Below are 60,948 nucleotides of genomic sequence, written 5' to 3' on the forward strand. Positions count from 1 at the left end.
CCAAGGTGAGTCTCGAACTCACAACCCTGAGATCAAGAGTCCAATGCTCCACTGACTGAGACAGCTGGGTGCCCCTAAACTTGTGTTGGAAAAAAGACTTCATGGGGGCGCCCGGTTGGCTCAGTCCATGGAGCACGCAACTCTTGATCTTGGGGTTGTGAGTTCAAGTCCCACATTGGGTGTAGAGATTACTTAAAAAAAAAAAAAAGCACACAAAAAAACACTTCTGGGCGCCCGGGTGGCTCAGGTGGTTAAGCTAAGCGGTCGACTTTGACTCAGGTCATGATCTCCCCGTTCCCGAGTTCGAGCCCCGCCTGGGGCTCTGCGCTGACAGCTCAGAGCCTGGAGCCTGCTTCCGATTCTGTGTCTCCCTCTCTCTGCCCCTCCCCTGCTTGTGCTCCATCTCTCTCTCTCTCTCTCAACATCAAATAAGCCTTAAAATTTTTTTAAAATATATTTTAAAAAGACTATTATTATTATGAAAGCAGTATTGGGTTTACAACGAAACTGAGGTACAGAGATTTCCCATATGCCCCCTGTCCCCAAACATGCACAGTTTCCTCCCATATCAACATTAGGCACCAGAATGCTACTTTTTTTCACTTAAATTTGAAGTAATTTATTTTAAATTAATTATTAATTATTTTAATTAATTTATTGTTCACGCTGGGCGTGAAGCCCCAATACGAGGTTCCAACTCACCACCATGAGATCAAGACCTGAGCTGTGATCAACAGTCAGCTGCTTAACTCACTGAGCCACCCATGTGCCCCGTACTTTTTTTTTTTTTTAAACTAGAGACGAACCTACATTGAATACAGGGTAATCACCAAAGTGATTACACAGTTTACCTTTGGGTTCACTCTTGGTGTTGTATATTCTTTTTTTTTTTAAAGCTATTTTATTTATATTTTATTTAAGTCATCTCTACCCCCAATGTGGGGTTCGAACTCACAACCCCGAGATCAAGAGTTGCCTGCTTCTCTGACCGAAGCAGTCAGGTGCCCCCGATGTTGTATATTCTGTGGATTTGGACGAATGTATAACGACCCGTGTCCACTTTTATACAGTGTTTTCACTGCCCCCCAAATCCTCTGCGCTCTATGCATCTCCCTCCACCCCCACCTACACTGTGACAGAGTTTTTGTTGTGATAAAATATACAGCAACAGACATGTCCCCTTTAACCATCCTTAAGGGTACAGAGCAGTGGCATTCAGCACATTCACACTGTTGTGCAAACATCACCACCGTCCGTCTCCAGAACCTTTTCATCTTTCCAAGCTAAAATTCTGTATCCTGTCCACTGAGAGAAAACCGACCTCTGTTCACCACCGCTGGGGAAACAGTCTTCTCCGTTGCTCTGAAGACTGCTCCAGGGGCGCCTGGGGGGCTCTGTCCCTTAAGCGTCTGACTTCAGCTCAGGTCATGATCTCGCAGTTTGTGGGTTCCAGCCCTGCGTCGGGCTCTGTGCGGGCAGCTCAGAGCCTGGAGCCTGCTTCCGAGCTTCTGTGTCTCTCTCGCTCTCTGCCCCTCCCCCGCTCGCTCGCTCGTGCACGTGCGCGCACTCTCTCTTTCTCTCTCTCTCTCTCTCTCAAAAATAAATAAACATTAAAAGAACTGCTCCAAAGCTTGTTAGCTGCTGGGGATCATATATACAAAAGGGAGAAGCGTATCCTTGTTTGCAACCAGTTCTCCAAATACTTGAGCGTCACAAGGTGTAATTTGTTTCCGCGTAAAAATTACTTCTCCACGTCTCCACGGAGACAGGAGAGAGACCCTCAAGTCACCTCAATACATTATGTATCTATCCTATCTGATTAAAAATATTGCTTGCGTGCCTCTGCTTAACCGGGTTTTCAGCTCTTCCTTTTTTTTTTTTTTTTAAATTCTTAAACAATTTTTTTTAATGTTTATTTCTTTTTGAGAGAGGGAGAGGGACAGAGCATGAGCAGGGAAGGGGCAGAAAAAGAGGGAGACACAGAATCCGAAGCAGGCGACACGGGGCTCGAACTCACGAACCCGAGAGATCGTGACCTGAGCCGAAGTCGGACGCTCAACCCACTGAGTCACCTGAGTGCCCCAGTTGTTTTTGATTCTTCCTTGAGGTCACTTGAGATGGTCACAGAAGGCTGACCTCAGTCACTTGCCACAATTTGAGAGCTTGCTCCCTGCTTCCTTTTCCCTCCAGCCCTTAATAACGTCTATCTGCTTTCCCTCTCTATGACTGACAGTTCTTTTTAAATTTTTTTTTAACATTTATTTATTTTTGAGACAGAGAGAGAGAGCATGAACAGGGGAGGGTCATAGGAAGAGGGAGACATAGAATCTGAAACAGGCTCCAGGCTCTGAGCTGTCAGCCCAGAGCCCGACGCGGGGCTCGAACTCACGGACCGCGAGATCGTGACCTGAGCCGAAGTCGGACGCCCAACCGACTGAGCCACCCAGGCGCCCCAACTACGACTGACAGTTCTAAGTGCTTCATAGAGGGGCACCTGGGTGGCTCGGTTAAGCATCTGATTCTTGATTCTGGCTTGGGTCATGATCTCACAGTTCACAAGTTTGACCCCTGCATTGGGCTCTGTGCTGATAGCTCATGAGCCTGCTTGGGATTCTCTCTCTCTCAAAATAAACAAAAATAAACTCTAAGTACCTCATAGAATTGGAAGCATATAATACGTGTCCTTTTGTGTCTGGCTTTTTTATTTGACATAATGTTTTCAGGGTCCACCCGTGTCATAGCCTGTGTCAATGCCTCATGCACCTTTTTTATGGGTGAATAATATTCTATTGTATGGATACATCACATTGGGTTATCCCTGCATCCATCTACGGACCGGTGAGTTGTCTTCAACTTTTGGCTATTGTGAATTATGCTGCTATAAACATGGGTGGAAAGGGGCACTGACAGCAGCCTGATGTGGGGCGTGAACCCATGAACCAGAAGATCATGACTTGAGGCCAAAGTCAGACATTTAATCGACTGGGCCACCCAGGCACACTCATTTTTATTTTTAAAAGATATTTTTACTGGGTATAGAATTCTAGATTGGCATTTTCTCCTTGGCACTTTGAAGACATCATTCCATAACTTTCTCTGTGGTCCGATCTTTCTATTGGAAATTCAGCTGTCATTATAATTTTTATTCTTTTAAAGGTAATATGCACTCCCCACCCCCTCCCCAATACTGCTAAGATTTTTTTTAAGGTTTTATCTTTTTTTTTTGTTTAAAAAAAATTTTTTTAATGTTTATTTATTTTTGAGACAGAGAGAGACAGAGCATGAACGGGGGAGGGGCAGAGAGAGAGGGAGCCACAGAATCGGAAGCAGGCTCCAAGCTCTGAGCCATCAGCCCAGAGCCTGACGCGGGGCTCAAACTCACGGACCGTGAGATCATGACCTGAGCTGAAGTCGGACGCTTAACCGACTAAGCCACCCAGGCGCCCCTCTTTAAGTAATCTCTACACCCAATGTGGGGCTTGAACTCACAACCCCAAGATCAAGAGTCGAGCCTCTACTGACTGAGCCGCCAGGTGCCCTCTTTTTCCATTCTTTTTTGTATTTCCTTCTCTTATACTCCATTCGGGTTTTCTTCCCCTACCAACCTCCTGTTCTTTGTTATTTTCTTCAGCTGTGCATAATCTGAGATTATTCATAAAAACTCATAAAGAATTAATTATAAAAGTGCTTTTCATCTCATGCTTCACCCCAGAGCTTCTCTGCTTCTGCAGGAAGTGATCTTGGGGGAGCCCACGTGGCCACTCGCACTGATATGTGTTCTAACCTGAAAGTGGGAAGGCATCACACTTTCTTGGCAGCCCCTGACTGAAGGCTGATGGGAACCAGCGAGAAAAAGGCCAGCCCCCTGCCCTCTGTCCCAACAGAATGTCCCTACATTCCTTGTAGTTCCTCAAAAGATACCCAGAGGCACCTGGGTGGCTCAGCCGGTTAAGTGACCTTGCTCGGGTCATGATCTCACAGTTTGTGAATTTGAGCCCCGCATCTGGCTCTGTGCTCTCATCTCAGAACCCGCTTTGGATCCTCTGTCCCCCCCCCCCTCCCCTGCTGTGCTGACAGCTCAGAGCCTGGAGTCTACTTTGGATTCTGTGTCTCCGTCTCTCTCTGTCTCCACCCACCCCCCACCCCTTGCTCGCTCTCTGTCTCTCTGTCTCAAAACCGAATAAACATTAAACAATTTTTTAAAAATAAACAAAACATTAAAAAAACCTCACAAAACTTCAGGGGACCCAGTCACAGGGTTACACACATGAATAATATTTACACACACACACACACACACACACACACACACACACACACACACAGAATTCTTGTTACACCATTGCTTAAAGTGGGAACCAGAGCGATATTATTTATTGGGGCTCCTGGGTGGCTCAGTCAGTTAAGCATCAGCTCAGGTCATGATCTCACAGTTCCTGAGTTTGAGCCCCACATCGGGCTCTGTGCTGACAGCTTCGAGCCCAGAACCTGCTTTGGATTCTGTGTCTCCCTCCCTCTCTGCCCCTTGCCCGCTCATGCTCTGTCTCTTTCTCTCAAAAATAAAATAAAACATGAAAAAATAAGTAAAAGTTTTTATTATTTATTTCTTTTTTAAATTTAACTTGATTTTTATTTTATTTAGTTTTTTTAATTTAAAAACATTTACATTGTTATTTCTTTGGGTCTCGATTTCATTATGGGTCCTCTGTGTGTCTGTAATACAACTTTGTTGTTTTCTCATTGATCTGTCTCGTGTTAATTAATTAATTAATTAGTTCTTGTAAGTTTAATTCTTAGTCCAGCTGGGAAACCTTGAGGGATAGAGGAAGACTTTTGCTTTCCTTGCAAAATCATTATGATGAGGAGAACAAAGAGAAGAGAAATGCAGATAAAATTAAATTTCCTTACCTCTTGCAGCCCACAGATAAATACCTGGGGACCGGAAGAGCCCCAGGGGACCTTCCTTCAGGAACTCACAGCTGCCTTAATGTTAAGGCTTTGCTAGAGACTAAAAGCAACCTTAGTTTGACATTAGTCAGGCCTCCAGGATTCTATAAGTCTTCTTTAACATATGGAAATCCCTTTAGAGACTTCCGTAAACTCTACCTACCCCTCCAACTTAAAAAATATATAATCAGTCGCACCTCACAATTCCGGTGCGCCTCTTTCTTTCTGCCCACGGGTCTTGTCCCCATGCTATAATCAAAGCACTTCTTTTGCACGGCAAAAACGTCTCAAGAATTCTTTCTTTCTTTCTTTCTTTCTTTCTTTCTTTCTTTCTTTCTTTCTTTCTTTTAAGATTTGATTAAAAACAAAAAATTTTTAATATTTATTAATTGTTGAGAGACAGAGTGAGAGCAGGGGAGGGGCAGAGAGAGAGAGAGAGACCCAGAATCCGAAGCAGGCTCCAGTTGCTGAGCAAGAGGTCAGCACAGAGCCCGATGCGGGGCTCGAACCCACGAACCGTGAGATCATGACCTGAGCCAAAGTCAGATGCTTAACCGACTGAGCCACCCAGACGCCCCAGAAAGTCTTTCTTTAAAAAAAACCTTTATTTTGTAATGTTTATTTGTTTTTGAGAGAGAGACAGCACATGCGTGATTGGGGGAGGGGCAGAGAGAGAGGGAGACAGAGGATCGGGAGCGGGCTCTGTGCTGACAGCAGAGAGCTCCATTTGGGACTTGAACTCATGAACTGAACTGTGAGATCATGACCTGAGCCGAAGTCCATCACTCAACCGACTGAGCCACCCCCCGGGTGCCCCAAGAAATCCTTCTTGACTGTTGTGCTCAACAACCCAGCACCAATTATACGGTTGTTGCATCCACACGACTCCTGAAACAGAATGCTACGGGCACCAGTGACAGTCACAACAAAGTTTATTGCAATGAGAGGCAAGGCCAACGGATTGGGACCGACACTCTTGACCAGAGTGCGGCCTCGAACAGGCAGGGCACAGAGTTTTTATAGCCTACCACATCATCTTATCATCACCTGGGGACAGAACAAAGAAATAGTTCCCAGATGGGGGTGGAAACAGTTCAGACCTTCTGCAACTAAGCCACAACAAGTTGACCTCCTTGACCCTGCCTCTGGCCCACTTTTTCAAAGTTTTCCAGTCAAACACCAATCCAGTTGATTTCCCTTGAACTTTTGTTCCCTTGATTGATAGGACAAGGCTGTTATCTCTTAACCTACAGTGTCAAATTTCCTAAGGCTATAGGTTAGCCCTACACTACAATTTAACCCTTACACTGTATCCACCTTAAACCTGCATATATTACATGTCAATATCTCCATAAAGCTGGGGAGGGGGTGATGGTGGGGGAATATACCACCCCAAAATGTCACTTTGGCATAAGGATTATTTTGAGCATCAACAGATGCAAGACGAGCTCTCAGTCCTTCCCTTAAGTCCCTGAAAGCAGGGCGCCTGGGTGGCTCAGTTGGTTGAGCGTCCGACTTCAGCTCAGGTCATGATCTCACACTCTGTGAGTTTGAACCCAGCGTCTGCCTCTGTGCTGACAGCTCAGAGCCTGGAGCCCGCTTCAGGTTCTGTGTCTCCCCCCTCTCTGCCCCTCCCCTGTTCATGCTCTGTCTCTCTCTGTCTCAAAAATAAATTTAAAATTTTTTTAAAAAACCACTGAAAGCAGACCATAAGTGTCTCTTTGAGGAAGGTACCTGTGCTCCCTTCCCAGCTCGGGATCAGGGAGAGAAAAGCAACTTTTATCCTAGAAGGTGGGGAGTCAACGCAAAGATGAATTTGCATAAACCGACCTTCTAAAATAGCTCCTATCTTCCATTAGTTTCTCCCTATGTTTCCTAGTCCCTTCCCTCACTAGGGATTGTCCCTTAAGGCCCAAAACCTCTTTCCTACTGCTTCTTTGAGTTTCGCTTCTTTACTGTGAACTCCCGAACATAAAGCTATTAATAAATCTGTCTTTTGTTGGTTTAATTGGCAGGCCCCCAGGAGAGTAAATAAGAGGGTAGAAGAAAAATGTTTCCTCCTTTACGTGGGAAAAAACGGTGCAGGAAATCACAAACACCGAAGATCACGTGACTCTGTTTACATAATGAGGATAGAGGGCCCTTTAAGAAAGGGAAAATGACTTTGTAGCATCCTCTGGCCCTATTCCTTGATTTGAAAGTGATCCACTTTGAAAATAAAATACAAAATAAAAGAAGAAAGAATTTCCCCCGAAGGTATTTTCTCCTCCATCAAGGCATTTCAAAGCATGGTCTTCTATATGATATTAACTGATCTTGCTTTATGCCTGAGGGCTGAGTTCTATTTTTAAAGGGGGCGGGGCACCTGTCTGCCTCAGTCATTGGAGCCAGGGACTCTTGAAATCCAGGGGTTGGAAGTTCTTCCAGCCCCACGTTGGGTGCAGGGATTACTTACAGCTGAACGCAGGATAATGTCTCCAATAAGCCATACTCACACAATCCAGGGGCGCCTGGGAGCCTCAGTCAGTTAAACATCCAACTCTTGATTTTGGCTCAGGTCATGATCTCCCGGTTCAGTTCATGACTTCGAGGCCCAAGAAGGGCTCTGCCTGAATAGCGCGGAGGCTGCTTGGGATGGTCTCTCTCTCTGTCTCTCTGTCTCTGTCTCTGCCCATCCCCCGCGCTCTCTCTCAAAAATAAATAAACTTATAAAAAAAAAAAAAGGAAATCACATACTCCAAACCAATGGCAGATCAATCACACTATTATTCCAGGCAAGGGGAGATGAAAGGAATCGAGTCCACAGTTAATCAGTACCCTGGAGAGCGGATGTCCAGCGGCCAGCCCCAAAGTGAAAGTCCCTGGAAGCTGGAGCACTTGTTGATAGGGAATGAGATGGGTCCCTGTGCGGATGGCAAGAGGATGGCCTTTGGGGGTTCTCTACTTAGCTTTCCACACTGTTGGCAAGAGTCGCCTTGACCGTGGAAGAGCCTGGTCCTTCACTCTTACAGCAAAATGATTTTTCTCTCTTAAAAAAATTTTTTTAATGTTTATTTATTTTTGAGAGAGAGGGAGACAGAGTGTGAGCAAGGGAGGGGCAGAAAGAGAGGGAGACACAGAATCCGAAGCAGACTCTAGGCTCTGAGCTGACAGGACAGAGCCCGACGCAGGGCTCAAACTCACGGACCGCGAGATCGTGACCTGAGCCAAAGTGGGACGCCCAACCGACTGACCACCCAGGCGCCCCAAAATGATTTTACTCTTAAGAACAATTTCATTTTGGGGGCACCTGGCTGGCTCAGTCTGTAGAGCATGTGACTCCTGATCTCAGGGTCTTGAGTTCAAGCCCTACTCTGGGTGTGGAGATTACTTTTTAAAAAAAGGACAATTTCGTTTTGTCAAAAACATTACATTTCCTGTGTTAAGAGTGACAAAAGTCTTTTTGTTATGTTAATGAGTTAATGGGGTGGGTCCTCCACCCGAGGATGGGGATGGTTGCCAGAGCAACCAATCTTGTGATTGGAGGGTTGGAGCTCACACACACACACACACACACACACACACACACACTCATCCCGCCCCGCACCCCTGCCTCCCTGGAGGAGAGAAGGGCTGGAGGTGGAATCAATCACCAATGGCCAGTGATTTACTCAATCATGACTATGTAAGGAAACCTCCCTAAAAACCCAAAAGGACAGGGTTCGCAGAGATTCTGGGTTGGGGAGAGAGTTGTGTCTGGAGAGGGCACGGATATAATAAACTGGCGATCTAGCAAGTAAAATGTGTCTCTGGGTTCTGTGAGCCACTCTAGCAAATTAATCAAACCCAAGGAGGGGGTCTTAGTGATGTGAGGGAACAAAGGCATAAAAAAAAAAGCAGATACAATTAAATTTCCTTGGAACCTGCAGCCCATTGACAAATACTTGTGTCTGCCAGAGTATGAGATTCTTGCAGGAAGTTCCTACTTATCTCAGTGTTAATGCTTTGCTAAAGGGCAAAGCAAGTGGCTAACTGACAGAGATCACAGTCATGCAGGACGGGAGTCTTGATCAGTTTGCAACTGTCTTAATGATTTACAAGGAAACACAGAGCAATCTTATCAATAGCCAAACTTCCGGAAACCTGTAGATTCAATTTCCTGTGACCCTGACGTCACCTTCCCCTCCAAAGGATAGAAAATCTTATATAATCAGTCAGCCGTCACAACCCCAGGCAGCTCTATCTGCCCGCGTGTCCTGTCAGCATGCTTTAGTAAAACCACCTTTTTGCACAAAGGCGTCTCAAGAATTCTTTCTTGGCTATTGGCTCCAGACCCCATCACTTCAAACCACATCATTAGGAACCTCTGATCTGTTGCCAGTTGGTCAGAAGCACAATGCGTGGGCTTTCGACTGGTGTCTTCAGGGGTGGGGACAGTCTTGTGGGATGGAGCTCTTCACCTCATGGGAATCTGACACATCGCTGGGTAGACAGTATCCAAACTGAGGCGAATGAGGGCTCTTGGCTGGCTCAGTGGTAGAGCACATGGCTCTTGATCTCGGGATTGTGAGTTCGAGGCCCACGTTGGGTGTAGAGAGTACTTAAAAATAAATAAAATAAAATAAAATAAAATAAAATAAAATAAAATAAAATAAAATAAAAAACTGAGTCGAATTCTAGGATACCCAGCTGGTATCCTGAGAGTTGCTTGTTGGTGTGCCGTGCCCCTCCCCCACCACATACTTTGGGATTGGTACTGGAACCAAGTTAAGAGGAGAATCCATTTCCTTGCCTCTCCCAGCATCTAGAGGCTGCCTGAATTCCTTGGTCATGGCCCCTTCCTCCATCTTGAAAGTGCATCTTTTCACCAATCACTTCTACTCTCTGGTCTGTGACTGATGCTCCCAATTCCCTCTTTCTATAAGGGTCTTTATAAAGACCCTCGGGATCTTGGGGCGCATAGGTGGCTCAGTCCAGTAAGTGTCTGACTCTTGATTTTGGCTCAGGTTGTGGTCTCACATTTCGTGAGTTCAAGCCCCGCACCGGGCTCTGTGCTGACAGTTCAGAGCCCGCTTGGGATTCTCTCTCTGCCCCTCTCCTGCTCGCTCTGTCTCTTTCAAAATGAATAATAAACTTAAAAAGAGGGGGCCCCTGGGTGGCTCCGTCTGTTAAACGTCCGAATCCGGCTCATGTCATGATTTCGTGGTTCATGAGTTGGACCCCCGTGTCGGGCTCTGTGCGGACAGCTCGGAGCCTAGAGCCTGCTTCGGATTCTGTGTCTCCCTCTTTCTCTGCCCCTCCCCTGCTCGTGCTCTCTCTCTCAAAATAATAAACAAACGTTAAAAAAAATAGAATGGATAATGAAGATGTGGTATATATATACGATGGAGTATTACTCGGCAATCAAAAGGAATGAAATCTTGCCATTTGCAACAGCGTGGATGGAACCAGAGGGTATCATGCTAAGCGAAATTAGTCAGAGAAAGACAAATATCATATGACTTCACTCATATGGGGACTTTAAGACACTAAACAGATGAACATAAGGGAAGGAAAGCAAAAATAATATAAAAACAGGGAGGGGGACCAAACAGAAGAGACTCATAAATCTGGAGAACAAACTGAGGGTTCCTGGAGGGGTTGTGGGAGGGGGGATGGGCTAAATGGGGGAGGGGCATCAAGGAACCTACTCCTGAAATCACTGTTGCACCGTAGGCTGACGCACTTGGATGTAAATTAAACAATAAATAAATTATTTTTAGAAAACTTAAAAACTCAAAAAGATACAGTAAAAAAAAGGAAAAAGAAAAGGCATGGCCTGTGGGTGACCGCTTCATAGGGGAGAGAGAAAATTGGGAAGGCGCTGGAAAGCAAGGGCAAATTTATCTCCACGTGGATGAATCGGACGGTATGTGAAGTACGCGAGGGATCGGGACGTGTGTATCTTCCAGACGCAGAATGCAGGTAGCTGACTCCACAGAAGGAAAACGCGACAGAGACAGGAGAGCGTGGGGGCATCGCTAACGGGCAAAGGAAAGTGTGGGTTTGAAAAATCCTCATGGGTAATTCTCTCTACACAAACTCCGGGGGAAGGCAGCAGTCTGAACCTTGTTTTCTGATGAGACTTCTCTCCAGGGCTAATTTTAGGAATTGTTCATTTGCATACCGATGGCCAGGAATGACTCGTCTATTACCCTCATTTAGGTTGTCCTCTTTCCACCTCAGTGAAGCTCTAGAAATTAAGTATCTATGTGGCTTCAAGACTTCTGTCTTCTAGATCCGGCAGTCAGTGGCTTATGAATTAGTCATGACTTAAAGGTCTTCTTTCCAATTTTAACCCAAAACAAGTTATAACATTTTTTTCCCCCACAACGTGTGGAAAGTTTCTTGAAGAAATCATGTTATCTTGCAGAATATGAAACACTTTATCAGAGTGTGAGCTGTACCAGAAAGACCGTTGGCTTTGGTATCTGATACGTCTAGACCTGAGCCTTCCAGTAGGGTAGGTTCCGTGGCCATTTAAATTTAAATTCACTATGGGCACCTGGCTGGTTCAGTCAGTGGAGCAGAGAGGGACCCTTCTTCTTGGGGTTGTGAGTTCAAGCCCCACATTGGGGGTGGAGATTACTTAAAAATAAAATCTTTGAGGGGCGCCTGGCTGGCTCCGTTGGTTAATCGTCTGGCTCTTGATTTCGGCTCAGGTTATGCATGATCTCACTGTTTGTGAGATCGAGCCCCAGGTTGGGCTCATGCCGACAGCGTGGAACCTGCTTGGGGTTCTCTGTCTCTCCCCTTTTTTCTTTGCCCCTCCCCTGCTCTCTCACTCTCTCTCAAAATAAATAAGTGCTTTAAAAAAATAAAATCTTTATTTTTTAAATAATTTTTTAGTGTTTATTTATTATTTATTATTTATTATTATTTTGAGGAGGGGCAGAGAGAGAGGGAGACACAGAATCTGAAGCAGGCTCCAGGCTCCGAGCTGTCAGCACAGAGCCCGACGCGGGGCTCGAACCCACAAACCATGGGATCTTGGCCTGAGCCAAAGTCAGATGCTTAATCGATTGAGTCACTCTTGTTTTTTAAATTATGTGTTGGTGACAGAGTTTTTTCAATTTTCTGACTTTCTTAACTCGTTATTAAGAACAGAGGACATCTACTTCTTAGTTAGATTTTTTTTTAATGTTTATTTATTTTTGAGACACAGAGAGACAGAGCATGAACGGGGGAGGGTCAGAGAGAGAGGGAGACACAGAATCTGAAACAGGCTCCAGGCTCTGCGCTGTCAGCGCAGAGCCCAAGATGGGGCTCGAACTCACAAACCATGAGATCATGACCCGAGCTGAAGTCAGACGCTTAACCGACTGAGCCACCCAGGCGCCCCTTCCTAGTTAGATTTTGTATGTATACATGATGTTTCTGAAATAGGGTCTGACACTAGATCCTCCAAAAAAAAAAAAAAATTACCTGCTATTTCCCTCATGAACCCCAGTCCCAACACCATGGACAAATACAGCGATTTGATCATAGCAAAATTATTAAGACCCAATCTGTCTTGTCGCTGAACTATCCCGCCTACAAGTCATTTTAATAGATTCTGATCATTCCAACTGCCTCCAAAGTTCTTATTCTAAGTATAAATTTCAGAAATTCATTGATCAACAAATGTGCCATATTACTGATGAGCGGCCAGAGAACACTGTTTTATAATGGAAATTTGAAGTCAAAAATATATTCAAGAACAAAGGAATTTTTTTTTTTGATGGTAAAAATCCAAGTTATTTGGATAAGAGGTAAATCGTATTTTTTTGGCAAGAACCATGCAATAACGCTGAATGATCAAGAAACCCCCCCAAATTGGTCTCTGGTCACCAGACATCTTTCCCAACTAATAGAATTTAGGAAAAACCTTTGTTAAATGGACACCCATTCACCTAATCTGTGTCGTGGGGACAGGTGTCTGTGACACAATAAATGACGTTTCCCCCCACTTCAAAACTCCACGAAATATATTATCTGAAGTAGGAGCAACTTCTTTCTCAATATTATATTTTCTTAAGGCATAAACAATACAGTCAAGTGAAGATGATGCCATTTTACCTGTCTCGTGGATTTTAATGATATTTTTGCATGGAACAGGCTTTGAAATGCCCATAATCTCCGGTATTCAGATCACTGCCTTTGCCTTGAATCAGAGGACAACATTCTTTTCTTTCGTTTTCTTTTTTTTAGATTTAAAAAGAATTTTTTTAACTTGTTAAATTTATTTTTGAGAGACAGAGACAGAGCGCGAGCAGGGGAGGGGCAGAGAGAGAGGGAGACACAGAATCCGAAGCAGGCTCCAGGCTCTGAGCTGTCAGCGCAGAGCCCCACACGGGGCTCGAACCCCACGAACCATGAGATCATGACCTGAGCCAGAACCAAGAGTTGGAGGCTCAACTGACTGAGACACCCAAGTGCCCCTTACTGTTTTTTTTTTTTTTTTAATTTTATTTTTTAAATTTACATCCAAGTTAGCATATAATGCAACAATGATTTCAGGAGTAGATTCCTTAGTGCCCCTTCCCCATTTAGCCCATCCCCCTCCTATAACCCCTCCAGGAACCCTCAGTTTGTTCTCCATATTTATGAGTCTCTTCTGTTTGGTCCCCCTCCCTGATTTTATATTATTTTTGTTTCCGTTCCCTTATGTTCATCTGTTTCGTCCCTTAAAGTCCTCATATGAGTGAAGTCATATGATTTGTGTCTTTCTCTGACTGACTAGTTTCCCTTAGCATAATACCCTCCAGTTCCATCCACGTAGTTGCAAATGGCAAGATTCCGTTCTTTTTGTTTTTTTGTTTTTTTTTGTTTTTTGAACGTTTTTTATTTATTTTTGGGACAGAGAGAGACAGAGCATGAACGGGGGAGGGGCAGAGAGAGAGGGAGACACAGAATCGGAAGCAGGCTCCAGGCTCTGAGCTGTCAGCACAGAGCCCGACGTGGGGCTCGAACTCACGGACTGCGAGATCGTGACCTGGCTGAAGTCGGACGCTTAACCGACTGCGCCACCGAGGCGCCCCAAGATTCCGTTCTTTTTGTTTTTTTGTTTTTCTGTTTTTTTGAACGTTTTTTATTTATTTTTGGGACAGAGAGAGACAGAGCATGAACGGGGGAGGGGCAGAGAGAGAGGGAGACACAGAATCGGAAACAGGCTCCAGGCTCCGAGCCATCAGCCCAGAGCCTGATGCGGGGCTCGAACTCACGGACCGCGAGATCATGACCTGGCTGAAGTCGGACGCTTAACCGACTGCGCCACCCAGGCGCCCCAAGATTCCGTTCTTTTTGATTGCCGAGTAATACTCCATTGTATATATATAGTTACCACATCTTCTTTATCCGTTCATCCATCGATGGACATTTGGGCTCTTTCGATACTTTGGCTATTGTTGATAGCCAAGTGCCCCTTACTTTTTAATTTTTAAAAAAATTTTTTTTTCAGCGTTTTTAATTTATTTTTGGGACAGAGAGAGACAGAGCATGAACGGGGGAGGGGCAGAGAGAGAGGGAGACACAGAACCGGAAACAGGCTCCAGGCTCCGAGCCATCAGCCCAGAGCCTGACGCGCTTTTTAATTTTTTAAATGTTCATTCATTTTTGAGAGAGAGAGAGAGAGAGAGAAGTGTGAGTGGGGAATGGGCAGAGAGAGAGACCGAGGATTTGAAGCAGCTCCACACTGACAGCAGTGAGCCCGATGTGGGGCTCGAACTCACAAACTGTGAGATCATGACCTGAGCCAAAGTCAAAAGCTCAACTGACTGAGCCACCCAGGTGCCCCCCCAAAGGAATTTTTATATACACGTTAAAGTAGACTTAAAGGATCTTGCAGGGTCTGGCTAAGATTGCCTTTTGCCCTTAGCAAAGTGTCATCATTGAGGCAGCTGAGCTCCTAGAGGGGGGGTCACTCTGATTATCTCAAGGACTTGTCAATGGGCTGTAAGCTGTAAAAGAGACTTAATTTTTCATTTGCCTTTGTTTCCCACATCAATCTCTCCACCCACCCTGGGGCTTTGCACTTGGAACTCCAAGATCACAAGGGGCCTGCTCCGCTGACGGGGCCAGCCTGGCGCCCCCTGGAGGACAACAGATGTGAAATGCTAGATTGAAATGGAAATCTAAATTGCTCCTTGTGAATTGGAAAGCTGATTCCCAGAGAAAAGCAGTTCTTAGACCATCAATACTTGAGCAATTCACAGAGGGGGGGAGCCTTCCTAGGAATCGGCCAAGGCCCCTTCATATGGAGTTCTCAGCCCTAGCTACAGGTGTTCAGAGGAAGCGGAAAGACGCCATGATTCGTGGATGTGGGAGGTCAGGTCGCCAAATGGACGTGCTGTCCCCCTCCCTGCCTCCTGCAGCCGAGTCCCAGGAAATCGATGTCTGACCCTCTCTCAGCTGGGAAGGATGAGTTGGTCACTTAGCAGGGACTCTGGCAGTCATGTGAAGAAATGTATCATTCATAAACGAAGTCACGATGATTATTTTTTTTTCTAATTTCTCCAAAATCTGAACCTTACTATTGAGAACACTGCACGACTCTCTCTGATATGTCTCCTAGGTGATTTGGACATTTGAAAACCATCTACAATCTTGGATATTATCACCCCGGTTTTTGTTCCCATCTACTTTCTCCAAACTCTGAGTCCCACTATGAGAAACACCGAAGGATATTTCTCAAACGCCTTGTGGGATACTTTGGAGATCTTCTCTACCAAACGCTTGCTCAACAGGGAGGGTGCATGTTACAATCTGACCAGGATGCTCCCTAGGCCAGCGATTCTGAAAGCTGACTTCACATGATCATCACCTTAAAAAAATTCCTAAGATCCCAGGAAATTTACTCCCCAGGTTTCTTCTATAAGGTAAACATAGGGGCGCCTAGCTGGCTCAGTTGAAAGAACATGTGACCCTGATCTTGGGGTTGTAAGTTCAAGCCCCACATTGGGTGTAGAGATTACTTAAAAAAAAAAAAGTTAAACAGAATTACAATATGATTCACGATTTCTCCTAGGTGTATACCCAGAGGAACTGAAAACAAGTATCCATACGAAAACTTATACATGAATGTTCATGCGAGGGCTATCCACAAAAGCCAAAAGGTAGAAACAACCCAAATGTCCACCGACGGGTAAACACAATGTGGTTATGAATACGATGGAATATTATTCAGCCATTAAAAAAGGAATGAAATACTGATACATGGTTCCACGTGGACGAACCTTGAAAACACTATGCTAAGGGGAAAGAAATCTGTCACGAAAGGCAGTACATAAATGGCTTTATTTATATGAAGTGTCCAGAATGGGCAAATGGTAGAAACAGAAAGCAGATTAATGGTTACCAGGGGCTGGAGGAAGGTGGGATAGGGAGTGACCGATTAATGAGTATATTCAGGTGTTTTATGGTGGGGACAAATTCGGGGACCACTGAATTAGAGGGTTCTGTTACTATGTTCTTTACTCTGCTGGGAGATACCCAAGGAAATGACAAATTCAAATTTGAGATAATCATAAAAATCATCAGGACTCAATGAGTGAGCCATATTACATCATTTTCAAAGGTTCTGGACTTCCTATTTAAAGTTTGTTTTTAAATTTACAGGGGCACCTGGGTGGCTCAGTCGGTTAAGCGTCCGACGTTGGCTCAGGTCATGATCTCACGGTTTTTGAGTTCGAGCCCCGCGTCGGGCTCTGTGCTGACGGCTCGGAGCCTGGAGCCTGTTTCAGATTGTGTCTCCCTCTCTCTCTGCCCCTCACCCGCTTACTCTCTCTCTGTCTCTCAAAATAAATAAGCAATAAATAAATAAATAAATAAATAAATAAATAAATAAATAAAATTTATATTTAGGGGCACCTGGACAGCTCAGTCTTGATCTCAGGGTTGGGAGTTCGAGCCCCATGTTGGGTGTAGAGATTACTTAAAAGTAAAATCTTTTAAAAAAGTCAATAAAATAAAATTTATCTTTAATAAAATTCATCCTTTTGAAAGTACAACTCTGTGATTTTTGACGATGCAGAGAGTTTTGTAGCCACCCCTGCCTTCAAGATACAGAAGGTTAAGGCGGACTTCAGGGCTGTCAAAAACCTTTTCTTGTGCTGCCCCCTTGTGGTCAAACATCCTTCATTCTTGAGCCTTAACTACTGGCAACCCCTGGTCTGTTCTCTATCCCTATAGCTTTGCCTTTGCTAGAAGGCTACAGAAATGCAGTCACAAAACGTGAAGGCTTTTGACACAGGCTTTTTTTTTTTTCTCCTCGGCATGTGGCATGTGACATTTATCATATGGATGACTGAGAACCTCGTTCCTGTTTATTTCTAAGTAACGTACTACAATTTGCTTATCCATTCAGCCATTGAGGGACATTTGTTTGGGGTAGTTTCTAATTTACGTGATTTATGACTAGGGATGCTTTTTTCAACTTTAGTTTTTTAATGTTTTTTATTTATTTTTGAGAAAGAGAGAGACAGAGCATGAGCAGGGGTAGGGACAGAGAGAGAGGGAGACACAGAATCTGAAGCAGGCTCCAGGCTCTGAGCTGTCAGCTCAGGGCCCAAGGCGGGACTCGAACTCACGAACACCAAGATCATGCATGACCTGATCCGAAGTCGGATGATTAACCCACTGAGCCTCCCAGGCTCCCCAAATAATCCGACTTCAGCTCAGGTCACGATCTCACAGTTTGTGAGTTCGAGCCCCGCATCAGGCTCTGTGCCGACAGCTCAGAGCCTGGAGATTCCGTGTCTCCCTCTCTCCCTCTGCCCCTCCCCCGCTCGTGCTCTCCGGTGTCTCCCTCTCTCCCAAAAATAAATAAACATTAAAAAAAAATTTTTTTTTATTATGCGAGGGTTATGCAGGGTTGGAAGGGAAGAGCGATTTGTCTCCCCAAACATCAGATTCTCAAGAAAAAAATGGGTTGTATCGCAGGCTCCTTCAGAGGATTTGCATACGACTCCCTCAGGATCTTCTGACAGAATAAATACAAGAGAGGCATCCTGATTATTATCCTGGAGGCTAACTAATAGAAGATTCGAGCAGAATGCATTAATGCCCAGTATAAGGCCGCCTCTTGCTCTCAGGAGGCGAGGCTATAATACCTACCAAGGGCAATCACCAGGGAAGTCAGGACGCATTGTCACATATGCAGACTAGAAAAACAATACATACCTTCTGGCATCTACGTATTATGTATAAATACCTCTCCCCCTGAGTCTGTGAGTGAGAGAGAGGTGGATGGAAAATCTTGCAGTCTTTCTCGGAGGGAACGAATTTGTGACATTTTAAACATGGTCATGACTGATCTCTAGTGTGTACCAGCCAGGGACAGCCACCTCCCTAAAACGTGCAAGGGACCTTTGGAGTCTGTTTTCAAGGGATGCCGAGGGATGGAAATGTTTGCTCTGTTCCTGATTTTTAATTTAATTTAATTAAAAAAATTTTTTTAAATGTTTGAGAGAGAGAGAGAGAGAGAGAGAGACAGTGCAAGCAGAGGAGGGGCAGGGAGAGAGGGAGTCACAGAATCTGAAGCAGGTTCCAGGCTCTGAGCTGTCAGCACACAGCCCGATGCGGGGCTCGAACCCAGGAGCCATGAGATCATGGCCTAAGCCAAAGTCTGACACTCAACTGACTGAGCCACCCAGGCACCCCTAACTTTTATTTTTTTAACATTTTTTTTAGTATCCTAATATTTTTTTAAAGTTTATTTATTTTGAGAGTGAGCAGGGGAGGGGCAGAAAGAAAGGGAGACAGAGAATCCCAAGCAGTCTCTTCACCCTCAGCACAGAGCCTGATGTGGGGCTCCATCCCACGACCTTGAGATCATGACCGGAGCCAAAATTAAGAGTCGGGTGCTCAACCGACTGAGACACCCAGGTGCTCCTCACCATCCCCCCTCCCTCAATTTTTTTACATGGATGAACTTATCAACTAATCTGAGGGCCCATATTTGTTAAATATTCCTGGGCAAACATTCATATGACCATTGCTCCTTTATTTATTTATTTTAAAAAAAATTTTTAAATTTATTTTTGAGAGAGAGAGAGAGAGAGAGAGAGAGAGAGAGAGAGAGAACAAGTGGGGGAGGGGCAGAGAGAGGGAGACACAGAATCTGAAGCTGTCAGCGCAGAGCCCGATGCGGGGCTTGAACCCACGAATCATGGTATCATGACCTGAGCGGAAGTCGGACGCCCAACCGACTGAGCCACCCAGGTGCCCCCATTGCTCTTTTAAATTGCTGGAAGCTTTCAGGGTGCCTGGGTGGCTCAGTCGGTTGAGCATCCGACTTCCGCTCAGGTCACAATCTCGCAATTCGTGGGTTCGAGACCCGCATTGGGCTCTGTGCTGACGGCTCAGAGCCTGGAGCCTGCTTTGAATTCTGTGTCTCCCTCTCTCTCTGCTCCTCCCCTGCTCATGCTCTGTCTGTCTCTCTCCTTCAAAAATAAATTAAAAAAAGCATTAAATTGCTGGAAGCTTTCAAGTTTTTTTGGATTTTTTGGGGAGGAGCAGATTGAAAATTGGACCTGATATTTCCTTGGGTTTATCCTGTATCATCAGCAGTGGGATAGCGCCATGGCTTAAAAGCATATCTTATTTGAGAATTTCTCTCCAGTTAGGAGATGAGGAGTATTCAAACCTGACACTGATTGAATACTTCTTCTCCCTCCATGCATCTCTCCTGAATACATTTATTCATCAGTAATTACTAAGCGAGGCATGACGTTTGAGTAGAAGAGAAAACCGCAGAGGACACAACAGATAAAATGTCTGCTCTCACAGAGCTCCCATTTTGTTAGGGGACAAAAGAAAGAAATCAGTAAGACTAAGACAGGTGCAGTGGTGGTATTAGTTAAATGCTTTATTTAAAAATAGAGCGGGGGGGCGGGGCGCCTGGGTGGCTTGGTGGTTTAAGCGCCAGACTCTTGATTTTGGCTCCCGTCATGATCTCATGGTTCATGAGATCGAGCCCCACATCGGGCTCTGTGCTGAGCCTGGAGCCTGCTTGGGATTCTCTCTCTCCCTCTCTCTCTCTCTGCCCCTCCTCTGTTATTTCTTGTGCATGTGCAATCTATCTCTTAAAATAAATAAATAGACTTAAAAAAATAGAGCAGGAGAAGAGGTGTAGGTCTTTGAGGTATTGGATGGGTGTGGTGGGCCTTGCTAGGATGGGATATATGAGAGAGATGCTAAGGGAATGAGGGGATGGGGCTCCATAGATATCCATGGAAGACATTCCAGAAAAAGAGAACAGCATGTACAAAGGCCCTGAATGATGAGTGTTTTGAGCACAAGTCAGAATGCCAAGCTACTGAGGTGGAGTGAGTGTAAGGTACAGCTGTGGAGAGCGGGGTAGAGGCAGCCAAGGCCAGAAATGGGTCTGTAAGGTCACAGGGAAACGCATGAACCTGGGGTTGATCTCAGTGCTTTGCAGATTTAAATCTAGTAACAACCTTGGAATGGTTCTGATTTTACATATGAAAATATGGAGTCTGAGAATGATTCCATTATTCATAGGCATCTTTGGCCAATACATGGTAAGTTCTAGAAATGCTGCTACCCAATATGGCCACCACCCCCAGTGTGTGGCTGCTGGGCATTTGAGATGAAGTGTGTCCAAATTGAGATGTGCCCTAGGTGTACATCCTGGGTTTCAATATCTCATTATTAATTTTATTATATTGACTATGCTTTGAACCAATAGTATTTTGGACATATTGGTTAAATAAAATATATTATTGAAGGGGCATCCGCCTAGCTTAGTCAGGAGAGCATGTGACTCTTGAGTTTGAGCCCCACGTTGGGCAAAGAGATTACTCAAAAAAAAAAAAAAAAAAAAAAGAAAAAATATATAACTAAAATTAAACTTACCTTTTTCTTTTTTACTTTTCGTAATGAAGCTACTAGAAAATTTACTGTTACATATGTGTCTTGTATTTATCATATTTCTATTGGACAGGGATGTTCTAGAAAACAAACTCCTTTTTTGCCTGGCATGAAATATTGTGATTTTATGGTACTGTGCTTGACTTCAGGGAGCTGAGAAGATGATTTTTCTAATATTTGACTCTATAGCCCTAGTATGATTGAAGCTTTCAGCCACACAAGGACATCCTATAGCAGGCTTGTCTTTAAAAGACTGCCAGTGAAAATAATACCATTTTTACAGCAAATTGGACCATCTTCTGATTTTCGTGCTGCTATCCAAATATGTCATTTTTCAAACAAGCGTTCTGTACAGCTCTATATCTGAGTGTTTGTAGAATTATATTTTATAACTTATTTTTTAAGAAAATATTTTCACTTAAGTATACTTTATAATATATATACATTTACTTTTCTATAAACTATATTCCAATGATTTAGAACTCAAATTGTAGGTGAAATTTGAGTTTCACTGGTAATTTAACATTGAGCATTCTAGCACCCAGGAGATGAATTACATCGACATATTTTCAAAATGGTGTCATTGAGTATGGATAAATGGCACAGTTTTGTGGCTTCCTGAAATCACCGTCAGTGTTAAGCGACTTACAGGTGTTAAAAACCACCACAGTTCTTTTTTTTTTTTTTTTTTTTTTGTGACAGAGAGAAAGAGAGAGTGGGGGATAGGGGCAGAGGGAGAGAGAGAGAGAATATTAAGCAAAGCATGATGAGGGGCTTCATCCCATGACCCTGGGATCACAACCGGAGCCGAAATCGAGCTGAATACTCAACCGACTGAGCCACCCAGGGGTCCCTAAGACCACGGTTCTTTTAATCTCTCTCTCCCTCTCAAACAAAATCAGTCCCTTTGTAACTGCCTCATCCCTGCTGGTTCCAGACCTGGTCAGATAACCCATTTCTTCTATCATTGGCAACTCTATCAGGATGAGCGATAGAAGGGTCAGGAAGTAGGGAGGGACGAAGGGATGACAGAACACACATAGAAGGTAAAGGCAACAAGAGAAGTCAATTTGGAAGAAACCATATGAACACTGAGAACAGAAAAACAGGATGTTGTTGAGTTAAGAAAATAGGTGGGAGGGGCTCCTGGCTGGCTCGGTCAGAAATGCTTAGACAATTTTTAAAAACAAATTTGTTTTGTTTGTTTATTAAGTTTACTTATTTTTGAGAGACAGAGAAAGAGCACGACTCGGGGTGGGGGGCAGAGAGAGAGAGAGGGAGACACAGAATGTGAAGCAGGCTCCAGGCTCTGAGCTGTCAGGGCAGAGCCTGGCACGGGGCTCGAACTCACAAGCTGTGAGGTCATGACCTGAACTGAAGTCGAATGCTTAACAGACTGAGCCACTCAGGCGCCCCAATAATGCCTTAAAAATATTTTTATTGGGGCACGTGGGTAGCTCAGTCGATTAAGCATCTGACTCCAGACTTTGGCTTAGGTCATGATCTCACATTTCGTGAAATCAAGCCATGAGTTGGGCTCTGCACTGAGAGTGAGGAGTCTGTTGGGGATTCTCTCTCTTCTTCTCTCTCTCCCCCTCCCCTGCTTGCTCTCTCTATCTCTTTCTCTCTCAAAATAAATAAATAAATAAACTGAAAAGACTGTTTGAAAAATAAAGTAAAAAACATTTTAATTTTATTTTCCGTTTTAAGTAGGCTCCACATTCAACGTGGGGCTCGAACTCATGACCCCAAGATCGAGAGTCGCATGCTTTTCTGATTGAGCCAACCAGGTGCCCCTGATAATGCTTTTGAGCTGCATTTCCTTTTTTTTTTTAATATATGAAATTTATTGTCAAATTGGTTTCCATACAACACCCAGTGCTCATCCCAAAAGATGCTCTCTTCAATGTCCATCACGTACCCTCCCCTGCCCTCCCACCCCCCATCAACCCTCAGTTTGTTCTCAGTTTTTAAGAGTCTCTTATGCTTTGTTGAGCTGCATTTCCAATACCTATTTCATCTTGGCTATCTGTGTAAGAAGGAAATTACTACCAATATTTGCTGCCAAACCCCGCCATCTGACATGGGCAAATCAAACCGTGAATAATTATTATTGTCCACAGCTCTTCAAGCCATTACTCGGAAACAATTATAACATTCAGTGACACTAGATCGTTGATTGCCTCAGGAAAACAAAGACTCTGCCTGTTGGCTGTTTGCTCCAATCTGTTTTCTCCTTTTGCCTTAGTACACGGACCCTGAGATTTTGGAGGTGGTTAATTGCTTTTAGCAACATGCCAGGCTTCCTTGTAGTGGGATGATAGTGTGATTAGATTATGGCAAATGACAAATACCATGTACATAAATACTACTGTGTTCCTTAAAAAGAAGACTTAATTGGCCGGCATGTGATTTTATGTCTTGGCCTTTCTTTCCCACTAATTGGAATGTAAACACTTTAGTTAGAATGCCAACAATAATATGACTTGACTGTTAGTTATGACTGGGTATGGAAATTATACAGGTACCCCACTGAATCTGCTGGCTCCTGGACAACGTAGTACTCCATGCTGTCTTTGGTAACAGCCAGCCCATTTCCTCTTGGTAATCAGGATCAGTTGCCTTAACCTATAAAGCAAACCACTCCCCGCTACTGTGTTCTACCATTTTGGTGGTGTTAGGAGCACAAAATGGTGCTGGGGGGCAGTAAGCACGCGATTTAGAGGAACGTAACTGTGTTCCCTGGTAGAAGAGTTCCTTCCTTGACAGGGAGGATCTCCGAACCTGCTAAGTCGAAGGTAGTGAGGTTGAGAAGCAAAAATTCCAGAAATGGGATAATAGGTGTATCATCGAAAGGGGCCGCTCCCAAGTTTATGGCATGTTCATGAATCCGTGTGCACTGGCTATGAGTGAAAGAGCACAAAATCACAGGTACTTGTGAGGACATATATCACATCTTCTATTTCGTAGTTTTTTAAAGTTTATTTATTTTGAGAGACAGAGACAGCGGGAGTGGGGGAGGGGCAGAGACAGAGGGAGACAGAGAATCCCAAGCAGGCTCCGTGCTGTCAGCACAGAGCCCAATGTGGGGCTCTGACTCAGGAAACTGTGAGATCATGACCTGAGCTGAAATTGAGAGTCGGATGCTTAACCGACTGAGCCACCCAGGGGCCCTTACGTATACCACATCTTTTAAGGAAGCACTCAAAACTCACAGGGTGCCAGAAATTAACCTTAAGTAGGCTATTCCAATTTTTCACCCGCCAGCTCCTAATCAGTGATGGGCATAGAACAATACCAGACATTTCCATCAGGGTAAGCACTTCCTTCATGAAAAATGATTTTCCTTGCCAGAAGCAATGTTGTACAGAATAAAAGGGGGTAAATGAGACTTTTAAAATTCATGGATATGGTGAGTTTTGGAAGACAAGCCAAATAAAAAAATATGTATCCAACTCCTGTGTCCATGAGGAGACTGTAATCAATTCACCATTACTTCATGAGAGCGGTCCATATCAAAGATAGATCATTAAATTTTGGAACAAGCCAATGGATAGTGGTCCTAGTAAACATCCCATTATGCTCTCTGGGAACCTTTTAGGGGGTGAAACATAGGTAGCTGTAGTCTTACAAACACACAACCCAGCACCAATTAAGTTGTCTTGGATCAGATTAATTTGTCTCCAATGTATCTGCTGATAAGAGGATAGAAACACACTCTTGAAGAAGATATCATCATTCATAGCTTCTAAGGCCTACCATACACAATGCCCACCATTTAAGCAAACACTTAATTGTTAGATTAGAAGCTCTGTTATTTAGCCAGAAACATCTTGATTTTTTATTACGGAATGATAGCCATAACTAAACAAACAAAACCTGCCCAAGGAATGGTCTTAATAGTCATGAATTTAGCTAAAAAGATCAAATTCATTTGTATACAAGACCTTGAGGTTCAGAAGTCTCTGCCACAGTGACTGACATGTCTGTATTCTGGGTTGTATAAATATTTTCACAGACTTGGGCTGTCTTTCAATAAGAAAGATTTTTAAAAATGTTTACTGGGGCGCCTGGGTGGCTTGGTCGGTTAAGCGTCCGACTTCGGCTCAGGTCATGATCTCATGGTCCGTGAGTTCGAGCCCCGCGTCGGGCTCTGTGCTGACAGCTCAGAGCCTGGAGCCTGTTTCAGATTCTGTGTCTCCCTCTCTCTCTGCCCCTCCCCTGTTCATGCTCTGTCTCTTTCTGTCTCAAAAATAAATAAACGTTAAAAAAAAATTTAAAAAAAAATTAAAAAAAAATTTTACTTACTTATTTTAGAGAGCAAGAGAGAGTGAGCAAGAGAGAAAGCAAGTAGGGAATGAGGGCCAGAGGGAGAGAGAGAGAGAGAGAGAGAGAGAGAGAGAATCTCAAGCAGATTCCACGTGCAGCACAGAGCCCAATGCAGGGCTCAATCCCACGACTGTGAAATCTTCATCTGAGTGGAAATCAAGAGTCAGATGCATAACTGACTGAGCCACCTAGGTGCCCCAAGAAGATTTTGAACTTGTTTTCCAGGACCTAACTCCATCATGGATATCCAGTCACAGAGTAAGCTACTAAATCATATAGTTAAGACCTAATAATCCAATAAGCCATACAAATGATATTATTTATCCAATAATTATTCGGGGGTAACGATGGCCTATAAAGGATGGGCACTTCGTCAGAGGTGGGAGAGGTCGTAAAATAGAGTGGTTGGCAGTACAGACCGAGAGACAGAAGTTAGGTTTAACTTCTGGACCCACTGCTCCTTGGATATATGACCACGGTAACATTAATTCATTTTTCTGTGCTTCAGTTAACTCTTCTGTGAAATGAGCGTTAATGATTGTAACCACCACATAGACTTGTCATGAGGATTAGAGGAGTTAATACACACAACGCAAAATGTGGGGAAATCCTTGGCGCATAATAAGCGCTATGTAAATGCTGAATTGGTTATTAATATTATTCTCTATTAAAACAACAACGCCAACAGGTCATCTATTAGGTAAAAACAGAAACCTCAGGACAACGAAGTCAGCTTGCTATTTATTCTTACAGGCTGAAAGTTGAACAAAATCATGCCTACCATTTGGGGTAGGCTGACAAATAGCCCCTCAGAAGATATCCATGTCAAATCCCTGGAATCTGTGAATGTCCGTTACCTTAAGTAGCAAAAGATGTGATCAGGAAAAGGACCCTAAGTAGAGGAGAGGATCCTGACTCATCCAAGTGGGCCCCAAATGCAATCACACGGATCCTTAGAGAAGCAAGGCAGAGCAGAGTTTTGAGAGAGACACATACACAGAGGATATGAAGGCGGTGAGTCTTCTCCCCTGGAACTTTCAGAGGGGGGCACAGCCATGCTGATGCCTTGATTTGGGACTTTTGGCCTCCAGAGCTTCAAGAGAAGACGTTTCTGTTGTTTTCAGCCACCAAATTTGTTATGACAGCTGTAGGAAGCCAAGGTACCATCTATCAGACTGTGTTTTAGCCAACATGAAATACAAAGAAACAGCCTTGCAATAGGAATAGAGGGGGTTGAGATTCCAAAGCTAAATAATACTGTAATAGAGGAAAACGGGGGTCACTGCCACCATCCCAATTACCTCTGAAGAATGATTACTTTTTTAGCTGGTCCTTTTTTTTTTTTTTTAAGATTTTATTTTTAAGCAATCTCTATACCCAGCATGGGGCTTGAGCCAACAACTCCACGGACCAAGCCAGCCAGGTGCCCCTAGCTGGTCATTGATTGGCAGTTTAGTGACAAAAAAACTTTTCCCCTAATTCACCCAGGGCACCTTCTTTAGAAGAATTAAGGGGGAGGAAGTTCTCTTCATTAAAATGGCTGATCAATTTATTAAGATTAAATACATACACAGCTGGCATTTTGTTATGGGTTTCCCTAACACGTGCATGGAAGAATACAAGTTTTATAAGGCAGTATACACCCGCTGACTCAACTGTTTCTCAAAATACAATAAAACAGCTTGTAAAAGTTGATGGTAGCCCATCCATACCTCAGCGGGTTAAATAGCAAAATTTGTCTCTTGTCTCCATACATCCCAGGTGTGCTGAAAGATATGATCTTTGGGCTTGATTCATTTTTCTGTTGGCTTTTTAAATTCTTGACTGGTAATTAATGAGGTGAACACCCTGAAAATATTTTCTGTTCTTTCCTTAGGAAGAAAGACTGTGTATACGGTGGAAGATTTTTAGGTCAGATTACTGTAATTACCTTTAATGTTGAAGCATGGGGCTCTGTTCAAAGACACATCCTACCTTGGAATGATTTTCATCCCAGTGAAGGCCCTGACTTTTCATCTGGGCTCAGCTCAATGCTTAAACTGATCATCTTTTGAGGGCAAGCCTTGTTAAGGGAAGCAAAATAGAGGTGCCTGGGTGGCTCAGTCGGTTGAGCATCTGACTCTTGATTTCGGCTCAGGTCATGTTCTCATGGATCACAGGATCGAGCCCTAAATTGGGGTCTGCACTGGGCACGGAGTCTGCTTAAGATTCTCTCTCTCCCTCTGCCCCTCTCCCACCCCACTTGTGAGCGAGTGCGTGTGCTCTCTCTCTCTCAAAAAAAAAAAGTAAAAAGAAAGGAAAAGAAAAAAAAAAACCAGACACATCTTTCAGATGAATCTCTAAGAGCTTCATATATTCAGTCTTCAGATTGATTAGTCATGGTGAACAGTAAAATGGAAGGAAGAGGTATGGTGGGCGGGTCTACCTACTTGGAAATATGAACACTTAAATATCAAAATAATTTACCATGATGAGTATGATGGAAAGTGCAGGGCTAAATGTCAAAGCCATCTGATGTTCCAACGGAAAGTACCTACACCATAAACCCACACCAAACACCCACACCATAACCCTACACCATATATCCACACTATAAATCCACACCATAGCTCCAGGCTGTAGTCCTAAAGGTCGAGAACTTGTTAGACAGTCCAGAACAACCAGGGCCAATAAGATGTTATACCTACAAATATACGACCTGTGTGGTCCCACTAATCTCACCCCAAGGCTATGGATTCATTAAGTCATGAGTCTTGAGTTGCTCAGGGAAATGCATCTACAGAGAGAAGAAATCCAAAAGGAAAGCTTATGTCAGTACTGTGGACCCCAATCCAAGGACACTTAAAAATAATTTTAGATGGGGACACCGGGTGGCTCAGTCGGTTAAGCGTCCAACTTCAGCTCAGGTCATGATCTTGAGGTTCATGGATTCGAGCCCTGCATGGGTCTCTGTGCTGACAGCCTGGAGCCTGCTTCAGATTCTATGTCTCTCTCTCTCTCTGCCCCTCCCTTGCTCGTGCTCTGTCTCTGTCTCTCTCTCTCAAAAATGAATAAATGTTTAAAAAATAATTCTAGTTGTCTTCTCTGTAGTTTATTCTGCTGACCAGCATTTACCACCTGTATTTCATTTACTACTAGACCAGGATTTATCTGAAAAAGCATACCTTGTTCAGGGCCTGGTGTAGAGTCATTTTCAGTGAGGTTTCCTTAAATCAATGACTACATGGAAGAATGGATGCCTGAATCCACAGGGAAAAATAGATGGTTTAAATTCAGTATCATCTGGGGTGCTTGGGTGGCTCAGTTGGTTAAGCGTCTGACTTTGGCTCAGGTCATGATCTCACGGTTCGTAGTTCGAGCCCCGCTTCAGGCTCTGTGCTGACAGCTCAGAGCCTGGAGCCTGCTTCGGATTCTGTGTCTCCCTCTCTCTCTGCCCCTCCCCTGCTCACGTGCTGTCTCTTTGTCTCAGAAATAAATAAACATTAAAAACAATTTAAAAAAAGAAAAGTAAATATCTTATAACTTTGGTGATACTAGTTATGTCGATGAAGCTAGATGTTATGATAATATGGGACATGGAATTAGAACTTCCAAATGTTGACCCATTTCTTTTCACATATGAAAAAAAAAATCACATCTGTTAATGTCATCACTGATCTCAAAAAAGGGAAGTCTTTAACTATTGGGTAGTTAAAGCCCAGATGACAGATACAAGTTTTCAAAACTTCAAAATTTCACTTGAATGCTCAAATTTTATTATTGGCAAGTGCTTAAATTTTATTATTGGCAAAATGAGCTGTTTCTTATTTTCCTTGAAACGGCAGGCTTTCTTTGTTGAGTTTTCATGAAAATGTTTGCCAAATATTCAAGTCTGAACAACCATGGTTTGCCTATTAGTTGTTTTTTCAAGTAAAAAAGGAGCTGGTTTAAAAAAAAAATTTTTAACGTTTATTCAGTTTTGAGAGACAGAGTGTGAGTGGGGGAGGGGCAGAGAGCGAGGGGGACACAGAATCCGAAGCAGGCTCCAGGCTCTGAGCTGTCAGCACAGAGCCCGACTCAGGGCTCGAACCAACAAACCGTGAGATCATGACCTGAGCCCATTGGACACCCAACCGATTGAGCCACCCAGGCACCCCCAAAGGAATGTCTTTTATTTTTATTTATTAATTTTTTTAATGTTTATTTATTTTTGAGAGAGAGAGAGAGAGAGAGAGAGAAGGAGACACAGAATCCAAAGCAGGCTCCGGGCTCTGAGCTGACAGCACAGAGCCCGATGTGGGGCTCAAACTCAAGAACCGGAGATCATGACCCGAGCTGAAGTCGGACGCCTACCCACCGAGCCACCCAGGTGCCCCCCAGCTGCACACGCTAAAAGCCTTGGTGCCACCTCCTTGTTTGCCTGTTAGAGTTTCAAACCACAGAAGCCCCTTCCTGTGACTGAGAATCCTCATCCGGGCCACCCACTAATGAACACAAAACCTCCACGCCAGTCTTCTTTCTTTGCTCTCTCATGTTATTTTTATTTTATTTATTTTTTTAAGTTTTATTTATTTATTGTGTGTGTGAGAGAGAGCACGAGCAGGAGAGGGGCAGAGAGAGAGAGAGGGAGAGAGAGAGAGAGAGAGAGAGAATCCCAGTTGGGCTCAAACTCATGAACCAGAAGATCATGACTCCAGCTGAAACCAAGAGTTGGACGCTTAACCCACTGAGCCACCCAGGTGCCCCTCTCTTGTTATTTTTAGACCTGCTTGGAAATCACCCTGCTCTCCCCAGAAACCTTGACATCTGAATAATAAATAAAACTTTGATACTCTCTTTGGGTACGTGTACACGCAGGTACACACATGGGGGCGCTCATCAGTCTCAGTATCTGGACAAAATTTCAGGTGGGGATCCATCGTGTTTCCGTGCACTTTCCACAGCCCCGTGTCTTTATTTCTTTGAACTCACTTTACACCTTGCGGAAATGCAGCAGCGTCAGCTTTATGAGGCTTCAGTAATTTTTCAGCTATTCCTTTGTGTGCTTTGCCACCGTATGCAATACATCAACTTCCCCTGTGAAATGCTTCCGTGGCTTTTCCACACCCCGTTTGAGAAGTTATAAGGAAGAATTTTTGGCTTTAAAGAAGTCGTCACGTCTACGTTAATATCGTCAATTACTTGGGGCGCCTGGGTGGCTCGGTCGCTTGAGCGTCAGACTTCAGCTCAGGTCATGATCTCACAGTTCATGGGTTCCAGCCCCGCGTGGGGCTCTGCGCTGACAGCTCGGAGCCTGGAGGCTGCTTCAGATTCTGTGTTTCCCTTTCTCTCTGCCCTTCCCCCCTCGCACTCTGTCTCTCTCAAAAATAAATAAACATTAAAAAAAGTTTTTTTTTTTTTTAAATATAGTCAATTACTCATTCTTTAAACTCTCAATTAGTGCTCTCAAAATCATGCCAGGACACAACTGGCACCATAACTAAAGTGTCCTATGGCATAGGACCCCGTGAAAAAATTTATTAACAAGTCAAGAGTAAGTAATCCCCATTATCTTTCCATTTTTTAAAAAAATTGAGGTACAGTTGACAACATCATACTTCCACTTTTAAAAATAAACGTTTAGGGGCACCTGGGTGGCTTGGTCGGTTAAGCGTCCGACTTCGGCTCAGGTCATGATCTCACGGTCTATGAGTTCGAGCCCCGCGTCGGGCTCTGTGCTGACAGCTCAGAGCCTGGAGCCTGTTTCAGATTCTGTGTCTCCCTCTCTCTCTGACCCTCCCCCGTTCATGCTCTGTCTCTCTCTGTCTCAAAAATAAATAAACATTAAAAAAAATTAAAAAAAATAAACGTTTATTCATTTTTGAGAGAGAGCATGAGTGGGGCAAGGGCAGAGAGAGAGGGAGACAGAGAGTCCTAAATGGGCTCTGCTCTGACAGCCAAGACCCTGATTTGGGGCTCAAACTCACAAACTGTGAGATCATGACCTGAGCCGAAGTTGGACGTTCAACTGACTGAGCCACCCAGGTGCCTCACTTCCATTAAAAAGAAATTTTTTTAATGTTTATTTATTTTTGAGAGGGACAGAGACAGAGACAGAGCACAAGCAGGGGAGAGACAGAGAGAGAGGGAGACACAGAATCTGAAGCAGCTCCAGGCTCTGAGCTGTCAGCACAGAGCCCGATTCGGGACTCAAACTCACGAACCGTGAGATCATGACCTGAGCCAAAGTCGGACACTTAACCAACTGAGCCACCCAGGCGCCCCTCTTCCATTTTTTTTTTTTTTTAATTCACAGATTTACTATTTACCTATGGTAGATTTCCTCCCTTCTGTGAATCAGAAAACTCTGATATGTCAGATCCACCTGTTGTATTGATACAGTGAGTGCCAAAAGTTCACAGTGCGAAGGATTTGGACTAGTTTGGGAGCTTGAGAAATAATTTCCTGGATGATGAACTATTTTTGAAAGTTGGGTGTTTCTTTCTTACAATAGTAGCAACGAATAGGGCAGTTAGTCACAGTTTGCAGTTAATGTGTTTTATTTTATTTTTTCACACTTCTCCATTTTGTCCTCACATCCCTCCCCTGGGGAGGATTAGCTGACATGCACCCGTTCAGAGAACGAGGAAGTAGCTCTGCCAGAGTGGAACCCGAGGCATGAATCCCAAGTCTGTACGTAACCCACTGACTTCCAAATCACTGGTTTTGCTTCTAGGAGCTGAGGTTATGTTACTGGACTACAGCTCCTTCATGATTACAAAATCCTGCCAACTCAGAATATCCAACGAAATGAATGGGAGTAGGGTCTGCGAGACACTGGGGAATCATGAATGCAAGAGATTAAGGGAGAGAGAGAGAAAGGTCATAGAGCACGGCAAAGAGAGTCAAGGAAAGTATAAGGATCCCCACAGTTCCATCCTTCAGGGAAGAGCCTCTCTGGTAGTGTGTTGTCAACAGAATTTGAAATAAAGTGAGAAAGCCATTTCCTCTGTTCACACCAAAACGGGAAGTATGGTTGTTGGTGGAGAAAGACTCTGAGAAGAGAAACTACAGAGTCAAAAGATAGAATTTCTACGATCCCAGTGCTGAGTTCAAGAACATATAGCTTCACGTTCAACCCCTTTCCCCCAGTCATTCCTGCCAGATCAGTGATAGGTAAAGACTTGAGGACGCCGTATCAATTAGAGACCCCAAAGAAAGGAAGATTCCTTCCCTCAATGAGCAGACATATGTGCACTCCAAATTTTCAACACAATTTTGGGTTGCTGGATCCTTGACCAAGGACAGTTTCCCTGGCAATGGTTTTTCAACCTCAACTTGAATACATCTGCTAATGGAAACTTCCTTACCTATGGAGCCTGTAGATGAAGTCTATGGACTGAATTATGTCAACAGCTACTTTCCAGGGACACCTGGGGGCTCAGGTGGTTGAGCTTCGAACGCTTGATCTCAGCTCAGTTCACGATCTCAGGGTCGTGCTGAATGTGGAGACTGCTTAGGATTCTTTCTCTTTCTCTCTCTCTCTCACACCCAAATAAAAAAAATAAAAAATAGGGGCGCCTGGGTGGCTCAGTTGGTTAAGTGTCCAACTTGGGCACAGGTCATGATCTTGTGGTTTGTGAGTTTGAACCCCTAGTCAGGCTTTGTGCTGACAGCTCAGAGCCTGGAGCCCGTTTGGGATTCTGTGTCTCCCTCTCTCTGCCTCTCCTCTGCTCATGCTGTGTCTCTCTCTCTCCTTCAAAAACAAATAAATATTAAAATTAAAAAAAATTTTAATCTTTATTTACTATTTTTGAGAGACAGAGAGAGAGAGACAGAGTGCAAGTGGGGGAAGGGACAGAGAGAGAGGGAGACACAGAATCCGAAGCAGGCTCCAAGCTCAGTGCTGTCATCACAGAGCCCGATGCGCGGCTCGAACTCACGAAACTGTGAGATCACAACCCGAGCCGAAGTCGGACACTCACCTGACTGAGCCACCCAGGCTCCCCTTAAAAACTTTTTTTTTTAGTAAAAAAATAAACAACAACAACAACAACAACAACAAAACAAAGGAAAAAAAGAACTACTTTCCATCAGCTGCATTGGTGGAAGTGGATTAAACTGGATTGGCTCTTTTTTTTTTTTCAATACAGAGCTTGAACTCATGACTGTGAGATCAAGACCTGAGCTGAGATCAAGAGTTGGACACTTGACTGAGCTACCCAGGCGCCACTGGATTAGCATTTTTAACGGCCACCACTCAGGAGCCCCTTATGGTGACAAATTACCCTCCTGTCCCATTCAGTGCCCATGTGCGTTCTGTATACAAGTTGTGTGACTTGTGTACTTCTGCCCATAGCCACACACACACCATCACGGGGGGGGGGGGGTGCTTAGCTGGCGTGTACTTCGTATCTGGCCTCTGGATCAGAACTGCCCCTTCGGTTCTGACGCCAAGAGGGATTAACTTGCCTCATCTTGAGCCAGACCAGGCTGGCCCCCTGGAATGGATCAAGGTGGAAAGAGAAATATGCAGGCACCCAGGGTCCTAAGACTGTGAGATACCATAAGATAAACAGAGAAACACACACACACACACACACACACACACACACACACCTTGCTCCGAACAGCACTTAGGCAAACTTAATGACTAACCATAAATCACACATGGGTAGTGTATATATTGCCCTGGCGGGAATGGTTAGTTGGAAGTCTCACCTGAGGGGAGGACGCTCTGCCCAGGACCTTCGCTCGGGACTCCAACCAGGCTGTTCATCCAGCCAGAAGGTTGGATGTTGTGAGTTCCCGATTTGATGTATTAACCCTTCTTCTCTCTTTTCTTTATGTTTCCTATAATTTATACTTCCTTATATCCCCTTTCCCTTAGATTATTAAAGTTTTCCTCTATGAAACTGAAAGTGTGGCTATCGTGAATTACTATTATTCAGAACAATGTGCTAGCCCTCGGGACCCCATCTGGGGACACACAAATGGAGTCTTCCCCAGAATATGTATTCTGAGATTTGGAGACAAGAGTCATGACTGTGTCTTCTCTTCTCTGGGTTCAAGCACCCCAGACCAGTCCCTGTATCTCCTGCACCTGTGTTGCGGCTGGACTGTTAAAACTACAGTAAAATATTGCACAAGGAGACCCAGCGCTGTGTTGTGGCCTCAGGACCAGCTGTGTGTGTTTGTTCAGCAATGTTTGCAGAGCGCTCCTTCTCTGCCATGGTGGCATCAGCATGAGCATCATTCTGATTATGTCAGAAATAGACAAGACAACAAGAAATGTGGGGAAATACCCAGAGACAAGAGGCAGAAAGACTAGAAGGAGAGACAGTTTCACAGGAAAACGCAAACGTGGACAGCCTGGCGGGCTTGCGATATGGTGCACATCACAGTTGGAAAAGAAATTCACAAAGGGAGGAAGGAAGAGTTTTCTTCACCAGCGCAAGAAAACATTGTGCTTTTTAACCCCTAGCTAATTTGATCTTTGAAGGACAGCATGACAATAAAGCCTCGATAGGTGGATTCAGCAATGTATTAGGGGAAAAAAAAAACAACACCCCGGAAGAGATCGTTAGTGACCGGAAGGTAGATTTGAAGAAATTATCCAGAGGGCAGTCTGGGAAGTCACAGAAATGGCGATCAAGGTTTGAATATGTCACAAATACAGAGAACAGACAGGTGGGTGCCAGAGGGGAGGGGGATGGCGGACAGGCAAAATAGGGGAAGGGGATTAAGAGGTACAGGCTTCCAGTTATAAAACAAGTAAATCACAGGGATGAAAAGTACAGCCTAAGGAAGGAACACAATATTGTAATAATGTTATATGGTGATAGCTGGGGACTACCCTCATCGCAGTGAGCACTGAGTAATGTATAGAATTGTCGAATCACTACGTTGTACACCTGAAACAAATTGTATGTCTGCTCTGCTTCAATAATAAAATTTAAAAAATAAATAAAATAACATACAGGAGCGCCTGACTGGCTCAGTGGGTGGAACACAACTCTTGACTCTTGATCTCAGGGTCGTGAGTTCAAGCTCCACGGTTGGGCATGAAGCCTACTTAAAAAAAAAAAAAAAACATACAGATTATAGGGCAAAGGATGCACATCTGTGTATTGAAAATCCTGTAATGAGATCATAGAGAGGGTAGGAGAGGCGATCCACACCTAACCACAGGGCAACACTGAGGTTCAAACAGAAAAAGCAACTGGAAGGAAATGCCTTCTTGTCTCTGAGAAAGAGGGATGAATGTGTCAAGATTTGACTCTGGCCGGAAACATTAGTCATTAAACATTCACCTTAAATGCTATCTGATGCTATGTGTTAAATAATGCTGATAACACAAAGAACTGTCAACCTAGAACTGAATATTCAACCAAACAACATCTCAAGAGGGGCGCCTGGGTGGCTCAGTCGGTTGGGTGTCTGACTTCAGCTCAGGTCATGATCTCACGGTTCGTGGATTTGAGCCTCACGTCAGGCTCTGTGTGGGCAGCTGGGAGCCTTGAGCCTGCTTCGGATTCTGTGTCTCCCTCTCTCTCTGTTTCTTCAGCTCCCCTGCTCATGCTCTGTCTGTCTTTCTCAAAAATAAATAAACATTAAAAAAATTAAAAACAAAACATCTCAAGAATGAAGATGGGAAAATACTTGCCAGACCAGAAGGATAGGAAAAATGCCGCGAAAGGAAAATGGCAACCAGGCGTGAGAATATCCATAACGGGTGACTATCTAAGAAGACATTTGACTTGTGGGTTAACTCTGGAACTTGGACAGCAAAGGCACTGAATTTAGGAGGAAGACAGTTGGAATACGTTTTCATTTTGGTGAGAAGCAATAAAAAATGTTTTTAGAGAATTTGTTCAGTTTAAAATGCGTGTCAGAGCGACCGCCTGGCTCAGTCAGTAGAGTAAATGACTCTTGATCTTGGGGTCATGAGTTTGAGCCCTGTGTTGGGCACTGGGCTTACTTAAAAAAAAAGTTTATTAAAAAAAATTAAATAAATGTGTGCTACAATTTTCAGGTCGTTGTAAAAAAACAGCATAGATTTCAAAACCAAGAAAGGGAGAGAAAAAAAAAAAAAACAGAACAAGAAAACATTCTCATCAAACTTGAAGCAAGAAAGGGTAAAGAAAAATTCCTAAAATAAGGCAGAATAGGGGCACCTGGGTAGCTCAGTTAGTTAAGTGTCCGACTCTTAGTTTCCGCTCAGGTCATGATTTCACGGTTCCTGAGTTTGAGCCCCGTGTCAGGCTCTGTGCTGACAGTGTGGAGCCTGCTTAGGATTCTCTCTCTGCCTCTCCCTTTCTCTCTCTCAAAATAAATAAACATTTAAAATAAGGCAAAATAGAAATCACAAAATATATGGTAGAAACAAATAAAAAAATATATCAGTAGTGACACACACATCATACTGTACAATTAAGGTACAATGACAGGTTTGGAAAAATAAAGGTTTTATTTTGTTTACCCCTAAAACAACCCAAGGCTACAAATACACGTATTATTTTGAAATAAAAGGAAAATTTCAAAGTATGCAAATTATGGGATCTTTAACATTTTTTTTCTTAATGTTTATTTATTTTTCAGAGAGAGAGGGAGAGGGAGAGAGAGAGAGAGAGAGAGAGAGAGCATGAGCTGGGGAGGGGCAGAGAGAGAGAGGGAGACACAGAATCCAAAGCAGGCTCCAGGCTCTGAGCTTGTTAGCACAGAGCCCGGCATGGGGCTTGAACTCACGAACCCAGAGATCATGACCTGAGCTGAAGTAGGATGCTTAACAGACTGAGCCACCCAGGCGTCCCCTAGGATGTTTTGCACTGAAGCCAAAATGACTGTTGAAAGGAATCTATTCAAAGCTCTCTGCCCCACCAGCCACACTTAGTGGCAAGACTCACAGGGTCAAGTGTGCCCTTGACCCTGAACTCTTTGTTTTTCTAGGTCAGGGTACCCACCAACCTCAGAAAGTAGGCACCATACTCTTCTCTAGCCTGACCACAACCCACATCCTGGACAGCGTTTCTTAAAAACCTACCACCTCTAGGTCTAACTACCCTGTCGAGAAATTGGCCCCTCTGAGGACAGAGCCTCAGCCCTCTCAAACCCTTAAAACTCCCTGGCGGGAACTCAGCTCATCTCTAGATGTCTGGCCCCTCTCCTCCCCAGAAGAGTGAGTAAACTCTGCCCTGCTGATTGGTCTCCTTTCTGCAATCCTTTGCCGCCAGTGTCCCTGGCCAACTGAACAACGGTGCTCTATATCCTACTCGATACTCTGGCTCGGTTGGTGGAGCGCGTGACTGTTTGTTTGTTTGTTTGTTTGTTTTTATTTTTTTTAATATTTATTTTTGAGACAGAGAGAGACAGAGACAGAGCGCAAGCAGGGGAGGGGCGGAGAGGGAGAGAGATGTAGAATTTGAAGCAGTGTTTATGCTTAAGGCAGGTTCCAGGTTCTGAGCTGTCAGCACAGAGTCCAACGCGGGGCTTGAACTCACAGACTTCGAGATCATGACCTGGGCCGAAGTCTGACGCTCAAATGACTGAGCCACCCAGGGGAGCGCGTGGCTCTTGTTCTCAAGGTTGTGAGTTTGAGCCCCATGTTGGGCATAGAGATGACTTAAAATTAAAAAAAAAAAAAAAAGTGAGCATTAGGACAATGACATCCAGATCCTGGCCAACATCTAAAGTTGGGTTGTTGCTTGGGGCTCCTGGGTGGCTCAGTCCGTTGGGCGTCTGACTTCAGCTCAGGTCATGATCTCACAGTTCCTAAGTTCCAGCCTCATGTCGGGCTCTGTGCTGACAGCTCAGAGCCTGGATCCCATTCGGATTCTGTGTGTCCCTCCCCTGCTCGTGCTCTGTCTCTGCCTCTCAAAAATGAATAAGCTTTTAAAAATTTTTTTCTTAAATAATAAAGTTGGGTTGCTTTTTCTTGCCATTATCTATTTATTTAATTTATTTTAAAATTTATTTATTTATCTTGATAGAGACAGGGACAGTGTGAGTAGGCAGAGAGAGGGAGAGAGAGAGAATCCCAAGTAGGCTCTGCACAGTCAGTGCAGAGCCTGATGCAGGGCTTGAACCCAGGAACTGTGAGATCGTGACCTGAGCCAAAACCAAGAGTTGGATGCTTAGCTTACTGAGCCACCCAGGCTCCCCTTACTGCCTTTTTTTTTTTTTAAATTAGTTTTCATGCCTAGCTCAGAGCCCAACGTGGGGCTCGAACTCACAAACTGTGAGATCATGACCGGAGCTGAAGTCGGACCCTTAACTGACTGAGCCACCCAGGAGCCCCAACAAAGCTACCTTCTAATAATTACAGTATTACATGCACAATTCAAAATTATTAATATCAACATTACTGTAAAAGTATTATTATAATTACATTTCAAATTGAGTATCAGTGGGACACCTGGCTGGCTCAGTGGGTAGAGCACCCAACTCTTGATCTCAGGGTTGTGAGTTTGAGCCCCATGTTGGGGGTAGAGATTACTTACAAGTAAAATCGTTAAAAAAAGTAAAATTGAGCATCAGTGATCACACATTCTTGGGAAAGTATTATGTTATAAATAACAAGAGGCCGGACTTCTTCTTTTAATAAGAGGAGGTCCCTAATTCTCCTCTGACTCAGCCTCAGCCTCTTCACTTTGGGGCAGTCTTTCCCCAGATGAACACAACCTGGGGCAGCCCGGGGATGTCTGAGCCACCAGCTCTGCCTTCTCCTTTCTGTGCCCTGGGGAAACCGAGACTTAGGTAAGTACTGCAGGAAAAGATCAAGTAGGGTGGCTTCAGGGGAGGGAGGGACAGATGGGAGGATGCCCTTGGCTGCAGATTGCCTAGTTCCAAGCTCCTTTTGAAATCAGCAGGGGAAGTGGGCTTTCAGAACCCCCTGCAGCTGGTTGTGGGTAGATTTGAGCCAGACAGAGCCGGCATCTGACTCAGAAGAAAGCAAAATCAAAGTCATTTCTGTGCCTGGGTGGCTCAGTCAGTTGAGGACAGACTCTTGGTTTCAGCTCAGGTCATGATCTCACAGTTCTTGGGATTGATCCCTGTGTTGGGCTGTATGCTGGTGGTGGGGAGCCTGCTTGGGATTCTCTGTCTCCTCTCTCTGCCCCTCCTCCACTTGTTCTCTTTCTCTCTCAAAATAAATAAATTAACTTGGAAAAAACCTTCACTTCTGCAGAGTCTGTAATATCCTCCTACAAATCTTTCTTCCGTATCGGGCTGTAATGAATCTCTTTGAGTTTTAATCGGTACTATGGTTTTTGGTATTTGCCCGTGTTTACCATGTGGTTCTAATTTCTGGGTTTTTTTTTTTTTTTCTTTTTAAAGTTTATTTGTTCTGAGAGAGAGAGACAGAGAAGAGAAGGAGAGAGAGAGAGAGAGAGAGAGAGAGAGAGAGAGAGAGAACCCTGCATTGGGCTCGTTGCTGTCATCAGGGAGCCCACTTCAGATCCTCGGTCCCCCCCACCCCCCCGCCCCTAGCCTGCTTGCACTCTCTCTCTCTCAGAAAGAAACAAACACTTAAAAAATTGAAAAATTAAAAAATAATTTTTAAACTTCACAGTCTTTTCTGGGTCTCTCTTCCAAGTGCCTAGCATTACTGGGAACAATTCACCTGATGTACCTCCTTTGAGCAGACAATAAGCAATGTTGGCGATTGTGTGGCGACATAAAAGCTAACATTTATCTGCAGGTTCTTCCAACTTATGTGAATACAATTTTCTTTTCTTTTCTCAGGGTTAATAGAGACGTAGAAGAGAGGTAAACACACCGGCTGATAAAATGGAAAAATATTCATCTAAGAAAAGGATACGCATATTTAAGAGATGCCCTTTGACATGGTGAGAGTATATATACTGCCCTTCGAGGACTCTTGATGGCTTTGTATCCTCTGTACCTCATTATTTTCCTCTGCCTCCTCATTATTGATGCATGAAATACTGAGTACTACGGTCTTTTTGTTTTACTTATTTCATTTTATTAAAAAATTTTTAGGTGTATTTATCTATTTTGAGGGGGAGAGAGGGCAGAGAGAGAGGAAGAGAGAGAGAAGCCCAAGTAGTCTCTGTGCTGTCAGCCCAGAGCCCAACGCGGGGCTCAATCTCATGAACTGTGAGATCATGACCTGAGCCGAAACCAAGAGTCAGACGCTTAACCGACTGAGTCCCCCCAGGTGTCCTTGCTTTTTTTTTTCCCTTTTTTCTTTTTAAAGAAAAGGCTCTGCTTACATTTCTTATTCATTCACTCGTGTCAACATACCTGAGGGGGAACACCTTCCTGGATGGCCAGATGCACTACCTAGACTTTCTCTCTCCATCGTTGGGTAATATGACCTTGACTCTGACCACAACTTCATACCTGAGCACAAGTGAGTCTCCTCCAACTCTTTCCCTGATGCCATGGCTGTGCTTTTGACCATCCCAAGGCACAAGGCAAACTCACTAGGCTGTATCCATGAACGCTTCAGCTACTCCTCAACAGCACACCTTCCAGAGGTTCTTGTTTTCTTTGTGACCAATGAAAAAACATTTTTGCCTCATCTTGGAACTGGACAGAAATGAATTGGACCAAAGATGCAGCCAATATGGCAGGTGTACAAGCCCCCATGCTAGGGAGTATTGAGGGTGACTGACGTGAGTTATTTTCTTTGGGAATCTAACATTTTTTAGGTTGGGTACTGGGTAATATTACCCTGCTAGAATTAATCATCACAAGGATTTGCGAGGATGGTGTTATATCCTTGCTTTACAAGTCAGGAAACGGATACTTCCCTCAGAGAGTTAAGCAACAATGTTGATTTGGCTGTAAGTGCCAAGAACCAGTCTTTGGATTCTCTTCTCTTTGGTCGCCATAGTCACGACAAACTCACACTAAATAAACAGATGTTGCTTTGGGGGAAGTTTAATTCATCTAGTGTGGTGCAATTGTACAAAAGTTCCCCCTTTTTAGGACCGATGAAGGGCAGCAGAAGAGTAAGGAACTTCTCACACTCCCTACTTTACTACCATACAATATTGTTGTACAAGTTATATTCGAGTCTGTATTAAGTCTTACCAAGTATTACATATACATGTGATGAACCTGAAGCATTGAGAATCAAATGAGCCATGTCTCCTGAGATGAGCTCACTGTCTGCTGAGTGGTGATGGGGTAACAGTCAACACAGTGAAATAAGTGAATCCCAAGGTGGACATCAGAAAATGCATCACTCTGAGGATGAGGCATCTGGTTTGTGTTACTTCCACTGCATCACAGTGAGGAGACCATCCCCCCATCCAGTTCCCTGCACACACACAAATCACAACACCCTTTGTGTTTTCCAGGTTGTGTGTGTGCAGCAGTGATGCAGACAAAGTGGAAAAGAATGCCTACCGCTCAGAGAACTTCTACCTGTCACCATGGAGGATGTCCGCCCGGTCAAAGCAAAAACAAAAACAGATCTCTACCCCTTCTCAGGACCGATGCAAAATTGACTTTCTCAGGTAAGAGATACTATATTCAGTGTGGATAAAATGGAAGATTCTGGATCTTGTCCCTCTGTCTCAGAGAGATCAGTGAAAAGCAAAGACGTTGAGATTATTTGCATAAAAATCAGCGTATTTGTTCTTTCTTTTTCGTCGTTATGACTTTTTATTTTGAGATGGTTTAAGACCCACAGGAAGTAGCCAAAGTAGTACAGAATGAGCAAAAATGTTCACTCAACCCAGCTTCCCTTAATGATGATATCTTTTATAACCATAGTCATTGTCAGGGCGCCTGGGTGGCTCAGTCGGTTGAGTGCCAACTCTTGATTTCAGTTCAGGTCATGATCCCAGGGTCGTGGCATCCAGCCCTGAATTGGGCTCAGAGCTGAGCATGAAGCCTGCTTGAGATTCTCTCTCTCTCTCTCTCTCTCTCTCTCTCTCTCTCTCCCCCCCTCTGCCCCTCCCCCACTCTTCTGTCTCTAACTACATTAACAACAACAACAAAAATATCACTGCCACAATTTGGAAATTGACATTGACCCAGTACTAGTAACTCAGATATAGATTTTATTTCAAGGTAATATTTGACAGGCTGGAATATATTGCCGATGAACACAAGAATTTCTCAGTGTTGCTTCGTCTATCCACCCTTTCTCAATAGGATATTTCTATACAGGGTACCGTGGCTTGTAGGACTCAATAAACCACTTTATTTGGTTGAACCAATGCCAGTTACTCCAATGCCAATCTCTAGTCAAGTGAACCATCGTAGATGATTAAGGTCAGGGCTATCAATAGAATTCTTGCCAGCATGGACATAGCTCATATCCGTGGTGTCTAATATGAAAACCATTGTCCACCTGCGATGTTTGGCCACTTGAAATATGGCTAGTTCAAGTGAGAAACTGATTTTAAATTTTAATTAATTAAAATTTAAATTTAAATAGGCACGTGTGTCTAGTGGCTATCATATTAGACAGTACAGGTCTTGGCCGAAAGGATGCTCCCTTGCTCTTAACCCCAATCTTGATATCAGCCAGCCAAGGGACCCTGGACCCCAGCTCTCAAGTGTGAAGAAGAAGAAAGGACCTAGCATAGGACTTTTCTGTTCCATATCTTGACGAGGATCCCCAGTGGAAGAAGGAAATAAGCCTGATATCCATCGTTTAGCATCTCAGGTGTATTTCATCATGTGGAGGCAGGAGGTAGAAAAGGAGCATTAGTACTGAATGGGTTCTTTTCCTCTTACATTTTTATTTTATTTTATTTTATTTTTAATTTTTTTTTTACATTTTATTTATTTTTGAGACAGAGAGAGACAGAGCATGAATGGGGGAGGGGCAGGGAGAGAGGGAGACACAGAATCGGAAGCAGGCTCCAGGCTCCGAGCCATCAGCCCAGAGCCCGATGCGGGGCTCGAACTCACGGACCGCGAGATCGTGACCTGAGCTGAAGTCGGCCGCTTAACCGACTGAGCCACCCAGGCGCCCCTCCTCTTACATTTTTAAATGTTTACTTATTTTGAGAGAAAACAAGAGAGCATGAACAAGGATGCGGCAGAGAGAGAGAATCCCAGGCTGGCTCTGCACTGCCAGCGCAGAGCCCAACTTGGGGCTTGAACCCAAAAACCATGAGATCATGACCTGAGCCAAAGTCAAGAGTCTGTTGCTAACCAACTCAGCCACCCAGGTGCCCCTGTTCTGGGCGGGTTCTTACAGAACATAATCTCACTGATATCCTGGAATTTCACACACTCACATTAGGGTCCCATTCTCTCGGGCACCAATGATGGGTGAAGGCAGAATATAAGCTAGGAATCTTCTCTTCTCCCTAAACTTCTCAACAAGGTCACTTAGGTCAACAATCTAGTATGAAACAAAATGTTACAGCAAGTACTTGGTGTTGAGAATCGACTGAGTTCTGCTTCCCGGGATGGAGAGAGCAATGTGGAATGGGAAATAGAGACACAGTGAAATCTGGTATGAAGCGGGGTGAGATGGGCTCATGGGGGCTTGAGAGAAGACTTCTATAAAGACAAAGCATGGGGTCCATGGCTTTTAACATAAAATCATGCTGCCAAGATTGTCCTTCCACCAGGCCTCCATGCTGTATTCATAACACAACTTCCATTCTGTGTGCAGTGGATATGATGACGTATCTCACCCCTGCTCTTCGGCTGCGCACATACAGGATGACCAGTTTTCTACTTTCTCAGAAAATGGAGGATATTGTGAAGTGTTGATATCAAAGCCACCACCGCACATCACTGCTCTTGGAACTGAGTCCTGTGAGGAAGAGATTTCCTGGTAAGGGGAATGATTATATGGAAAAAGCTGTAACAGTACTGGATTCTGTTCCTCGATACCAGAGGGGCGCACAGGAATCAGGGGAATTTGGTCATTTATATGGGAATCAGGGGGAGAATGAATATACAGTCTTACCAGCAAACCCACAAATTTATGAATGAGATCAACCACCTCTTCTTCCAGGAAGGCAGGATGAGAAGCTATACGCGAAAAGGCAGTCATGGATGCAAAGATCACTGTGTCATTGGTTAAGATGGGAACCAAAACAAATTGCTAGCTCAGTGCCTTGGGAATCTGGCTCATGACGAGGCTGAAGGACGGAGTGGGGAGTCCCTGAAGGGGTGTGGTGGAAAATATTCAACACCAGCTTCCTCAGGGGAGGGAGAGAGCTTTTATTTGTAGTGCCGTCCAATTTCTGTGGGGTGATTACTTGTATCATGGTGGATTTCAAACTACTAGCATAACCTCAAGAGTACAGAGTATAGAGGTGCCTGGGTGGCTCAGTAGAAAGAGCTTGCAACTCTTTGATCTCAGGACCCTGAGTCGGAGCCCCATGTTGAGTGTAGAGATGACAAAAGAATAAATAACAAACTTAGAGAAAAGAGTGCAGAGTAAGATGTAGTAAAAATGCGAGCATTTATTTATTTGTAATATGGTCTATTTAAATGAAAGTCTTAGGTAACTTAATTCTTTTTTTTTTAATGTTTATTTATTTTTGAGACAGAGACAGACAGAGCATGAACAGGGGAGGGTCAGAGAGAGAAGGAGGCACAGAATCTGAAACAGGCTCCAGGCTCCGAGCTGTCAGCACAGAGCCTGACACGGGGCTCGAACTCACGGACCGCGAGATCGTGACCTGAGCCGAAGTCGGCCGCTTAACCGACTGAGCCACCCAGGCACCCCGGTAACTTAATTCTTAACAATAGCTGTGTTTAACAACCTGCCCACAAAATTCCTGAAAAATTTAACAGTCGGATCCCACCTACTGGGATGAATTGGCTCCCGCTCACCAGGGGTTCCTCCCACCACCGAAATCCCAACCTCTGCCACCCATTGGAATCCAGCGTGCAGGAGCATCACACAGAAGGCAGTGTATGTAACCTCCGTGCTTTGCATGGGGCCAACACAATCCATGACTGCTTCTGTAGCCTCAGACATAGCGCCAAGACTGAGCAGGGCAGGTCAAGTTTCTCGCACGTGGCTTGCCCAAGAACGCTTTTGAGAAAAGAGCCACAGATTCTTTAAGTCCACTTCTGCAAATATGTGTTCTTTTTTATCCATAGCCTGTGTATCAATTTCTCTGTTAATCCCTTTCATGTTGAAGTGAATAGACATAGCAAGGAATAGATAAGGAGTTTGGGGATCAAGGATTACGTGTATAGATCAAGAAATGAAGGGAATCTAAGAACACATCAGTGAAACTAGACATTTCATGATACCATGGAAGCAATTATGCAATAATTACTTTACCCACAGAAAACAATGCTTTTGTTTCCTCTTTCATCACATCTCCCCCCCCCCCCCCCTTTTTTTTTTAACTTAAGCAGGCTTCATGACGAGCACAGAGCCCAACACAGAGCTCGAATTCACAGCCATGAGATCATGACCTGAGATCAAGAGTCAGACGCTCAACTGACTGAGCCACTCAGGCGTCCTTCATCATACCTCTTTTTAGGAACTAGGATTCTTGCCTTGTGATACCCCAGGTCTTGATTCATTCCAAATTTCCAACTCCCCAAGACAGAGGCTGGATTGTGTTGGTTGTCGTCATGTGTTAGGGACAGATTCTCACAACCAGGTGCCTCATGAACCACTAGCTCACCCCATAGATCATGATTTTCAGCTTTGTCTAAATAATGGAATCATGGAAGCTTTAAAAGTAATGGTGCTTTGGTCTCACCACCAACCTCCTGACTTAATTGGTACGGGCTGTGACCTGTGTTTTGTGATAGGTATGTGTGTGAGTTGCAGGGGAGGGGGACGGTGAGTGGTTTAGCTTCCCAGGTGCAGTCAAGTTTGGGCACCACTGCTATGGGGGCATGTGTTTCACCCATGAGTCAATTGCTAATTCAGTGTTTTTATTCCAAAAGTTATATGACACAAATGAGAGCCAATTAATTAATGCTAAATGACCCAAAATGTTTATTTGACTAAATTCTATTTCATGTATAAGCATTACAGTCTCCCCTCTGTTTATCAGACTTTGGCAGTTAAAAAAATGAACCAACCTTATCCAGAACAGTGAAAATACCAAGTGTGCTGAAATCTACAGTTTTACTGTAGGACACACACACACACACACACACACACAGACACATGTGCACACACACACACACACATAAACATGTGTGTATGTGTATGTGTATGTGTGTGTGTGTGTGTGTGTGTGTATATATATATATATATATATATATGTATTTAAGTCCTCTCTCCCTTTGGCCACATCAACTCTCAGTTATGATCATTAACTACAGACAAATTTTCAAAATCACTTCTTTGCTTTTCCAAGATCTTTGTAGCCATCATCATCCACCTCTGGCCATTTTTTCCTGAGTGACATCAATCATGTCATATATAAAGTCTCCCTGAATGATGATCTCATCCTCTCCTTTTACTGAGTCCCCACAGGAGAATTTTTGAGCATCAAGTCTCTGTGCTTCTTTAAGATCAATTTCGAAAGTTGCAAAGCCACGTAGTCCTGTCACATATTTCTTCTTCACTCTGGGAATTTTGGCGATCAGAATCTTTTGTGGTACAGTCTTCTTTTTTGCTTTATTGGACCTCTTCTACCTCTCTTCTGCTTTTTCTTCTCTTCCTCTTCCCCTGCTGTGTCTTTTGACCCTCACCGATGTCAGCTTCTTGTTTCTGTGAATTTTCTCCAGGAAGTTTTGCAGGCTCATTTCGAAAATTCTTCTCTAGTGTTTGCTTCGGCAGCACATATACTAAAATTGGAAAATCCTTCTCTAACCACTGTTGACATTTAGTGACACCAGGCACGTGTGTTCACAGTACTTTGTTGGTAGTAAAAAGACTTCACAGTAAAAGACTCAGAGTGGGTAGCGTGCATCTAACTTGCCCTGGAGTATTGTCTCTCAGACCTCCTTTGCCATCATGCCCATTGGATTTGGAAATATAAGCAGTCGCATCTCACAAACCCATGTGGTCACAAAATTCTTGTCCCCCTCCAGTCCTGCCCCTACTGCCAGCTGAAGTGACACAGTCAGAGCAACTTAAATATTTTTTTAAGTTTATTTATTTTGAGAGAGAGAGAGAGAGAGGCAGAGAGAGAGAGAGAGAGAGAGAGAATCCCAAGCAGGCTCTGCACTGTCAGCACAGAGAACGATGTGGGTCTCAAACCCACAAAACATGAAATCATGACCTGAGCCGAAATCAAGAGTTGGGACACTTAATTGACTGAGCCATCCAGGCACCCCCCAGCCAGAGCAACTTAAACAATAGAAGTTAGGTATGGCCACTTTGGACACTGGTATAATAGGAGAAGAGGTAGAGTGGTCAAAACACATTTGGTTTGAGAGATCCTCTTAGTTCTACTATACTTACATTTTGTTAACAAACCTCTCTTTGTCCAAGTTATCTCTTTTTTGAGAGTCTAATACAACTGTCCAGTAGAACTTTCCATGATGATGGAAATGTTCTGTTCTGCAGTAGCCAATATTTTATCCATTTTCCACATGTAGGTATTAAGTATTTGAAATGTGGATAGTACAGCTGAGGAGCTGAATTTAAATTGTTTTTAAATTTTATTAATTTTCAAGAGATGGACAGAGACAGAACATGAGTGGGGGAGGGACAGAGAGAAAGGGAGATACAGAATCCTAAGCAGGCTCCAAGCTCTAGCTGTCAGCACAGAGCCCGACGAGGGGCTCAAACCAATGGGCTGTGAGATCATGACCTGAATGAAGTTGGACTCTTAGCCAACTGAACCACCCAGGCACCCTTGAGGAGCTGAATTTTAAATTAAATTAAATTAAATTAAATTAAAATTAAATTAAAATTAAAAAATTTAAAAAAAATTAAATTAAAAGTTTAAATGGCCTCTTTTGGCTAGTGGCCACTGTTTGGGCCAAACGGCTCTAGTTTTTAATCACATCCCTTTCATTACTATTACTATTACTATTATTATTATTTATTATTATTATTATTGCGTGTGTGTGAACTGATTTATTTCTTTTTTTTTTAAGTTTTGGTTGTAAGTAATCTCTACACCCAACATGGGGCTCAAACTCATGACCCCAAGATCAAGAGCCTCATGCTCTACTGATAGCCAGGTGCCTGCTGTGAACTAATTTCTAATATTTTCCTCATTTTTGACACTCAAGTTCTCCATTCAGAAGCGAATCTGAAGACCAAGAATCTTCACAGAGTCAAGAATCAGGTAATTGGCTAACATAGAGATGAGGCCAGGGCTGTGTCAGTGGGTTGATGGAAATGTCCCGTGGCTTTACGTAGAGAAGACAGTGTTGAAGTCCTTTATGGCAGTGATGACCAAAAACAAATTTTCTTATCTCTAACACCATACAACTTAAATGGGGATACGAAGTACTCAAAATCTTGGACGTTATATCAGGAATGAATTCCATATTCCAAATACTCTGTTAGGGTTATTACACATATTCTCTTTTTATTATCCATGGAAACTCTATGAGTGGATTATATAGATTCTACTTCAAAGACAAATAAAGCAGACTTAGAGGTGAGAAATCTTCCAGCTGGTAGGTGAGGTGTGGCAGCATTGGATTGTATTTGGTTAGGAGACGTTTCCATTGTATTAGTCTACTAGGACTGCCATAACAAAATACGGTAGACTAGGAGCCTTAAACAATAGAAGTTAATTTTCTCATGGTTCTGGAAGCTAGAAGTCTCAGATCAAAGGCTGGTAGATTTGGTCTTTCGTGAAGACTCTCTTCCTGGCTTGTAGATGGCCACCTTCTCCCTGGGTCTTCACATGGCCTTTTCTTTGTGCATCGAGAGAGAGAGAGAGAGAGAGAGAGAGAGAGAGAGAGACATCTGGTCTCCCTTCCTTTTCTTGTAAGGACACCAGGACACCTTTCCTATTGGATAAAGAGTTCTTTCTTATGACTTGTTTAATTTTTTTTAATGTTTATTTTTAAGAGAGAGAGAGAGAGAGAGGAGAGAGAGAGACCATGAACAGGGGATGAGCACAGAAAGAGAGGGACACACAGAATCTGAAGCTGGCTCCAGGCTCTGAGCTGTCAGCATAGATCCTGATGCGGGGCTCAAACTCATGGGCTATGAGATCATGACCTTAGCCGAAATTGGACACTTAACTGACTGAGCCACCCAGGCGCCCCTCTTATGACTCATTTAACCAGTAATACCTTCTTATAGGTTCCATCTTCAAATTCAGCCCATATATCTATGCTCATTGTGTTGGGTTGGAAAAAATTACCCAACATGACTATTTTAGATTCTGTCATTACTTGCTCCACCTCTAAGTGCTGATGGTTGAAAACTGTCCTACATGATGTGAAGTAGTTTGAAAGCCATGTGAGATTCAAGGAGAGCAGGGCACTGGTGTTGGCTGCATCTTGATGCCCAGCCCAACTCCTGTCTTCCCAGTCATGTGGTCACTGGGTAAGCTAATCACATGAATAGCTAACATTGTGTGCTATTTTCGCTGGGTATCACACAGCCAGGTACCAAGATTCAGAGCAATTCTACATAAGGAAAAAAACTCAGAGAGGTTAAGTAACTGTTTAATTGAGACTTTTCATTTTTCCTATACAAGATCTCTACTCTCTGCAAAATGAGATTCCATCATATATAATTCCTCATAAACCAATTTTCGTCAGAGGACAGTGGCTAAAAGATTTCTATCGCCCAGGTTAGAGATATTTGTTCTATGCAAATCATCCTCGCCCAGAGCCTAAGCAGTGGGAAATGAATTCAGCAGTGCGTGCACGGAGGGTCTCCAAGCATTGTTGCGCAGCCGGATCCTGGAAGCGTTCAGGGAACGGGCGATGGTCTGGGGGTGCCACGAGATGGATGGTGGAGAGGACGAGAGTGAACAGATGTGTCTTTGCCTCTTCAGCTTTCATGCTTGTTCGCTTTATGGACTTGGCTTCCCTCACCAACAACAAGCATTTTCTGCTCCTTGGGACCATGTAGAAATTTAGCTGCTGTGGTTCCTGACTTAGGCAAATACACCCCCTGCCCCTCATGCTGCCCAGCCTGACTTCCTTCTTAAATTTGGGGGTGTAATTTCAGCAGTAACAAAGAACCTTCTTGTGGCTTTCTCTGTGTGGATTCAAAACAAAGCCGCTTGTGCTAGTCCCATACCCTTCTCTCTGATATCTGGATTCCCAACAGTACATGTGCAATTCAACATCCAGGACCCCTTCAGGCCATGCCTTTTCAACAATCCACATATGACACATGCAATATATTTTTTTCAGAAGATACTTGCTGGGAAGAGAAGACAGTAGTGCCTCACCTGGTTGCTAAACTCTGTTCTGGGACTGAACCGGTTTGTAAAAGTAATCAGTTTCTGGGACCTGAAGGAAATGTGGATATTGAGTTGATTGATAAGAGTGCAAACAGATACAGGTAAGAATCGAAGATGCTGATTGTTTAAACACAATTCTGCTATAAAGAAAGTATATAATGTGTGATACTTAACATGTATACACGTACATGACATATCTCTTAAGACATCTGAAATTTTGTCAATATTCTCTGTATTCCATATTCCGAGTTGGTATTTTAATTTTGACAGATGTAGAATACAGAGAAATCAGGGCCCAGAAAGCCTAATTAATTCCCCAGAATTTTCTTTAAAAAAAAAATTTTTTTTACATTTATTTATTTTTGAGAGACAGAGGGACAGAGCACAAGTGGGGGAGGGGCAGAGAGAGAAGGAGACAGAATCCAAGGCAGGCTCCAGGCTCTGAGCTGTCAGCACAGAGCCTGACACGGGGCTCGAACTCACAAATCGTGAGATCATGACCTGAGCCGAAGTTGGACGCTCAACCAACTGAGCCACCCAGGGGCCCCCTCCCCCCCGCAGAATTTTCTAATCCTTGCTCCACCCCAAACATCACATCCCTCTGCACAATTGTTCTTTATTTTTTAAATGTTTATTTATTTCTGATAGTGGTGGGGAGGGCAGAAAGAGAGAGAGAGAGAGAGAGAGAGAGAGAGAGGGAGAGAGAGAGAATCCAGGCAGGCTCCATGCTGTCAGCACAGAGCCCAATGCAGGGCTCGAACTCACAAACTGTGAGATCATGACTGGAGCTGAAATTGAGTCAGACGCTCAACTGACTGAGTCACCTAGGTGCCTCTGCACATTTGTTCTTTAAATCAAAGTCCTGGTGTTGTCCCTGTATGACTATCATTCTGACTCTTTTCAGTGTCCACTTCCCCGTGGCCGGCTTCTATCTGTGGCCAGCAACAGGCCTTGGCTTCCTGGTAACAGCAGCAGTGACCGTGACGATTACGTTCGATTCTTGGGGTCGGCACCTGGACCTGAAGTTACAGCATCACGAGAAGTGGATGGTGGCCGGCCCTTTATTTGACATCTCTGTGGAGCCTGAGGGGGTCATCACTGAAATCCACCTCCCCCACGTCATCTCCCTCCCAGGTACAGAGGGGAGAGAGGAGGCTGTGGGGACGGTGGGGAACATTGTCTAATGGCCTTTCTGGTTGCCCTGCAGCAAATGAGGTCGATATCTCTTGGTTCCAAGTTGCTCATTTTAAGGATGAAGGGATGGTCCTGGAGCCACCAGCCCGAGTGGAGCCTTTCTATGCCATCCTGGAAAACCCTAGCTTCTCTCTGATGGGGATCCTGCTGAGACTTGCCAGAGAGACCTGTCTTTCGGTCCCCATCACATCCACGGCACTAATCTATTATCACTTCCACCCCGAAGATGTGAAATTTCACTTGTATCTTATCCCCAGCGACTCCTTGCTAACGAAGGTAAGGCCTGCAGATTTGGGAGAAGATGTGAGAATTACATTTTCAGCCTATCACCTTGGACCTTCTGTCTCCCTATTGAACGGAAAAGTCAAGGCACAGGGGCACCTGGGTGGCTCAGTAGGTTGAACGTGAGACTCTTGATTTTGGTTCAGGTCATGATCTCAGTTTTGTGAGTTCGAGCCCCGTGTTGGGCTCTGTGCTGACAGCTTGAAGCCTGCTAGGGATTCTCCCTCTCTCTCTGCCCCTCCTTGGCGCGTTCTCTCTCTCTCTCTCTCACACACACACAATAAACAAACAAACAAACAAACAAACATAGAAAGGAAAAGTCAAGGCACAGCTTTCATTGATAGAAGCATGAATCACCCTTCACAAGGTCAATCTGTAGGTGCTGACTCTAGAGCCATACGCAATGATCCCAATAGGAGTTTGGTTCTGCTAAAAATGGAGCTACCTTTTCCGGCTTTTAAGGAGAAGCAAAAAAGGGAGAGGAGACTTATGGGGACTGGCAGAAGAGGTAATGAAGAGATTTCATTGTAGAAATGGACATTAGTAATATCTAAATGAAACACACATGCGCCCCTCTGCAGTCATCCTCCTCCTGTGCATTTGTGAAAGGCTCAGAGTCCCCCCCCCCCCCTTTCCAGGGTTAGTGCTGAAGCAGAAGTGTTGGTGGCCATTGTGGCCCCCTAGCTACTGCATCCCTGGATAGAGTATCACTTCTGTTCCTCCAACCTCGGTGGAGAGGGTAGTGGGGGAAGACTCATCTGATTTTCTGGCCAATTGGTTAATTTTCCTACAGCTCAGTAAGAGGCAAGTGTGGGCCTGGCGGTTGTTAGGTTGTGAGTAACCGTGGGTATTTAAAATACAAGAGAAAATATTTTAAAGTTTATTTGTTTATTTTGAGTGAGAGAGCAGGGAAGGGGCAGAGAGAGAGAGAGAGAGAGAGAGAATCCCAAGGAGGCTTTATGCTGTCAGCACAGAGCCTGATTCGGGGCTTGAATTCACGGCTGTGAGATGATGACCTGAGCCTTTTCAAAACGACATTCCTTCCTTATATACAGAGACATATTCATATATATACGAATATGCATATATATAGGTATATACATATATATTTGAATGTATCAGTCTGTACATGAACCTTTACGTCCATTGAATGACGTCATACGTGCTACTTGATACCGTGTATGGAGAACTTTGTATGCGACTGCTTTTGCTTATTTCCTTTTAGCTTTGCCCTCTGATTTGCTTCTGCTGCTTCTTCCTCAGGCAATAGATGAGGAGGAAGCTAAATTTCAAGGTGTGCGTCTGCAGACCTCGCCCCCAGTGGACCCACTGAATTTTGGTTCCCGTTATATTGTGTCTTGTTTGCCTCCCCTGGAAATAATACCCAAGGTCAGTAGAATTGGATCTAACTCAAATTGAACACATGTTTCAAAAATATTTTGTACTTTTGAAGAAAAAAAAAAAGAGAGATTTTTCTCTGAACCATGTCCTGATAAGAGCTGGTCTACTCTTCCTTCCATGGAACAATAATATTTCCTGAAACTGTAAACTTACCAAGAATGTTGACCTTTCTCCCTCTGTTTTCCTCTCAACCAGCCATGAGATTGTATGGGAAATGGATTATATTTCAGTGGCCAGTTTCCTGTAGGCAAACAGAACTTGCCACCCCCTCACCCCCCCCACCGATGCTTTAAGTCATGTGTTTCCTCTAGGAGTTGAAATTATCCTACAGGAACCCTGGAGAAATCCAGGTCTTCTCTAAAGTCTATGCTGGGAGGATGAAGGAACCAATCATGCTTGAAATTACTGACAAAAGATACAAGACTTTGATCTGGTACACTTTGGTGAAGCCAGGTAGGTAAATAAAATATATATATAAGGCTAAAATTGGTGGGGGGGGGAGGAAAAAAAATCACGCACCCGTCTCCTTGGTTGCAGTGAAGTCTATCACAGGAGAAGGTCTGTTTATGGTCTCATCCCAGAGAAGAAAATAAATCTACTGACAGTTTATAGTGTCCAAGGTTCTGCACTATCAACAACCCCAGTGTTAGAAGGTTTAAGGAATGTACCCGCTTATTGTTCACATTTAATCACTTCATGATGGTATTTCATGCCAAAACACGTTTGCCTAGAAGATAATTGTTTTCTTCCTAATTTTTCTTTAAATTCTGGTTAGTTAACATCTAGTGCAATAGTGGTTTCGGGAGTAGAATTCACCGATTCGTCACTTACGTACAACACCCGGTGTTCATCATTACAAGTGCCCTCCTTAGTGCCCATCTTCCACCTGGCCCCTCCCCCACCCGCCTCCCTCCCATCAACCCTCAGTTTGTTCTCTATCATTAGGAATCGCTTATGGTTTGCTTTCCTCTTTCTTTCTTTCTTTTTTTTTCTCCTTCCCATATGTCCATCTGTTTTGTTTCCTAAATTCCACATATGAGCGAAATTCTATGGTATTCATCTTTCTCTGACGGACTTATTTCACTTAGCATAGTATACCCTAGCTCCATCCACATAGCTACAAATGACAAGATTTCATTTTTTTTTGATGGCTGAGCAATACACACACACACACACACACACACACACACATATATATGCCACATCTTCTTTATCCATTCATCAGTTGATGGACACTTGGGCTCTTCCATAGTTTGGCTGTTGTAAATAATGCTGCTATAAACATTGGGGCGCATGAACCCCTTCAAATCTGGATCTTGTTGTATCCTCTGGCTAAATAATTTCTGGTGCAACTTCTGGGTCATAGGGTAGTTCTGTTTCCTAGAGGATAATTTATGTAGAACAGTATGATAACTTAAGGGTTGGCTTCACATTGTCTCACATACTGGCTTATAAATAGAAATAGAAGGAATGTTGGGAAAATATATTCCTTCCTCTGATGCATTTCCCTAATGGGTAGGGAGTGACCTTCTACCTCATGGGGTTCCATTTGTATATTAATGTTCGAATGGGATCCTTCACTTAGGGAATGGAATTAAATTACTTTAGTGTGTTACAGGGGCGCCTGGGTGGCTCAGTCGGTTGAGCGTCCAGCTTCGGCTCAGGTCATGACCTCATGGTTTGTGGGTTTGAGCCCTGCATCGGGCTCTGTGCTGACAGCTCGGAGCCTGGAGCCTGCTTCGAATTCTGTGTTTCCCTCTCTCTCTGCTCCTTCCCTGCTCATGCTCTGTCTCTTTCTCTCTCTCTCCTTCAAAAATAAATAAAAACATTTAAAAATTAAAAAAAATTATTTTAGTGTGTTACATCAAAGCCTAGAGAAACCAAGGGGCACCTGTCTGGCTCGATCAGTACAGCATGTGACTCTTGATCTCGGGGTCATGAGTTCCAGCCCCAAGATAGGCATAGAGATTACTAAAACAATAAACTTAAAAAAGAAAAGAAAAGAAAAACTAAATAAAGGTATACAGCTGATTTCATATCATTCTCCAACTTTTCCTTCCTTCCTAGAGGAGCTCCAGTTTGGTGCTACATCGGCCCCTCCTCCCCTCCCAGGTCAGTGCAGTGTTTCCACCAAAAGTCTGATTTCAGGAGATCTTTGAGTGATGTCGCTCAATGTGGGTTCATACCTTCTCTTCATTTACAAAGACTAAGTGGTTCCAGAGACAAACACAGAGTCTGATGCACTTCAGCAAACACATGAGGCTGTAATACGCAGACTCTGAGCGTGCAACCACACTTTTTTGGGAAACCATTTTGCATCCGCTGAACTTTAAGTAAGAGTAGTTCGAGGCGGCTGGGGATCAAACTTTAGAGAGACGGAGACCACATGAGACCAGAGGGGCAGGCAAGAAACAGAACTTGTAAGCATAAGGATGATCATTGAACTCTTTTGGAGCCTAGTCCGAAGGCAAAGGGGGGCTTTTGAAGGGTGAGTAACAATGCACTCACTCTTCGGAACTGTGTGGATGACTGTGAGTGAGGAATGAACAGGAAGTGGGAATTGGCTTATGAGGCTGTTGTAAATGTCAAGATCAGGTGTTAGCTGGGAATTGGTTAAGGTTAATGGAAATGGTAGGTAGCGGGGAAAGAAATTATTTAAAATAAAATGCCAAAGGGCACCTGGCTGGCTCAGTCGGAGGAGCGTGGGACTCAATCGCACTAACCTTTTAAAAATAAAATAAAATAAAATAAAATAAAATAAAATAAAATAAGGAGCCAAGATTCAGAGGACTCCATTCTGCCTTCCACGTTGTTGGCCATGATTGTCGGGCTCCACACAGTAGAAGTGACGGGCCCCCTTTGTCAAAACAGATCATCCAGGAGGAGAAGGAGAGCATTTTCTGGTGTCTCTCAGGGAGGAGAAGGCTCCTCGGGTATCGCATTGGCTTGAAATGGCAGCAGACCCATCCTGGCCAGCGGGTGCTGTCAGGAGGTCCAGAGAGGCAGACTAGCTGGAGAAAATCAGGCCCCACACCTGGAGTTGCAATTGGGTTCAAACTCAGCTACAGCTCTTGGTGAAGAATCAGCTAAAGGTGATTTCATAAAGGAAATTGAAAGGACTTAATGCAGGTGGTGAGTGTGTAGCATTAATACAGGGTCTCTACCCTTCCTATCACACAAGCTCTTGAGCAAGAGATATCTGTCACCTGTCGTCTGAAGGATGAAACTGACACTCATTCACTCTGTCTAGAAGAGCCTTCAGAAGCTTCTGCCGGCCCACATCTTGAGTCAAATCTTTATCTTGGCCACCATGTGCCGTGAATCATGACACCTCTTTACCCCTCTTTCCCTTTTGGCATGGTGGCATCTTGCACTTAATACCAAAATTCTTTTCCTTCCGGGGCACCTGGCTGGCTCAGTTGGTTGAGCATCCGACTTCGGCTCGGGTCATGATCTCACGGTTCATGAGTTCCAGCCCCACATCGGGCTCACTGCTGTCAGCCCAGAGCCAGCTTCGCATCCTCTGGCCCTACCCTGCTTGCTCTCTCTCTCTTCCAAAAATAAGTAAACATTAAAGAAGTCCTACAAATCCTTCAAATCCTCCTTTGATACTAATTCTTCCGTGAAGACTTTGCTTCACAGTCTAGTCATCCCCTCCTTTGTGACCTGAAGGCTGTGGTGACATTTGTCCCTCATGGGACTATGGTGATAAAAATGATCTTGATGACAAACGCAGCTTATCAAAGGCCTGTAGCATGCTAAGTAATCAGGGCACCTGTATTTGTGCTTTATATGGTCCACTTCTGTTTAGTCCTGTCAATAAACGGTGGCTGGCTTCCCCAATCACAGAGGAGCGTCAGAGTGCAGACATGGTAGTGGCCGTGAAGTAACAATGTTGCATGCAGTGTAGCCTGAGACAGACACACTCTGCACGCATGGGGTTTCTATTCCAGCAGGTGAAAACAATGAAGCCTGTTCCACACTGCTTATCAAAATATACTTGTGGCGCGTGTTGCCAAGGAAAACTGGAGGGGTTTAGAAGAGGATAACATGAGGAGCTTGGATCTAGCATTGAGGGAGCTGAAAACGTCTCAGAGTGCATCCTGGAGAAAAGGAAAAAGTGAAGTTTATGTCCAGTTAAGAAGATCGAATAGCAAGGGCGCCTCCGTGGCTCATTCGGTTGAGCGTCCGACTCTTGATCCCGGCTCAGGTCATGATGTCCCAGTTCGAGTCCTGCATCGGGCTCTGCGCTGATGGCGTGGAGGCTGCTTGGGATTCTCTCTCTGCCCCTCTCCTGCTCGTGCGCGTGTGCTCTTTCTCTCTCTCTCAAAAAGTAAATACACTTAAGAAAAAGAAGGTTGAATAGCAGTTGCTAAACAAACGGGAAGGTTGAAACAATCGAGGCAGCAAGAATAGGTTAAGCTGAGAATCTTTCTGTGGCAGCAACATCATTCATTCAAACTGTGGGGTCACTGACCATACACTTGCAATGACTTTTCAGTACAAAGACCGAGACTTCACAGGAATCACGTCATTAAATTAAGCTGTTTGGCTATAGCCACAGATGACTGGGCATGAATTACCTGTGCCACCGTGTTAAGAGCAAAAGTTCTAGAGGCATGACTTGTACATAAAAAGCAATCACACTTTTTAAAAAATGCTGTTTTATTTTGAAAGAGAAAGAGAGAGGGAGAGAGTGCAAGCCGGGGGAGTGGCAGAGAGAGGGGGACAGAAGATCTGAAGCAGGTTCCAGGCTCTGTGCTGACAGCAGAGAGCCCAATGTGGGGCTTGAACTCACGAACCGTGAGATCATGACCTGAGCCGAAGTTGAAACCTCAACTGACTGAGCCACCCAGGCGCCCCCCCCCCCTTTTAGTGAAGAAACTGAGGAACAAGAAAGCAATGTTATTTGGCCAAGGTCACAGAGGTACTATACATGGGCACCAACAGGAACCCTGAGTCAGCATGATGCAAAATACCTTCTTCCGTCCAGTGCCCCTGTCCCTCCTGTGTGGTCCTTAACCAGGTAAATCTCTTTCTACACAGTTCAGCAGCAGAAGACCCTTGAGGGTGGGGAGCCAGCCTTATCCATCTGCCTCTCTGGTGTCATGCACAGCTGCTGGCAATGTATGAACTCGGAGACGGTTAGAAGGATGAGTAGTTGGATGGATGGCAACGTAGAGCCCTCTCTCTAGGGTTCCGATGACAACCGGAAAGTAGCGAAGGCGAGGTGCTCAGAGCTTGGAGGGGAGGGTGCTGGGATTGAAGAAGAGGTCTCACTGAGTTCTCCCTAGGTTCATTGACCCCCGAGAATGGACTGCGCGTCCCGAGCGTGCGTCTGTGAGACCCGGGCAGCCCGCAAAAGAGAAGGAGCAACGTCTCAATGCAGAATTATGTCTTGAAGCTGGGCATGGGTCCTGACCCCTATAAGCAAGCTTCCCCTTTCTCAGTCTGCAACTCTTCCTTCTGTCCAGCTGTGGCCTTTATGAAGGAGCACCATCGTCATCTTCAAGCCAGGCTGGGGAACCTGAATGGAGTCCTGGATGATCTTCAGGACCGTGGGGTCTTCACCGAGGAAGAGAAGGAGATGGTGCAGCAGATGCCAACACAGCAGAGAAGGAACGAGACCCTACTGAGGATGGTGGAGAATAAAGGGCACCAGGCCCAGAAGGTGCTCTTCAAAAGCATTAGTAGAAGAGACCCTTATCTGATGTCCTACCTCAACCAGCAGAGTTTACAACAGTGATTCAGACCGATACTCAGGAAGAGAGAATCCAGTGTTCTCCGCTGCAAATGGATAAACGGACGTGTGATCATTGAGTTCAGGGTCCAAGGCACGAGGTCCAGGTAACACCAACACATCACACAGGCTTTCCTGAGGACTGATGTGTAATTTCGCGGAGACCTATTAGTGTATCCTAATATCTTAACGTCAAGAATATCTGAAGAGAGGACTACTGCCTCGAAGTGCTTTTTAAAAACAAATCCTGGGGCGCCTGGGTGGCTCAGTCGGTTGAGCATCTGACTCTGGCTCTGGTCATGATCTCACGGTTCGTGAGTTCGAGCCCTGCGTCGGGCTCTGTGGTGACAGCGCGGAGCCCGGAGCCTGCTTCGGATTCTGTGCCTCCCTCTCTCTACCCCTTCCCTGCTCATGCTCTGTCTCTGTCTCTCAAAAAGGTGAATAAACATTGAAAAAATTTAAAAAAAAATCCTGTTTCATCCATTGGCACATTTCTTGGACATCTGGGCAGAGGCAGATAAACGCAAGTGTGTTCGTGATTGACAAGGCCCAGGGAGACCAGTTCTCCTGAGCAATGTGAGAAGCAATTCCGGTGAACATTACCTCTGGGATGTTACCGTCTCACAACAAAAGGCAGGAAGTCTTACAAAAACTCTCTGTTGGCGGTGGGGTGGGGGGGCTGGGTGGCTCAGTCAGGTGAGCGTCCGACTCTTGACTTTGGCTTAAGTCATGATCTCACGGTTGGTGGGTTCGAGCCCCACTTCAGTCTCTGCGCTGACAGTGTGGGGCCTCCTTGGGATTCTCTCTCTCCCTCTCTGCCCCTCCCCTTCTCTCTCACTCTCTCAAAATAAATAAATAGACATTTTTTAAAAAACCTCTCTGTTGAGGACATTCATGGCATTCCTAAGTCTTAATGTTGTCGTTATTAAAAACATGCTGTGTCTTTAACATTTTATCCACTGGTATTTATCCCAGAATGATTTGAGTCCCTTTCATGGAACAGAGCACAGGAATGGAAGCCCATGCGAACGTTGGCAGAAAACGTTTTCCTGCTGGAATATAGGCTGGTACTGGGCTTAGGCAGGTCCACACAGTGGTGAAGTATGGATAAATGGCCTGCATAGAACCAGCGAGAGGAAAGATGAAGAGCATCCAGCTGATTCTGAGAGAGGCCCTCCTGGCTAAGGATGTCACAAAAATAAGCCTGACATTTGGAGTCTCCATTGGGCCCTGCCATTTTCTATCCATCCCAGCCGTTTTTGAACTAGTGTTTGCATGGCATAATTATTGCTACCCTTTGACTTTGAACTCAACTTATTTCATTATATTTGAAGTGAGTTTTTGTGGAAGACGGCATAGAGTTGAGTCAGTTTGTTTTCGTTTTGTTAACCCACGTTGACAATCTCTGCTTTAATTGGCACGTTGAGCCGTTTACATTGAACATAATCGTTGACATGTTAGAATCTAGCCTGGGTCAGCCATTTTTGGATTTGTTTTCTGTTTATGCCCTTTGTGTTGCATGGCTATCTTTCCTTTCTTGGCTTTTCAGGGGTTACGTGAAGAGTTTTTTCAGATTCCACCTTAATTTATCTGTTGTGTTTTTGACAAGATGTGGTCGTGTATTTTTTGGTGATTGCACTAGGGATGAAAAGATACACACTGAATGCCTCAGTGGTAGTATCAATATTGTGTTAGAGTAGAATCTAGAGGGGCGCCTGGGTGGCTCAGTCAGTTAAGTGTCTGACTTTTGATCTCCCCTCAGGTCTTGATCTTGATCTCAGGGTCATGAGTTCAAGGCCTGCATTGATCTCTGCACTGGGTGGGGTGTCTACTTAAGGAAAAATAAAGATAAAGTGGAATCTAAAAGCCTTACCACCATTTTGGCCATGTTACCTTTTATGACCGGGTTGTCTTCAATATTACCTCTCTCTATATATAATAAAGTCC

General features: G+C 44.2%; 1 protein-coding gene across 7 annotated transcripts; it reads left to right on the top strand.

The window, feature by feature from the left end:
* Positions 1 to 37,197: 37,197 nt before the first annotated feature.
* CARD8 (caspase recruitment domain family member 8) lies at positions 37,198 to 59,297 on the top strand. 7 transcript variants are annotated; one of them, XM_015539055.2, is made up of 12 exons: positions 37,198 to 37,300; positions 39,865 to 39,968; positions 41,451 to 41,609; positions 43,733 to 43,897; positions 48,238 to 48,293; positions 50,335 to 50,485; positions 51,289 to 51,518; positions 51,592 to 51,854; positions 53,124 to 53,249; positions 53,573 to 53,714; positions 55,329 to 55,373; positions 58,736 to 59,297. In XM_015539055.2, the coding sequence occupies exons 2-12, from the start codon at positions 39,910 to 39,912 to the stop codon at positions 59,005 to 59,007; spliced, it is 1,668 nt and encodes a 555-aa protein (XP_015394541.1). In that variant the 5' UTR covers positions 37,198 to 37,300; positions 39,865 to 39,909; the 3' UTR covers positions 59,008 to 59,297. The 7 variants fall into 7 exon arrangements, with proteins under 7 accessions (XP_015394541.1, XP_042825308.1, XP_042825311.1 ...); XM_042969374.1 differs by having other exon boundaries at positions 50,338 to 50,485; XM_042969377.1 differs by lacking the exon at positions 58,736 to 59,297 and adding an exon at positions 58,556 to 58,726.
* The last annotated feature ends 1,651 nt before the right edge of the window (positions 59,298 to 60,948 follow it).

Source organism: Panthera tigris, chromosome E2, assembly GCF_018350195.1.
Source record: "Panthera tigris isolate Pti1 chromosome E2, P.tigris_Pti1_mat1.1, whole genome shotgun sequence".
Taxonomy (NCBI): Eukaryota; Metazoa; Chordata; class Mammalia; order Carnivora; family Felidae; genus Panthera; species Panthera tigris.

Coding starts and splice junctions, on each gene's coding strand:
- CARD8 (XM_015539055.2), top strand. CDS start 39,910: ATGGAAAAATATTCATCTAAGAAAAGGATACGCATATTTAAGAGATGC. Junction 39,969..41,450: donor AAGAGATGCCCTTTGACATG/GTGAGAGTATAT, acceptor TGTGTTTTCCAG/GTTGTGTGTGTGCAGCAGTG. Junction 53,250..53,572: donor CCCTGGAAATAATACCCAAG/GTCAGTAGAATT, acceptor TGTTTCCTCTAG/GAGTTGAAATTATCCTACAG.